The sequence below is a fragment of the Rhipicephalus microplus genome, chromosome 3 (genome assembly GCF_043290135.1).
Source record: "Rhipicephalus microplus isolate Deutch F79 chromosome 3, USDA_Rmic, whole genome shotgun sequence".
NCBI classification, from domain to species: domain Eukaryota; kingdom Metazoa; phylum Arthropoda; class Arachnida; order Ixodida; family Ixodidae; genus Rhipicephalus; species Rhipicephalus microplus.
Window position 1 is genome coordinate 181,404,460 of NC_134702.1, and position 72,089 is coordinate 181,476,548.

Below are 72,089 nucleotides of genomic sequence, written 5' to 3' on the forward strand. Positions count from 1 at the left end.
AATACAACGCATTGATATGAAAAAAAAGTGATGGAAAGTGGAACATGAATGGAAGCCTGTTCAAGATGCGCGGTGGAATAATAGAGGGCGAAGCGCAAAGAAAGACCAAAGTCAAGTGGGTTGCTGGTGTTTAAGTTTTTCCATGAACGACTAAACGGTTTCGCATTTCACCAGATCGGCAGAAAGAGCATTCCAATTAGTGAAAGTGAAAAAAAAATGAGTTTTTAAAGACTTTTGTTTGACAGGAATATTGCTTCAGTTTTTTTAGATGCTCGGAACGAGCTGATCGGCGGTGAACCGTTTTTATGTACGCATGCTTGTCTATCCGTAGCTTGTCGTGGTAAAGTAGAAACATGTACTTCAATCGGTCGTGTTGCCGTCTGTCCTGCAATGTATCCAAGTCAGCGTTTTTTAAGAGTTCACTGGGTGACGTAAGAGGACTGTAGCGATTATATACAAATCGGATTGCTTTTCTATGAATCATTTCAAGTGTTTTAATATTTACTTGGCTATGAGAGTCCCAAATCAGAGATGAGTACTCGAGGATCGAGCAGATAAAAGTTTTATCCGCAATTAATTTTAATTTTGGGGTGCACTTGTGCAAAGATCTCCTATAAAAAACGATTGGTAGGCATGGTGTAAACCACCACCCACCATTATAGTAGAATAATGTAGTGGGTTAATTGTGGGAAACGCCCACCATGGCGCATGGTGGAATATGGTGGGTGCTGCTGTGCCGGCAACGCTTGAGCGCGAAATGGCGTCAGAATCACTGTGACGAGCTGCCACAAAAATCAAAAAGCATCGTATAAAAACGGTGTAAAAAACACCCGTCCTATAAAAAAACAAGGTGCCATGGAGGATCGAACGTGCAAACTGTAGATTCCCATTCGGAGACACTAACCACTGTGCCATAGCAACTTTTTTTTTCTTTAATGAATAAAATTATCACCAGTAAAGTACACAGAGCATACTTAATCAGAAGTCAGGCAAACACACACAAGCGTCAAGAACGGGAAGCCACTCCGGAACGGGGTCAAAAGTCTCGACAACACTGCGCACTGGAGCAGCTGCTTCTCGGAAGACAGATCTCGTCGACCGTGGTGGCTCGGCGTGTCTATCGATCATGCGACTTTTCCATAATGAATAAAGTCCCAACAACATAAACAAGTCGTAAGGAGTACTATCAGTCAGACTCTTTTTGAACGGAAGGAACCTAATACCATGGGCTGTGATTGGAAGTTCTTTTCTTAACGTTCTTTTTAGAATGTCCCAAAAATAAAAAGCATCAAGACAATGAATAAAACAATGCTCTATAGTATCAGGTTGGTTGCAGAGTCTACAATTCACTGTCCAGGGAACGTATATTGATTTTTCATTCAGCCACGTTTTCACTGGAAGCGTGGAAGTGTGCAGTTTAAAGAAAAAATGTTTTCGCTGAAGGAGATATACACATTCTACGTACACGAATTAATACATCGTGACCAGGCAAAAGCGAATATGGCTTTCGATAAACAGGTTCGGGGAAAAGGTTATTCACAAGTGCAGCTGTTAAATTTGTTCTGTCAATAGTATACAAATAGTCTAAGGTAAACCTGGCTTTCAAAAAACTGACAGTATCAACAAGTTCTTTTAGGAATCCCCGCAACGCAATGTATTACAATTTGTAATAATACACAGTACTAGGCTGGGGTGTCAGCCATCCTCTTCATTTCTAACCTCTTTTACGTTCGCCCTCTCAACAATATTTGCGTTAATAACCATGACGCTTGCTCCGCTGTCAACTAACGCACTCCGTTCCTTTCCATCGACAAAAACAGATATGTACAATAAACTTGTATGAGACAAATAAACAGCTTCTCTTGATGTCGTCGGGTGGAAGCCGAGACCCTCTCTATTTAGTTTTTTGTTACGTCACCTAGCTCTTCGCCATGGTCTGAGCCTCCCTGGGTGGTCAAAAAGGATACGGGTGTTGCAGTAGGTCTCCAGCTTGCAAGCGGGCGTCATTCCTCAGCTCGTGTGGCCCCGGTATTCCTAGCAGCAGGTGTCATGGGTTGACGCTGGGTTCCTAGGTCCTGGATGGTTTCGCATTCCCTGCAGAAGTTCTTCGACCGTCTTGGGTTCTTGCATTTGTATTTGCTTCTGGAGGTCCGGACTTAAACCATGAATGATAAGCGGAACCACAGACGTCTCAGGCAAAGATGAGTCCGCCAGCTGTAGCAAGCGCCTTTTCTCATAAAAATAGCTGAGTGCAGATCCAGACCTGTATTGTAACGTGATGTTCAACATGACGTTCGTTGTGTGTTAAATAGTTAGTTGACATACCAACTTACGGTTCAACTTTGGTTATGTTTGTCGTGTACACAACATAGACGAGATCTGCACCTGCTACTAAAAATTGCACATTTAATAAACACAAGCATCTGCTGCCTGTAACGATTGCCACTGTGTCAATGGCACCAGCGCTATTTTTTTTTTACAATTCACAACTGCAAGAAAAAAAAACTGAGTGGACTAGGGAGCAGCAACAGTTTACCGGTGAGGTCTGTCAAGTTTAATATTCGTCTCGCGCTCGTTCTAAAGGGCGACGTCTGCTCACGCTTTATGACGTTTCTAGGCTTATTTCATAAATACGCCCGCCTAATTTGTTTGATTGAGTATTGGGATGCTTTTCGCGCAACGTAGAGGGCGGTCGTGCCAGCGCAATGCTGCAGCTCTTTCGCCATAGCAACAACTACATAACGGCTTGGTCAAAACGAATGCAGTGTGCCGGAAACATTACGCTATCATATTGGTTCCCCAAGCATACGAATTGCCACGTCTGAGTTCTCGCATAAAAGCTTGAGAAGTGCCGGTGAGTGCGACCGGCGGCTGTCGGTGAGATGAGACGTACGCTCTTTGGGAGTGCTTGAATCGCGTCGCATCGATGTTTGTTGCTTCTTTAGCGGACACCATACACAATGAAAAATGTTTCATTTAGGTTAATTGATGTCATGACTGCGCTGTTTTGTCAGTCTTAATCGTCGAAATCGTGTATTCTTAAACCCAGAAGCACAGATAACGCAATTGTATGGGATTGGTCAGTAGGCCTAACCTTTGGTGGAAATTATGGTGGTAATACATGTAGTGTAAAGATCCCAGCTTGGTACACTACATAAATTGCCCGCCATAATAAGCCCACCTATCATCTGCTTACTGCTTCCCAGCATTATTGCAATGGTGGGCAGAGCTTCTCAGCTTGGTACACCATGTGGCCCACCATATCAAGCAGCACCCATCATCTGCTTAGTGTTTCCGAGCATTATCGCAATGATGGGAAGAGTTTCTCAGCTTGGTACACCATGTGGCCCACCATAATAAGCACCACTCACCATATGCTTAGGGCTTCCCAGCATTATCGCAATGGTGGGCAGAGTTTCCCATGATTGCCCACTATCTAGCCTCTACTTTCCACCATCATTTCCACTTTACCCATCTTCTGTACACCATACTACCCAGTATGTCCCGACATATCCACCATGATTTCCACTACATCCCACCATATCCATCATAATTTCCACCATGCCCACTATTATTTCCACTACGCCCAGCATGTTTTCCAGTATCCACCATGGCAACTTTTGCGATAGGGGAACGTCTTAGAAATGCTAGTTTCTGTAAAGCTTTCTTTTCAATGTAGGCAACATGCTCATTCCACTTAAAATCTGCACTTAATACAGCCCCCAAATATTTATAAATTTTAACAAACGATGGTTTTTGACCATTTATGGAATATGAACTCCAGGTCGTCTAAATTTCCGGAGCCCTCCGCTACGGCGTCTCTCATATACATATGGTGGTTTGGGGACGTTAAACCCCACAAGCTAATAAAAAAATCTGTACGAATTGATTATCAAACATGAGCATTTCGAAAACAACTTTTGGCTTTATTCAAAAACCTTCTTTAAGAGTGCCTATTTATTTTTTTAAGGCGGTGTAAAACTTTGCACTACACCAAAGGGCACGAAGCATGCAAACCTTTACTCCTCTCAACAACGCTGCCACGCTTTCAAAACTAGCGGGCGTACCAAATCTTCATCCATGACTAACGTGATCTTACATAAAAGAAAAACTCATTGCACGTAGTCGGTTCACTTATGCGGATCACTGCATCCGCATAATGCTTAACAACTTGACTTGAAACTCTTAAAAAGTTTACAAAAATTTAGGTGAAAAACTAACTAAAAAAACAAGCAGAGCAGATGACACAGGAATATTACTTTGCACCAGAAATAAACAAGCAAAAATGCATGCAAGAAAACTCCTGTGTCCGACGTTCTCCAGCCTACAGCTATCCTCTTTAGTCGCACACGCGGCGGTCGCGGTTTTGGCGGATTTTCAGAACGCCCGACACCACAACGTGCACGTCCTGCAAGCTTATCAGCCCAGTCACGCCTTATTCGCGATTTCGGCCTGGTTCTGTCAGTATGCGGAGGGGACACGAGAAATGCGTGGGAAAGCGTGACCATGCCTTATTCTGGTCGCTCCCATAAGGTGCACAGCTACTTTGAGCTTTCTTTTAAAACCACTTCGACACTCTTGACATCACAACGCTCGAAATCTCCACCGCACATTTCATCGCGAGGATGCGCGCTGTAGACTACCATTCCGCCGCTTGTACCTTACTTCACGCCACAAAGGTCTCTTCTTCAAACTCGCCGATAACTTTCCGTTCTGTCATTCACCCGGCTGATTGCTACGTCTTTCATCTCTTCGCTTGGTCGCGCGCGTACGCTTCACTCTTTTACGGCGACGCTTGCGACCGACATTTTCCTCACTGCTAGAAAGTTTGTCGCGGATTGAGTCATCAATGGTTCTACAGCTCAAGAGTGCTTCTGCACCACCTGCCACACTACTTCGGCACTTTAATTTCTTGGCACTGTTGCCATGTCGGGCCGATTCACCTGTATTAACTCTGTACTCACGCGCTCTCTGAAATGTACTGTGGATAGAACAACGGAAGTAACGACGCCTTCCACGTGATTGCATTCGCGAAGATCCTGCCCTCCTTTTTCTTTTAGTCTGGCAACAGGGACACATGCACAGCAGTTTTGATAGCGATGCAGAGCTCCTAGTTCTGCTTGCTATGCCCATAGGCTCAAAGCCTACACATGTAGTGCTGTTTGTCTCTCTCGCAGCTTTCCGACGTGTCTTGCGTCTGCACTGCTTTTTGCGACTCGTTCGGAAGGTTCCAGCTCTCTTCTTGAACTCGCTCACCCTCTCACAGCATTTGTCAGCTGTCGAAACCGCGCAGTCTAAATGATTTTCGCCAAAGTCATCTATTTCTCTCTACACTGGCGAACAGATCAACACACTTACGAAAGATACAGCTGCTTCCCTTCGAAAATTCTCGCTCATATTCTCGAGATCTGTCTGCAACTGCGCTGTTCTCTTTAAAGTCTGCTTTCGCTGCTTCTCCTGAGCTTTCTCCGGTGTCCTCGACTATTTCGACATCATTTGCAAGATTCACCGTAGCGACAACCTCAGTTGAGGTCTGTGCCAGATTTTCTATAGCTATTATAGCTGTTTCGCTAGCATTCTGCTGACACACACCTCGTCGCACTCACTATGGCCTTCGGCAGGCTCTCTCATTATAGCAGCAACTTCCGAAGCTCTCACATTTTGTTCATCTTCGAACCTGCTGCTCTCTCGACAAGTCCTAGCCTTTTCTACGGCTCTGAACTGCACCGCACTTAATTTTTCCTCGTACTTCTCGTGTGCTAGATTTACGGATGGTTGAATCTTCTGTCTAATTGCCTCTACTTCCCGTTCGAATTGCTCAATCTCTAGGTCGAGTGCTCGCTCAACCTTCTCTCTTTCCCTTTCTTCTATTTCTTTTTTCTGTTTCTCGAAAGTTTCTACCGCGTTTTCAATCTCCTCCGCACTGGCTTTTTGCAAGATCAGCCTCACAATCATTGTCCCACCCATTTCTTCCTCCACTTCAATGCCTAGATGCTTACTCAAAGCCAAAAGTTCCTATCTCAACATTGACCTCCACGCCATGATTGTTGCTTAACTTCGGTCCTGCGTCTCACATATAGTTAGGTGATCCCTTCAACTCAATACTTAAACTAGGTGGTTTCCCCAATTCATACACAATCCAGCTTCTAATCAACTCACACTCACAAAATGAAGCCTGGAAAGTCAAAGCAAAGACCAAGCACTCACCACAGCACAGCACTATTTGTCGTGAGGTCCATCTCACCGCTGCCAACCAGTTGTAAAGGCTCGAGGTTGATGATGCCACGGCGGGTTTTCTTAAGGGTAGCTGGCTCCCCGCCATCGTCCGCTAGCCGTTCTTCGCCAGTGAGGGGACACGTTAAGAGAGAAAGAACGAAGGTTTATTTACATGATAGTTGAAAGACGGAACTGTACAGAGATCTAGCAGAGAATCAGCTATGTACAAAGATTCAGCTCATGATTCCGCCATTATTTACAAAATGTCTTCGGTTTTATAGCCCACCGTCTCATTACACGGAGGTCCGAAGAAGGCGGTTACCATTCTTGCTACAAATCAGGTGGCGACGTCTCAGTGGTCCACCCACCAGAAAGGGTGCAGATATTGCACCACTCGGCTGGGCGAAAAGGGGCCCATAGTAGCACAAGCGTACTACACAATGACGCACCCGACCCACGCCTTGAAGGCACCGCAGGGCGAGAAGGTAGAGTCCGGAGAGGAAAAGTTGAGCTCCTCCGGGGAGATGGCCACTGACCTTAACGTCAGCAGCGGTCCTCTGGGCCTTTCAGCTACAGGCTTCCGAAACTCTCTTGAACATGGCAGTTCAAACGCTCGATCCCTGAGAACGGCTTTTTCGACGCGTTCCCACGCATCCGGGCTGTCGGTGCTTTTGTGGCAATTTCGCGTCGTGGATGACAGCTGAGTCGAGAGGTTGACTTCAAGAGAACCACCATATTGGCGCCATACCACGCTGTTTTAGCCCGTTCAACAAAAGGCTTGTCTCGCGAAGCATTCGTTAGACCCGACTGCTACGTGGATTTTCTACAGGACGGCGTCTTGCAGAGTGCGCACCGATGGGGTTGAAAGCATCCTGGCAGACCGGCTTACGAACAATGGCGTCTGCTCAGATGAATTTCCAGGCCAAACGTAACACGCTCTGGTCGCAACAGGCTTCAGCCAGTCCGGAAAGTCGGTGTTTGTCTGTAGTCACGCTGTGTTTTCGTGTTGCAGTACACAGACTGAAGAGATTTTGCGTACTGTTTTGTACGTAAAGTGGATTTTTATTCTTCTGCGATAACGACTTGTCGTGCGCCTCGATGCACAAGCGGCTATAGCACTAACAGAGGTGTGCGCAAGACGTCGGCTCGCTGCTGCTGACAGTTTTCCCTTCGCCGCCACCGCCGCTGATGTGTCCTTACATTGCGACATTTATGTATAATTTTTTTTCAGTAAACCTGTCTTCCTTTGGTAGTTTTTTCAAACACCAGTAAATTGTCGGTCCTTTTTATATTCTGCCCGCTAGCAAATGCATCGCAATAGATTCACCTGCCAGTTACAGTTAAATAACTACATGGACCAGAAAACTTGTTCAGTGTTCCTAGTAATGTAGAAAGGTAGTGTTGGACTTAAAGTAAACGTTAATTTTAAGCTAATTTCAATCTCACTGAAGTTCAGCGAATACAGGTTGGTAACAGCACAAAGCATGGTGTTTGGCGAGGACTATATTTCATGGAAAGTGCGGACGTCTCTTAAAAAAGCCAAGGCTGATTTATGAGTGAAAAATGGTTTTCTGCCGACGGACATTGCAGGGCGAAGTGGTATCTGTTATCGGTAGGTTAATGGAGAGTGTTGTTTTAGATGCGGAAGCATCTTATACTCGCGCCTTGTAGTGCGCCGTCCGCGCCGTCCGCACCGCTTCTCGAACATTCGACAGCTGACGCGCGCGCATGCGCCGTCGCGCCGTCGCCCACCATCTGTGCCGCGCGCGCTTCTCCTTCGAGAACATTCGACAGCTGACAGCGCATGCGCCGTCGCGCCGTCGCCATCTGTGCCGCGCGCGCGCTTCTCCTTTGAGAACATTCGACAGCTGACAGCGCATGCGCCGTCGCGCTGTATATATACTCAAGGTCGGCGCTCGCTCGCTCAGTTGCCGCTCGTCCGTTGGTTTGTACGGCGCGTCGACGTCCGAAGTCGCCGTGAAATGAATGCCAACGAATCCACAAACACAATGATCGACGTCCCTTCGACCAGCGCCGCCCTTTCGCATACGTGTGTACGTGTTCACTCATTTAACACCCCCTCCTACAACCGCGTTAACCAATTTAGCCATCGACCCAAGTAAGTCGCAATTTAACACCCCATTTCACAACCACGTTAACCAATTAAGCCATCGACCCAAGTAAGTCGCACTTTAACACCCCGTTAACCAATTATATGCTCCGCATCCTCCTCAGTGTTCCCCCGAGGGAAGCTGCGGGCAATTTTTGTAGCGTGTCTAGCTGTTCACACCAGGCTAAAATGTGAAGCACTATTCGCAAGTTCCGTAGAGTGTCACGCTGCCCCATGGCCACCAGCGCAATTTTCCCAAAGAGTATCGGAGTAGCGGCAGGGAAAATGCACTCATAACATGTGTATAGACCCATTCCATGTGTGTAAAAATAGGTAGGCCGATGTCGTCATTATGGGTAAAATCAGAGCGACGTCAGAACGTAACCTCCGCCATAAGCGCTGAGGGCTGCGATCTGCGCCTACAAAACGACGTTGTGAGACGCCATAAGCATTGTGAAAGCTATAAGCGCTGAGGGCTGCGATGTGTGCCCACAAATAAAACTAAGTTGCGAGACGCGACTGACATCTAACCGCGCCGCAGCTCGTCGGCATACCGTTTTTTTACATGCGGAGCATGTTATAGGGGATAGTCATGCGCCATCGCCGTCCGCAGCCTCCCCTCCTCCTCGGCCAGCCATCTGTGCATCCCTTCCTCCTCTCAACACAGCGTGCGCTGCGCTCGCTTCTCCCCTCCACGCACCGCGCGACCTTTAGTTTTGCGTGCGCCAGCTGTACGCTAACGCGCGCATGCGCAGGCCGGGGCCGGCGCTCACTATAAATGACCGAGTGTCGGGGCGCGCCACACTTCGTCGGTTGGTTTGTGCGGTCGCTCCACGTCCGATGTCACTGGTGAAAATGTATGCTAAGGAATCGTGAATGTTGGCGACTTCAACGTCGACGTCATCAAGGACGATTGGGTGGTCGACTACATGGAGTCGCGGCACTCGCTGAAACGAGCAACGCACGACGGCAAACATCATTCGACCACTGTTCGCGGGACATGCATCGACCACGTCTTTGCAAATTTCGACCTTCGACCACTGCAACCAGACCCTTTCACCCTTCACTTTACGGACCATAAAGACATCTTGCTAAAAATACCCAAAGCGTCTCATCAATAAACATCGTCTTTCGCTGCATACGTGCGTGCGTGTTCACTCGTGTTCACTCGTGCGTGCGTGTTCACTCGTGTTCAACACACACGCATGTCGCAAATTAAAAACCACATTTATCACAGTTCAACATATATGCTCCGCATGCTGACCAGTGTTCCCGCTCGGGAAACTGCGGTCATTTTTTTTCTCGTTGCTCGACTGAGAACACCACATGCGCCGTTGAAAACACAGCAGAAACTGCGGTAGGCAGAGCGTCTTTTGCCTATCAAGACAGCGCCACGACATTTTTGTGACGTAAGTCCGGTGGAACTTTGTTATAGCATGGCTGGCGTTGGGCTTTCACTAGAACGTTTCTGTTGTAGTTACCGGGTGCACCAAGGTCACTGCAGTTGTTGCACAGTCTCCGTTTGCGAAAAGGGTGCACTTTTCAGACACAGCGAAGTAACAACTGAGACGCTTTTTCGCGTTCGTCTGTACCTGTGACTACATTTCGTGCGCCATTTGTGCGTGAGAAACTCGGAGCACGTATTGATCTGCTTGCCATTCGGTGCGTTACCTTCCGATTTGTTGCTATCGCGTTCATTGCTCCGCCTTTGCGGCAAAGCGGTGACTTTCTTCAAAAATGCATCAAAAATATCGGCCTTGCGACAACTTAGTGAAATCTTACATCGGTAAGTATAAAGTATCCCCTCCTAATGAGGACGTGAAAGGAAATACAGAATGTTAAAACCTTGTGTGGGGTTAAGCGGGACAAACTACGTAGTGATCGTGAGGTACGCCTTCAGTGCAGGGCAACGTGCACAGACATCGCACGGTACTAGGCCTCTAGCAATCCAACCACATCGCAAAGCAACCACCGCGGCTGTGATCGAACAAGCGAGGTTCAGGTCAGAGCAGAACATCGTAACCACCACATTACCGTGGCACACACAAGTGATGTGTTTGGCACTCAGGGCCTCTTCGCCTTGAATGAGGCATCGCATCTAAGTTTCTGAAGCGTCTAGGTGAGACATAATATGCGACTGCAAAAAAGGGTAGACCCATTGCGAAGAAAAAGAAACAGTGCATTGCATACCGCACATGTGCTCAGCAACTCCGATACTCTCTGTGGGTGCCATATGGAACCACCCTGTGCCCCCCCTATAGGCGATGAAACTTGCGAATATTACTGCTTCACATTTCACATGAAGCACTACATTAGTGTTTCACCACATCTGTCACACAATGGTGGATCACCACCAGACAAAAGGCATGAATGGGTAGTATGCGTATGTCCCGTTCTTAATATTGTAAGTGCTACCTCTGTGCGACGTGATTTCGGTACTGGAAGCCAATTACAAAAGTGTGACTAGGTAACGTGTAGTTTTTTTTATTGGCGCCAATGTGGCCAACGGCACCAGTTAAATAAAAATAAAAAGTTCCTTCTCCTGTATAAAGGCCAGGAGTGGCCGATGCAGTGGACCGTGCGTCCGGTGTGTCAAGTCAGGTGGTCGACCGGAGTGGTGATGAAGCTGACGTAGGTGGTGAGTGCGAGCTTTGTGAAGGCCGGGGCAGATTTCCAATAGGTGATCAAGCGTTGCCTCTGTGGCTGGGGCAACGCAAAATGGGCATGTCGTTCGGTGAGGCTGTGCACCGCATGTCCATGTAGCCCGGATTACAGCAGTCAAGGCGGCGCCCACACGAATCCTCCTGACCGCAACCTCTTCTCGGCGAGTTAAGCCACCGAGAAGGTTTGATCCATATGGAGGAATGGGTACACGCGTGGAGCGCCGGAGGGCTCCTTTGTGCACGAGCAAGCTGTCCTTCGGGGACAAACGAAGTAGAGGCAGCGGGTGTTGAACAGTCCCTGGATGGCAAGCGGCATCTGCTTCCAATTGAGCCGGTGCAGACCGATGGTACCACAATACGCAGACAGGACATGCACACGAGTCAATCAGTCGGTGTATATTGGAGGCTATATCGAAAGAGCTGGTGACTTTTTCAGCTCTCAGACTGTCTGCGTGGAGTCCGTATATACAAGCAATTTATCGTGTGACAAAACTTTCATTATGGATATTATAACTGTCAACCCGTCCCATATCACAGTGAGCTTCGCTAATACGAATGGGAACGGTGCCTCTGTTACGTAAGAGCAGATATGTTGAGTTTCAGGTGGCGCGGGGCATACGAGATTGGTGTGCAGAACGCAGTTATTGATAGCTGCGTCTACGTATACCGCTAATGAGTTGTCGGTGGTAGTGGCGATGCCCTCCTGCGCTACTTGCCGGGTGGATTGTCGCAGGCGGGTTAGTGGTCGGTTATCGCTGGCCTGTGCATTGAGCCATGGTGGAACTTCTGCAAGGATGCGTCAGGCTGTGACAGCGTTGAATTATAGTAGTGAACAAGAGCTGCCGCCGCAGGAACTGCTTGACTCTTTAGGTAGGGAGCGACTCGACGCTGGTGTACAATTTCCTAGATGGTGTTCAGCTGCGCTTTCGCCTGGAGGGTCGCGATAGGTGTTATACGAGGAAGGCATGTAATCGCCCCCATGGAATCTCGGTTGGCGGTTTCGAGCAAGTTCCAGTCTCTCAATGTCAGTCGTTGAAACTGAGCTTGATAAAGGAGCCGAGGTTGTATGATTGATCGCTACAAAATACGGGCCATTCGAGAACAGGCACCTCCAGTCGTTCGAGAGATGCGAAGAATGAGATGGAGGGTATTAGCATTCTTCTGACGAGCACAGCAAACCCACGCATTCGCAGAGCCAGATGCGTCCAGTTCGACCACGAGCACACAGATTGTGGATACAGGTGTTAGGATGTGGCCATTTAGACTCAAACAAATCGGCGTATGCAGGAGGCGACAGTGACCTCGTCTGTTGGTGATAGACACGAATGCAATCATCGTGGCAGATAGTGTCAGTCCTGTGCGCGCACACCAGTCAAACGCCTTGTCCAGAGCCCACTGGAGTGCCTCGTGCTGGCGTTACGCGTCTGGATGTAGTGTACACACAGTTGACTCATCTGCATACAGGAGGAAAAAGGCATCTGGAATGCGTGCTAGTTGCCACGCGAGGGGTCACATGGCAAGATTGAAGAGTATCAGGGCCAGCACCGAGCCCTGCGGCACACCCCGCTTCATTGCAAAGTGTCCTGTTTGTTCCTTGCCTACTTGAATGCAGAAGGTACAGTGTGCCAGGAAAGACACCAGAAAGCTGCAGATGGCCACCGCCGCGGTGGTCTAGTGGCTAAGGTACTAAGCTGCTGACCCGCAGGTCGCGGGATCGAATCCCGGCTGCGGCGGCTGCATTTCTGATGGAGGCGGAAATGTTGTAGGCCCGTGTGCTCAAACTTGGGCGCACGTTAAAGAACCCCTGGTGGTCGAAATTTCCGGAGCGCTTCACTAAGGCGTTTATCATAATGATATGGTGGCTGTGGGACGTTAAACTCCACATATCAATGAGATCAAATCAAAGTTTAAGACGTGAGGCGGAAGTTGAAGCTGTTGCAGTTTGCGAATGATTGCAGAGTGGCTGACGTCGTCGTAGGCCTCATGGGCGCCCAAGGCCAGAGGGTTACAAATGGTATACTTGATGTTCTTCCCACAAGCACCATGGACGTCAAATAATCTAGGCCATCTTCCGTGCCCAGATGCGGCCGAAAGCCCATCTGGGCCGGGTGGTACCAGGCGTGGTTTTCCAGCCACCAGGAGATGCGCGACGGAAACATGCGTTCAAGAAGCTTGCACAACGTACACGTTAGAGCAATCAGTCGAAGATTAGAGAGGTTGCTCGGGTGCTTTCCCGGTTTTGGTATCGGCACAACTTCGGAATGCTTCCATGATTCAGGCAGCTCTCCGGTCGTCCAGATGGCGTAAAGCGTGTCCAGCAGCCACTGTAGTGCAGGGCCATCCATGTTTTTGAGCACTTCATAGGAGATTCCACCTGGTCCTGGTGGCTTGCGTACTTTTGCCTGGTCAATTGCTGTCTGGAGCTCCGCCATCGTGTACGGCGCTTGCATGCCTTCGATGTTTGACAGACTGGGAGTCGAACCATCCTCCGGAGGCCGGTTACACGGACAGTCGAAGTGTGGTGGGGCCAGGTGTTAGGCTGGGAAAAAAGCCCTATTTATTTCTGGAGCGAACTGGCTTGGCGTGCATCCAGAAGACAGACACGCATTGGCCGCTGTGCATGGCGTTTGGGTGCCTAATTACATGCTCCAGAACGTTCGCCATATAGAGGCGGTTAAAGACGATGGACCGAGTGACGCACACCAGTCCATCCACCATTCCCGGGCGAGACACTTCTCGCAGTGTCGCGCTGCAGCGGTGAGTCTGTTGAGATTATAACGAAGCTCAGCGGCTGCCGGATCTCGGTTGAAGGCTTGCTCTGCACGACGGCGTGCTGCCCACAGACGCAGAAGATGTAAATTTGGATGTGGTCTGTTCTCCTCTACCAAGCTTGACTGCGTGGCGGCTTATACAGCTCTGGTTAACACCTGCAACGGATCAGACGATGTATCAGGAATTGAGGCGTTCAGTTCCTTGCGAATTAAGTCCCAGTTGTGTGGCATCAATGCCGGAGGCGACGCTGCTTATACGCGGCCAAACCAATTATCAACAGATGGTGATTACTTCCCCAGCTGTAGGTTCTAGGTCCCACAAAAACGTCATAAATGCCCTACCACCACGAGTGATCGGGCGCATAAGGTGGAGCACAGAAATAATCCCACCGACGTGTAGAAGTGGCTGGTACATTCAGAAGGACAAAGTCCGCATCTGTAAATGTGTCTAGCACGATGCTACCTCTAGCACTGAAAGGAGAGCAGACCCACGACTGATGAGGTGCATTGAAGTCTCCCCCAACTAGCACTGGGTACCTAGGGTAGGTTTGACGCAAGTGAGCCAGCCACCCCAAACGCAATCGAGGAGTGCTGCCACTATACGGACGCACGTAAACTGAAACCACAATCACGTCAATACGTGGAAGTCTAACGAGCGCTGTCACTACTTCTTGCCGCTGGTTACACCACGGCAGCAGGGGAACTTGCATTTGACGATATGTAGTCGCAAGTTTTCTTGCTGCAGTGGTGTAACCAGTGAAAGAAGTGGTGGCAGTGCTCGTTTGTTTTCTGTTTGGGCATCCCATCTTTCATGCCGCAGTAAGCTCCAAGCTGTCGTTTCAGGACAGGTTTTACGACAAGCGTGGAGATGGCTATGCATGTATTGGCAGTGTTTTCATAGACGGATCCAGCGAGCTCGTCCGCAATCACATTACCTTGAATCTCGCCGTGCCCTGGCATCCAGCACACTATTGCATCTTGTTTGAGTGTCTAGACAGCGCATGAATGCAGAGGTCCCCACATTTAAGTGTTTTGATTAGGCTGCCACTGGATCGTGGCACCCCATGTCCGCCACAACAATGTCTGCAGACGCCAGCTTGCTCGGACTTGGCGCAGTCTTGCTACAGATGCAATCCTCGGGAGAGCGCCGTCCAGTCGCATTCGCTTCGAGGTCACTGACTGAGACTGAACAGCGTCACAGCTAGAAAGAAAAAGACGCCTTGGCAACGACACGGGCAATCCAAAGGTTTGACGAGTTCGTCCAGGGCATCAACTTCGATGTCGAGACCAACCACTTGCCGCTCGTTTCACTCCTGGGCATGATGGGGCAGGACATGGTGCCGCCTCATATTCAAAGACTACGACTCAAAACAGTGCAATACCGATTTCGCATGCTACACGTGCCGGGAAAACTGCTACCGACAGCAGATACCTTGTCTCGAATTGTCAAGGCATCCACTCCCCTCGACGCAGTGGAACTGTTTGCAGCACAAGTAGTCGGCTGCACGTCGGATGTCTTGCCACTGAGCCATGACATACGACAGGCACAAGAGTCTCATAGAGAGTGCAAGGCTCTCATTCCTTCTGCCAGCAGGGTTGGTCACAGAAGTCAAAGATGCTACTGCACCTTTCGAAATATGCCTCTGTAATAGACGAGCTCTCAGTCTGCGATGGTGTTTTGCTCAAAGGCCACGGTATAGCCATCCTATCATTCCTTGGGCCAGCGGTCTTGACGCTGTTGCATGAAGGTCTTCAGGGCATCAACAAAACCAAAGGCCTAGCTCGAGAATCGATTTGGTGGCTGCAGACATCGCCTCTCTAGTCACCAATTGCGAACAGTGTGCCTCCATCCGCGTGAACCTTGCTGAAACCCTGGTCTCGCCGGCCACACCTGGACGTCCCTGGGAATTTTTCGGAATGAATTTATTCCACCTCAATGGCCAGACGATCATCATAGTGGTGGACTATTACTCGAGGTTTTCTGTGGTGGTTGCCCTGAGAAGCACAACAGTTCAGGCAGTCATCGACACTCTCAAAACGTCTTTTCTAGACACAGAATCCCACAAGAGGTAAGGTCAGACAATAACCCACCGTTTTCGTCGCAAGAATTTGCATCATTTGCAGCATTTTCCGACATCAAATATGCGACCAGTAGTCAACACTACGCTCAATTGAACGGAGAGGCAGAAAGGATGGTTTGCATAGTCAAGGACATAGTCAAGTCGAAGAACCCTCATATAGTCCTGCTCAGCTATTGAGATACTCCAGGAGTTGATGGCTTCAGCGCAGCCCAGCAGTTGATGCGACGCCAGCTCAGAACCAAGGTCCCGAAACAAAAATCCAAGCTACGTCCCAAGTGGCCATCAGGGAAAGACGTCGCCGCCAAGCATGTAGCTTAGAAAAAGGAAGCAGACAGACAACTCTAACGCCCATCACAGAGTAGGTGATCTGCCACCACTCCAAACCGGTCAGTGCGTCTGGGTGCGACTCGAAAAAGTGCAAGGTACAGTCCTCTGTTCAGGACAAAGGCCACAAAACTACGTGGTCGAAACAGAGCGAGGTGGAGTCCTGCAGCACACCGAGTGCCTTTTACACCTGCTGCCGCCAGAGAGGGACCACCACAGACAGCTGAAAAACAACCACCACCTCCAACACAGCAAGTTCCCGCTCAGGAACCTCTGCCTTCTGACCTCGTAGAATAAACAATCCGCCGCGGGCAGTCTACCCAACGGTCTCCTGTGGCCAGGGACAGCAGTGTGGTGCGAACACGTTATGGCCGACGTGTTGTTCTACCGCGCCGTCTAAATATGTGAAACTCTCTGTGTCAGGCTTCCTCCATTCTTCCAACAGACATTTAAAGCTTCGATTCAAGGGGGGAGACGCAGAGGTCACCACTTTTCAGTGCTTTTATTAGGCTGCCACCGGAGCGTGGCACCCCCAGTACATTCTGTGTATGTCTATATATGTCGGTCCCAATAAAGGCGGGGGCCCAAAGTTTTGTCTGTAGAGCCAGCTTGTGCGTGTCGATTCTTGCGTAGCCGTACCCCTTCATTGCACTAACCGCGCAACAGTGAATAAAGTGAAACGAAAACCGGAATTTTGTGTTTTAACTGTTTTCAGAGCTTTTACCACGCTCAATGAATCTGTAAAATACAACCTCTTTTAGTTTCAAGTGTTTGATATGTTTAGCGGCCGCAAGTATCGCGTAAGCTTATGGGGTAAAGATGCTTGTATCGGGATGCAATAAGCTGGCATCCGAGAAAGATGGGCCGACTGCTCCATACGACACAGAAGCGAGAGACTTCGAGGCATCTGTAAAGAAGTCAGGAAATTGTGTTTGTGTTGAGGCTCGAGGAAGTGCGTACGTTGTTAAGCCAGGGAGTCCACAACGAACGTCAATGCATCTGCAAAGGCGACCTGTGTCGATGCCAACGATCGAGCCCACCTGACGCCATCAACACAACGACGTCATCAAGCGGCGTCGCCGGTCTGTTTTACGCAACTCACAGCGAGCCCCTCAGCCCACGAGCCCGATGAAGCAATCGGCGCCTTCCAGTCTGGCGAGTCTTACGCAATACGTGGCAACGTCACTCGTCCTTGGGTGCAACCACGCGCAGTGGCTCCGTATTTGATGATCATGACGCAGCCCAGAGGCGGGTCCCTGTTGGAGGATTCTGACATCACGGCAGGCAGCGCTTCTGGTCGAACGTAGGTGACGCAAATGTCCACCCGGTGCTTTGAAAAAAAGCCAAGCGGCGCGTCACCAGCAGTTGACCTATAGTCAGAGAGAAGCCTACGTATGCGTGCGAGAGAAGGCCACCTGGTTGCTTCGAGCCCCTTTCGCTGTCGGCGCGGCCGATGCCCTTGTAAGCGGCGAATTTTGTGGCGCCCTTCGTAACCTCGTCGGCGGCGGGCCTTCGTAAGAGTGGATGACAGCTGCGGGATCGGCCGGCGTCAGCGACATCGATGCGTCGAATGCCTGATGTTTTCCCCTCAGTTCATCAGACTACTCTAGCACAGGTTATAGTAGTTTAGAGAATGGCTGTGTGAAGCATTAGAGTAAGCTTTGATCGTTTCAAGCCAAGTCGAAGCACTTTGGAACCGAAGTTAATGCAGAGGGTTTAAACGCGGTAGTGTTAGAAATTGCTTGCGTGTCTTGCTAGTAGACTTGTAGTGGGTGCAGCAAGTAGATTCTTAACAGGGGCAAACAGCAAGAGGCTAGTGTGAACGATGGAGAACCTTAAAATTAAGGAGTTCTCATCGAAATTTGCGTGGAACTTGGCATTATTTTGGGCCGTGCGAACCGAAAGCAAGTGATCCTTGAGATCATGAAGGATGAAGGAGTGTCGGCTGAGGAAGTCGATGAGGCCTGGGTGGATATCAAAGCACGCCGCGAGGAGGCTGAAGGACGAGAAGTTCGCGAAAGCGAAGAAGCTGAAAGGCGCGAACGTCGCGAAGGTGAGTGCCTCGAGTTGAAACGAATGGAATTGGCAATCCTACAGTGTGGTGGTGGTGGTGGTAGTGGTTAGAAGAAAAGAACAGGCACCTAATTTCTGCAACCCGGTCGGGAGCACGGCGCAATGCCTGACAGGCGCCTAGCGAAGCTTCTGCGACGGCTCAGGTCAGCGGTCATAGAACAGACCTCTCCCTGTTTGTAAACAGTATGAAGTCACTGCGGGCACCCCGCCCCCTGCACCCTCTCTCGGAGCAGGCGTTGGTTGGCAAGAAAGTTTCTCCGGCGTCATTTTTATGCATATCAGAGCTGCGTGTCTGCATTCTTTCGACACAAATTTCTACATTGCGATGTTCTATAGTCACAGCCTTTGAAAGATGGCGGTCGCGGAAGGGTCACTGCTCATAGTATGGGAATTCGCTCGTCGTAGTTAGATGGATGGAGAAACTTTTTAGAGTACTGAGAGGCGCGACTAGCACGCAGTGGGCTTCACGCACGTAGATGGCAGCCATTAAAAAATCTGATCTTTTTCGAAAGCGAACGTTTTGAATGTGCACGCTTACTGGCACTTTGAGAAATATTTGCATGGCATAGATGGAAACTTACTCAATTTCCATCGTGAAGCGTGGAAGCTTGGGCATGTTGGTAAGACAAACTGCTCCAGTGCTTAGAAGAATGCATTGATTTGTTTGGGTCGATAAACTTCCAGAATGCATCAGGTATGCCAGTTCATGGTTTTCTGGAATTGCTTTCATTTTATTTAAAGTCAACGGTTGCATCTTGGAATGAGCAACGTTTAATTTGAAAAAGCGGCAATTGCATAGGTTCCTGTTTGGCACCAGTCCGGAGTGACATCTTTCTCGCGCATAAGGATCGCCACATTCAAAAAGATCTCGACTTGTCTCTCGTTGTGAAGGTCTGTAGGTTTGTTGATGATTTCATTGTACTTATTGATTGTTTGGATACTGTTTTTGAAGTTGTTGTCCTTAGTCTACTAGATTTGTTCAAGAAGCACTTGTATCCTCTTGAACTTACGCGTGAGTTACCGTCTGGAAATTTGATTAGGTTCTTAGACCTAACACTCTGTCTTAGAAGTTATCAATTGTGCTGGCTGTTTTCACCGAAAAGTAGTAAACCCCTTTTACCTTTCCACTCAGCTCATTCAAAATTGGCGAAAAGGGTATCATTAAAGGTTGCCTGGTAAACGCTCTCAAGAGGTCAAACCCGCACTCGATGCAATGCAGTTTCAAAGCACAAGCAGAGCGCCTCTTAAGCGCTGGTTACTCGAGCGGCCTGATTACTGCTGTTGCGGAAAAACTTTTGAAGCAAATTAAAAATCAAAAAGGGCGATCTCAGTCTCAAAGTGCGTCTGTTCCCATGAAATATGTTGCAGTTCCGTATCTGTATAACGTGTCGCATCGGCTGAAAAAAAATCGGTAAACGCGCTGGTGTCACTGTTATTTTTTTCCGCCCCAGAAAAGCTTACAAAGCTTTGTAAGCTGGTGAATAATCCAGCTGCTATTAAAGGAAGATGCACTGTAAAAAAGAGAACGCGCTTTGTACCTTGTGTTATTGGTGTCGTATATCTCAATCCGCTTTCATGCGGAATGGTATACCTAGGGCAAACCGGAAAGTACCTGTCACGAGGCTAGTCAACCCACAAGCTCTCGTGTAGGTTCTTGTGCATACAAACCGATGAGAAAACCCATATCGGTAAAGAGAACACGAGACCGTTTATGCACACAAGAAAAACAACTAAATATATTTTCAATAAACTAGATAAAGAGAAAGGAATAAGAGGAAAAACAAACAAAGCACACACATTCGAGGACAAGTTAACCTAATGACCGCGAAATGCTAAGGATGCGTAAGTTCCGTAATAGCAAAAGCGACTGTCACCGTTCGGTCGCGGCACTCTTGTAGACGGCGAGGGTTGATGCGATGGGGTGCAGACAAGGTAGATCAGAGGTCCAAGCGTTGCTCGTGGTTGAAGGTAACTCCGGGCGCACCAAGGTCAGTGACCTCTCAGCGTTCGTCCTCCGATGCTGGGACGTAGCCCTGGAAACGGGACGAGCCTGGCCAAAGCCAGATGGTGAGAAGCCTGGCCAACGCCAAACGACGAGCAGCCTGGCCAACGCCAGACGACGAGCGGCCTGGCCAACGCCAGACGATAGATGATGCTCGGGTGCCCGACGAGGTGGGAGCACGCAGCAGCCTTGCCTCAGGAACTCGGCCGCCACCCCCGCGCCCTGGTAGCCTGCCTGCCTCCGTCGCGTCCTGGCCACGTCTGCCCCGTTCTTCCTTCGGGCTTCTTCCAAACCAGCGTGGGGGCCTCTCATTGGTCCGAACTTCACGCGCCTCGTCTGCCCATCGTCTTTCTCACCGAATACATCGCGAAAGCGCGCGTCCACACCATCGGTCGTCGTCGTCTTCTTCCCTATGCCGGTGCACTCGCGCACATTTTAAACCGAACACTGCTTGCACTCGCGCACTTCACGAAACGCGCACTTCACTTATCACAACATGCCCCTTTTTCGAAAAGTTTTTTTCAACGGAAAAACTGCCGGATGCGTGTTTCACCACACAGGATACGTTCTTCGAGTTCGCATGAACACATGCACACTGGTATCACTGCAACAAATCTTAAGGAGCACACTTACAGAAAAACAAATCCACATATGGTAAACAATGTTCCGATTGTTGGTTGAAATGCTTTGCCTCCCATCTTTAGCAACACCTGAATTCATATCTATGGCCGTAACCTGCTCATGAAGTCGGCACCTGCGTTTTCAGAACCTTTCATATGTTGAATATGAAAAGTGTACTCTTGTAGTACTAGACTCCACCTTAGCAACCTACTGTTCAGGTGTTTTGCCTTCGCTAAGTATTGTAGCGGTTGATGATCTGTCTGTACGATAAACTGTACTCCGTACAAAAAATATGAAATTTTTCTACCGCCCATACTAGGGCTAAGCATTCTCGTTCGATAGTCGAGTAATTCTGCTCCCGAGGCAACAGCTGGCGGCTGGCATACGACACTGGGTGCAACAGCCCCTCGTGTTCTTGCATGAGGACTGCGCCGATGCATGTGTCGGATGCGTCTGTACGGAGTATGAACACACGTTTTGTGTCTAGTGCCTTCACAATCAGCCCAGAAGCAAGGGCTTGCTTCAGCGTTTGAAATGCTCCTTCTGTTTCAGGAGTCCAACAAATCTTGTTTTTCTCCATTTTTCTGGTTAGCTGAGTTAAAGGCTGTGCTTTCTCCGCATAGCGAGGTAATAAATCTCGGTAATACCCAGCTAGTCCCAGAAAAGATCGGAGTTGCTTCTCGGTGTCAGGTAGAGGTGCACTGGCTATCTTCAAAACCGTAGTTTCCACAGGTTGAATAGTCCCGCCTCCTAGACGATATCCCAAGAAGACTATCGACTCCACAGCAATTTCGCACTTCTGAGGCTTGATGGTTAAGCCAGACTTCCGTACTTTCTGCAACAAGCGTTGCGAGGTGTCTATGTGCTCTTCCCAGGTGTCCATGGCTATGAGAACGTCATCGATGTAGTGGACTACATTTTCAAGGCCCTGTAGGAGTGTTCCCATTAGACGCGTAAACACCGCAGAAGCTGTCTTTATGCCAAACGGCATGTATATAAATTGGAAATGACCGGATTGCGTTGAGAATGCCGTTACTGGTCTCGATGTCCGGTCAAGTGGGTCTTGCCAATACCCCTTTGTGAGATCAAACTTTGAGAAGTATCTCTTTGTGCCCACCTCTGTAAGCAATAGGTCGGTCCTAGGTATAGGTTCAGCGTCGGAAACCAGTATCTCGTTGATGCGACGGAAGTCGACGCATGTGCGATAGGTGTTATCCGGCTTCTTAATAAGTACCAAGGGCGAATTGTAGGGCGAATGGGATCGCTCAATCACCCCCAGTCTTAACATGTCCTGAACTTCTTGTTCTACTACTTCCTTCATGGCCAACGGCAAAGGATACTGCGGTGTGTTGATCGGTTCAGAGGTCGTCAATTGAAGTCGGCATTCCAACAGATTTGTCTTTCCCGGTATCTCAGAGAATACATCTTGGTAGGTGGTTAGAATCTTCCGAAGTTCTGTACGTTTGTCTTCTTCTAAGCTACTGCCGATCGGAATCGCTTCTACACCCACCGTCGGCTTAACTGTGCAAGCTGGTAGAGGGGTATCTGTCTCCTCCTCTTTCATAACCACAAAAGATGCTGTTTGTGGAATTGTGTCTGGTTACCGGTCTTCATATCGTTTTAACATATTAATATGGAAAAGTTTGGCGTCATGCCCCAAGTCCAGCCAATAGTCGTAGTCGCCCTTTTTTTCAATGACCGGAAACGGCCCTTTCCATTCCATCAACAACTTATTCGCTGTTGTAGGAAGCAAAATAAGAGCTCGGTCTCCAACTTTCAGCTGACGGCTCTTGCTCTTCCGATCATAGTGATATTTTTGAGTCGTTTTCGCACGTATCAGGTTCTCATGGGCTAATTTTAGCGTTCTCTCCAGACGATCCCGGAGATCGAGGACATATCCGTAGGCCGTTTTCACCTCCTCTTCGATCTTTTCTCCAGTCCACAGCTCCTTTAACAAGTTGAGTGGTCCTCGGACGTATCTCCCGTAAATGAGTTCGAAATTAGAGAACCCCATGCTGGCCTGAGGAACTTCTCTATATGCAAATAAAAGTGGTGCAAGCAATCGATCACATGATTTTGGATCCTCTTGGCATAGCTTGCGCAGCATTTGTTTCAAAGTCCCAATAAATCGCTCTACCAAACCATTGCACATGGGATGATAGGGCGTCGAACTCAGATATTTGATTGCCAACAGATCGTTTACTTCTCTCATCAGGTCCGACGTGAAGCACGAGGCCTGATCGCACAGGATTTAGCGGGGAAATCCAACGCGGGAAAACATTTCGACCAACCCGTCTGTCACAGTCGCGGAGTCAATCGCCGGCAAAGCAATAGCGTCACGATAGCACGTAGCGAAATCGACCATGGTCAGTATGTATCTGTTGCCCCTATTTGAGACCGGCTTTAAGGGTCCAATAATGTCCACGGTCACGCGCTCAAAAGGAGTGTCAATCAGGGGCATTTTCCCAAGAGGAGCCTTTCCTACTTTGTGCTTTGGATACATTCTTTGGCACGTGTCACAGGACCGCACGTATCTTTTAATCTCTTCCTTGACCCCTGGCCAATAGAATGAACCTAACACCCGATCAATCGTTCTTGTTACTCCTTGATGCCCGGACATCAAACTCTCATGGGCCATCTTCAACACTTGACTTCGCATCTTGAGAGGAACTACGACCTGCTGTATCAATTTGCCAGAGGATAGTCGGTAATTTCGATACAACAATGACTTCTCCATGACAAAGGAATACTGGGTCGATCCTCTGCCATAAAAAACCTGCCCTACTTTGTCCCTGCAAGCTTCCAGGGTCTTGTCTTCTGCTTGGGCCCTCTCGAGCTCCCTCCTGTTCATCTTCAAACTTCTGGCGCTAACTGCAGCTGAATCCGGCCGGACGCTTGTGCTCTTCATACTACCAAGTGATGCCTTTAAACGATGGTCTTTCTTCTTATACAAGGTCTCGGCTACGCCGTTCGGAGTGAAGTTCCCTTCAGCCAGTTTTTCTTTCCATTTCTTGTCAGGGTCATCAGCAGCACGAGATCCTGGCACATTGCAAACGATGATGTCTTATAGCGGGGAGGACATGCATTTCACGATACACATGCCTGAAAAATATGGCGAAAAAATCGCCACCTTCGCCTCTGGTACCGTGATCCGGCTCCCGTCTGCTAAGAACAAGGCCGTCGTGGTTCCTGTCAGTGCTTCATCTGGCACCAAAGAACGCCGAACCACCATTGTATTGCTTCCTGTATCCCGTAGGACGGAAGCCGCTTGGCCGAATATAATGCCCTGCAGCACTGGCATCGGATGTTTTTCTGACTTTGGCTGCGTATTTACCGCACTGGTAAATTCTCCTCCTGCTTGTCCGCAGGTATATCATCCACTACTTCTGCCTTTTCCTCTGGCGACAAGATACAAGAAGTCCTCTTAGTGACGTTCTGCTTTCTGGTACATACGTTAATATCATGCCCCGTTTTGCGACAGTAGTCACAGTATGGTCTTGTCCGAGCATGACATTCTGCTGCCCTGTGACCTGTTTTATCACAGACAAAACGTCGAGTGGGGACTTCCCCGCTGTACTTCCGCATTTTCCTGCGGCGCCGTTCTCCATTTTGTCGCGAAAAACCAACAAATTTGACTGTCGTTGGGCCTCTAAAAAATTGTCCGCAGCCTCGGCCATTTCATCTAGCTTACGACATTTTTTTCACGTAGGAAAAGCGCCACGCGGTTATGGCATTGATTGATAAACTGTTCAGCTACTATGAGATCTCGAACAGACGAATATTCTTTTGCTGTCTTGGACATCTTCACCCATCTGTCGAAAAAAACTTGCCAACCTGGTTGCATACTGCTTGCCTGTTTCTCCATCTTGAGGTCTGCTATGCCGGAACTTCTCCCGGTAGCCCTCCGCCGTGAAACAAAAACGCTGCAGTAATGCTAGCTTGGCTTTCTCGTAGTCAAGTGCCTCTTCTGGAGACAAGCGACCAAATACTTTGAGAGCTTCTCCGCTCAGACACAGACTCAGTGCCGTGGCCCACTTATCCTTAGGCCATTCCTGATTGGTGGCCACATTCTCAAATCTCTTGAGATAAGCATCAAGGTCATCCTGGTTTTCATTAAATCCGGGTATGAAATTGTGCGGGTTAACGTTACACGGTTCTCGCACCTGTCGACCATGGTCCGACGCCGCGGATCCCCTGGCCCCTTCCACCTGAGCAAGTTGAAGACGCAGTTGAATCGTCTTCTGGCATTCGGCCTCAAGTTTTCGTTTCAACTCCGCCTGTTCCATCCTCTCCTTTCTTGCCTCTCGCTCAGCTGCCCTTTCTTCGCGAGCTCGTGCCTCACGCTCATCAAGCCATGCCTTCAACTCATCGCCCTCTAGCCCCATGCGTATCGCTAACGCCGTTAAAACAGACGTAGTCATTTTCTCTTCTTCTGTAAAAACCTTAATTGCATAAACAATCTCGTCCTGCCGTGGACGCTAATTGTCACGAGGCTAGTCAACCCACAAGCTCTCGTGTAGGTTCTTGTGCATACAAACCGATGAGAAAACCCACATAGGTAAAGAGAACACGAGACCGTTTATGCACACAAGAAAAACAACTAAATATATTTTCAATAAACTAGATAAAGAGAAAGGAATAAGAGGAAAAACAAACAAAGCACACAAATTCGAGGAGAAGTTAACCTAATGACCGCGAAATGCTAAGGATGCGTAAGTTCCGTAATAGCAAAAGCGACTGTCACCGTTCGGTCGCGGCACTCTTGTAGACGGCGAGGGTTGATGCGATGGGGTGCAGACAAGGTAGATCAGAGGTCCAAGCGTTGCTCGTGGTTGAAGGTAACTCCGGGCGCACCAAGGTCAGTGACCTCTCAGCGTTCGTCCTCCGACGCTGGGACGTAGCCCTGGAAACGGGACGAGCCTGGCCAAAGCCAGATGGTGAGAAGCCTGGCCAACGCCAAACGACGAGCAGCCTGGCCAACGCCAGACGACAAGCGGCCTGGCCAACGCCAGACGATAGATGATGCTCGGGTGCCCGACCAGGTGGGAGCCCGCAGCAGCCTTGCCTCAGGAACTCGGCCGCCACCCCCGCGCCCTGGTAGCCTGCTTGCCTCCGTCGCGTCCCGGCCACGTCTGTCCCGTTCTTCCTTCGGGCTTCTTCCAAACCAGCGTGGGGGCCTCTCATCGGTCCGAACTTCACGCGTCTCGTCTGCCCATCGTCTTTCTCACCGAATACATCATGAAAGCGCGCGTCCACACCATCGGTCGTCGTCGTCTTCTTCCCTATGCCGGTGCACTCGCGCACATTTTAAACCGAACACTGCTTGCACTCGCGCACTTCACGAAACGCGCACTTCATTTATCACCGTACCTTAATGACCGTTTAAGAGAGCACAATAACAATGCACACAACGTAGTTCAAGAACACCTCGGAATCCACTGCCGAGACTGCGGCTGCGTGCCGGTTTTTGCGCGTGTCGAGGTATTAAGCAAGCACAACTCGCAGGCCTCACGTGAGATAATTGAAGCTTATCAAATAAACAAGTTTGACGGTAAATGTGTAAGTTGCCCATCGGTTGCGTTGTTGCAAAAGGAGATTGCGTATCTCGATCTTTTTTAAGTTACATACGTATTTGTTTTTTCAGCCCAATCAACAAGAGACAAGAGTTTTGCTGACATTGTGTCGCAGTAGTTGTTCCTGCACCCTTCTACGCATGCCCATTTTTCTCATTTTTCGCCTATATATGTACACCACTCCGATATTAAGTCTTTGTTGAAAGTCAGCGCTCTTTTCTGTTCTTGTTTTTTCGCTTCCGTAGTTACGAAGTAACTACTTCTAGGTTGCGCTGTTCCTGCATTCAGTTATTTCCATCGTGGCATGTGCAATGCAGTTTTAAACGAGGTAGACCATTGGCAGCAGAATGGTTTTGAGCTGCTGTGCGCCACGTCACGGATAAGATTCTCACTCATTGCCCAAAAGTCTCATCGGTGATGAATGAAACAAAAAACACTTCTTGCCTTGGGTTATAGGGCGACGTGAACATACCGTCGTGAAAATCAAAATGAAGTTCTTCCGCTGCGTTTCTTAATAAACAACTGAAAATTCATGTGATGTAAAACTTGACATCTTAATAATATATAATATTATATGGCACAGTTACCTTGCTGCATTTGACACCCATAACGTGTTTTCGTACTTATCGCTTCTTTAGGCCTGATACACAAACTTCTAACTCGCATTGTCACTTCATAAGGATCGAGCCGTAAATATACAAAGTAGATGAGAAACCAAAATCTCCGCTCTATCCATTAACACGTGTCAGGTATCCGATATTACGAGGTATAGCCGTGGTGAAGCATATATGCAGATTCGGCAACGCTACAACATGTTTATAGCTCATGCATAGTCGTATATATCACAAGGAGAAATAGCAAGCCGCGCATACGTTGAGATGTATCCAATCGCAGCTAATCGCGTCAAATGCATTTTCACCTTGACTAAAATGTCAGATCGTAAAGTTCCATCGACAATCGGTTACTGAAACCGGCCCACAACGAATACCAGTGTTTTCGCAAACAGGACGCATCGCATTATTCACACTGCACACACCACGCACAATATTTCCAATTTCACCGTCCGTAAAGATGAACCAACATTGTCAATGCCTTTAAACGCACACAACACGTCACCGTCAACACCGCACATTTTCAAAGAAGATGCCGCTGTCCCTGGCACAAGCCACCACGTGTGTTCACTTCTAGTAGATAAACAGCCAGCCAGCGTGGCGAACATTTCATCACACACTTTATCACACACCTAGATGTTCTCTGACACATGCCACAGCTAATGTTGCTACTGTGAGATGAGGATTACGCTTTCAAAAAGAAAAAAAAAATGCCCCAAGCACCGAGCGACTGCACCCCACTCAGACACCGGCGGGAGTGTTTTGCCAACCACCGCCTTGCACGTGCACTGGTGACGTCACGCTGTGACGTACCCCTGTAGAGTTCTATTCGGGACCAACTGCCACCGTTCGTAGTCGGCGAGGCCATGGTGAAGTATCTCGTCAAGTTCGAACACGTATGTGAGCGAAATGCCTTGGAGCGGTCTCTTTGGGCACAGGACCTGTTAGCTCTTCTTCCCGACGAAGTGTCCGACGTGATAACTTGCTTGTCGAAGGAAGCGTTCGAGAGTTATGACGAGGTTAAGAAAGAGCTCTTGAGACCTTTTCAGTTATCACCCGAGGCTTTCCGGCAAAGGTTCCGGAATGCAAAAAAGGGCAATGAGTAGCACGTTGACTTCACGTTTCGTCTCAAAGCCGATTTATTTGAATGGTTCAAGGGCGAAGGTGTTTGTGACGATCGCGATAAAGTGGTGGAATGCATTGTATTGCGGCAATTATACCGCTGCATCGAGGAGGATGTCAAGCTTTGGCCGCAGGACAAACTCCGTGAAGTACTGCTAAAAAAGGCAGCAGAGTTAGCTGAGGAGTATTATACTCGCCGAAAGTTGCATAGCAGGACAGTGCACTTTTAAAAAGATGAATGGAAATAGGGCCTTTCAAAGAAACCTTATCAACGGAAACCCACGCCACACCGTAATTTCAGGAAGGACCAGTATCTTACGAAGAACACTGTCGGGGAAGGGCAAACGAAAGCGGAGAAATTAAGTGAGGTTTTTAAACAGCGCACTGATACCACACGGGCGTTTGAATCTCGGAAGCCGTTAATCTGCTACAACTGCAAAAAGGAAGGGAACATCGCCATAAACTGTAAGCAAAAGTTTGCTTCGTAACAATCCGAGAATCGGAAAAGAACACGCGGTTGTTAGAGCCGTATCTCCAAGAAATTAGTGTGAATGGGAAAACATGTCGAGCACTTCGAGACTCAGCAGCAACCATGGACGTTGTTCATCCTTCGTTGGTGTCTCCGGATGACTTTACAGGAAAATGCGTGTGGATCAGGCAAGTCGCCGAAGAGCAGAGTGCTTGCTTACCAATCGCTACAGTTGTCATTGAAGGCCCGTTGGTAAGCTTCGCACCGAAGCAGCTGTCTCTGCCGCGCTTCCCAATCATTCTTCTTATCTGTTTTTTCTAAACTCTTAAAGCAGCTTCTCAAAGAGCAGGGTAAATCGTTCTTCTCCAACTTAGCGTACACTGCCCTCACGCGATCGCAAGCGCAGATGCTTTCGCAGGAACTTGATCTTGTTCAATGTGGTCAAACACAGCCTACAAAGGCTACTGATCTACGTGACCTTGGCGGCGAGTCGACGGAAGCTCAGACGGCAAATGCTCCGGGTCAGTCATTTGAGCAGTCACTCGAGAAGCTCGTCGCCAAAGCGACTGGCGCGGTCTCTGTCGGTGGAGGAGGCGACATGGTGCCATTGAGTCAGAGCGAGAGGGGTGCAATACTCTCGCCTGTAGCGGAAAGTTGGAGTGAGTGTCAAGTATTGATCAAGAAACGCTCATTCGACAGCAGCGTGAGGACCTCTCGAATAAAGCGCTAATGAGAAGCGTAAACTTGGGAAAAAAGAAAAACAATGTTTTCTTTTTTGAGAAGACAGGGCTCCTGTATCGGAGCTACACAAATGCGCAATGTCGCAAGTATGAGCAGCTCTTGGTGCCACGAAAGTATCGTCGCCAACTATTGGAACTGGCGCATGAAATTGCGTGGGCAGGACATCTCGGCATAAAGAAGACCAAGGCTAGAGTTTCTTTTGGGTTTTATTGGCCGAAATGCTGGAAGGATATCGAAAACTTTGTACGCTCATGCGACACTTGTCAGAGAGTGGGGAAACCCACGGACAAGTGGGAGGCACCCATGAAGCTTGTGCCAATTATCACAGAACCTTTCCGGCACCTAGTAATTGATATCGTTGGGCAATTGCCAGAGTCAAGGCAAGGTTGTCGGTACACCCTGAGGGCCCTCTGTGTAGCCACGCAATTTCCGGAAGCGATACCACTCAAGGAGGTCAATTCACCCCATGTCATAGATGCACTGCTATCTATGACGCGTCGGATTTCCTTCTGAAATTCAATGTGACAATGGTAGTGTCTTCACCAGCTGCCTTACCTCTACGTTTTTGAATAAATGCGGAGTAAAATAGTGCACAGCTTGATCCATCACCCGCAATCTAATTTGGTAGAGCGTATGCATTCCGTTCGGAAATGCATACTGAGAGCTCTTTGCTACGAGCAAAAATGCGTCTGGGAAGCCTGTATTCCTCCCGCTATGTTCGCTTTGAGATCAGCTCGTCATGAGAGCACTGGTTTTAGCCCTGCAAAGCTTGTGTAGGGCAGGAGCTTGGGAACACCATTGCGAATGCTACGCGAGTCCTGGGAGGGATTCGATGAGGACCCGAATGTAGTTGCGTATGTTCTAGACCTCCTTCAGAGGCTTGGATAAACGAAAGATCTTGTGGAAAGCCACATGAAGGCTGCACAGTGTTCTCGAAGGAGTACTACGACAAATCGGTGAAGAAGCGCACTTTTAAAGTGGGTAGTCAGGTAATACTGCTGCGGCCGTCCAAAAGGAACCAGCTTGAAGCTCATTGGGAATGGCCCGCCAAGGTAGTATTGAAGCTTTCAGATACCCATTATGAAGTGAAATTAGGAAGGCAGCCGAACAAAATTTACTACAGTAACTTCATGAAGCCATACGTTCAACGTCAAGCGGTCGTAAATATGCTTTTGAATGCTTCAAATGAAGAGGGAGCAGAAATTTTGACCTCTAGTGATGTAATCGAAAGGGGCTTGGAAGTAATCTTGGAGCAGTTGATTCTAGAGCCCAGGTTAAGTGAAGTACAGAAGGAGGACCTGAGGAGGATTGTTTCCGAGTTTAAAGACGTGTTTTCGAACCGTCCCGGAAACATGACGGTGATTGAACACGATATCGAGCTAACTTGTGAGGAGCCAATTGTAGCAAGTCGTATCGATGTTCGCCTGTGCAAAAGCAGATCCCGAAAGAATAGATAGATAAAATGCTGGAGTTGGGAGTCATAGTATGGGCGAGAGTGACTATACCCTCTAATATTGGTTCAAGTGCCGGGAAAAGATCCGAGGCCATGCATCGATTATCGGCGTCTTAAGGCCATAACTCGAGACCAAACTTACCCGATACCATATCTAGACGAGAGGATAGAAACTGTGTCACAGTCTAGCTATATGTCTACGTTAGACCTCGTGCGAGGGTATTGGCAAAAACCCCTTAAGGATCGTGCTAGCTCATTTCTCCGTTCGGAACGTATCGTCTACTTAAGCTGAGCTTTAGATTGAAAAATGCACCCTTTTGTTTTTCAGGCTTAATGAACCAAGTTCTTAAACGCTTCTCTGAGTTCGCTCTACCGTACCTTGACGATGTCGCCATTTTCTCAAACAGCTTGGAAGAACATGTCGAGCATTTATGCGTCATGCTAAACAGACTAAAAGAAGCTGGTCTTACCGTGAAACCTACTAAATGTCACCTAGGGTGCGGCGAGGAGTCTTGACTGGGACACGTTGTGGGGTGTGGCCGGCGTAGACCTTCAGAAATTAAGGTAGCCGCTATCGTGAACTATCCACGACCAACCACAAAATCTGAGATAAGGGCGTTCTTGGGCCTAGCTGGATACTATCAGCAATACGTGCAAAACTACTTTAGCATTTCCAGCCTTCTAACTGACGCACTCCGAAGGTCCGTGCCGGTTAAAGTAGTATAGGACTCAAAAAAGGAGAATGCGTTTTGCAAGCTCAAACAGGCCCTAAGCGAAAACCCGTTCTCATGGCACCCAATTTCTCTAAGAGATTTGTCATTCAATGCGACGCGAGTGATCACCGCATGGAATCTATATTGTGCCAGGAAGACAGCGCTGGTAACGAAAGGCCAGTTTTGTATTTAAGTCGAAAACTCAGCTGCAGGGAAGAGGCCTACAGTACCTCTAAAAAGGAATGCGCTTGCCTCGTGTGGGCCGTTCAAAAGCTAGCCTGTTATGTCTCTGGTTCGAGGTTTGTGGTCGAAACGGACCACTGTCCTTTAACCTGGTGAAATAACGAAATAACATGTCGTCTAAAAGTGGCAAGTTACTGCGGTGGAGCATGATACCCAAAAGCACAACTTTGACGTTGCTACAAAAAGGGAAAGCTAAACGCTAATGCAGACGCATTGAGCCGTGCGTTTTAGCTAGTACCTTCTCCACCTTTCGGTCCTTCGCTGGCGAGTAGGGGCAAAATTTGGTCCTCATCACGGCCTTAGCTGAGCGCTCTCGTCCAGAGTGATCTCAAGGGACCAACTTTATGTTGCATTCTATTTCATTACGTTGTTGTACGTGTAAAATTTTGAGTTCTCATTTTAAGTGTATTGTGTCCCAAATGTGCCTCTTTATGTAGAGGGAACGAAATTCCGATAGACACGTAGCTAGGTATATGTTGTACTATACTTTCTCTGGTGTTCTGTCGGGTAACCGAGGGCATTTGCTTGTGTCGTGTGTTGTCTGCGGACAGTGATAGGAATCATTGTCTTCTCCCCGCATTGCGTGTGGTATATTATGCCTAGAGATTCAAGGATGAGCCTACCCGTCTTGGACTTGGACAATCACTCGTATTGTGAAATGTTGTGTGCGTTGATAAGTTCATCCAGGGCGTTGTGCAGGCCCAGCTCGAAGAACATGTCGGTGCTCGTGTTGAAAGGTATGCCAACCACCCTCTTGAACGCCTTGTGAATCATGCGATTGACCTTGTTCCATTTGGACACCAGCAATTTAAGATAAGGGGCGACGAACATTATGCGACTGATCGCGCACGCCTGTACGAGGCGGACCGCACAGCTTTCATACCGCTGCGCCTGTTTGTTATACGGCGTAAAAGTCGAATCGTGTGGTCTACCGAACAATCAAGTCTTCGAACTAACTCACCGTTGCGACCATTGGCCTCGGTACGCTCGGTATGGGAACGCCGTCCGCCGTTATTGCACTGATTCCTGATTTCCTTTTAACGGAAAGGGCTGTTTTGTGGCCCCTTCTCGAGGTTCTGCATACCAATAGCTCGGGCTTAGCCGCCGAACGTTCGAGGCCCGTACCTCTCGAGAATTCCTGCACCGCGTCCACGCCCATCTGCAGTGTTCGCTCCACGTGGTCATCACATCCTCCTCCGGGGACCCAGACGGTGATGTCGTCCACGTAAAGGCTGTGATGCAGACCCTCTATTGTGGCTAGTTTCTCGGGTAGCACAAGGAGGACGAGATTAAACAACATGGGCAACACGACGGAGCCCTGCGGCCTACCCGTAGGACCCGTTTCGAATTCCGGTGATTCCGCGTTGCCGACAACGACTCTCACACGCCTACCCTTGAGAAAGTCGTGTATATAGTTATAATATCTTTGGCTTAATCTCAGCGATCTGACATGGTCGGGAATCACCGCATGCTAGACGCTGCCAAAAGCTTTTTTCATATCAAGGCCGAGAATTGCCTTGGTGGAACAAGAAGCACTGTTTACCTTGTGATGTTCCAGCTGCAGCATCACGTCCTGCGCGGAGAGGTCGGGGCGGAACCTGACCATCGTGGGGGGAGGGGGAGACGTCAGCGTCTTCGAGGTAATCAGTAACGCGAGTTAGAACAGCGTGTACCATGACTTTGCCCATGCAGGACGTGAGCGAGATCGGCCTGAGGTTATCGATTGTCACCTGCTTGCTCGGTTTGAAAATAATGACCAAGCGGGTCCTTTTCCACACATGGACGAGGGAGCACTTTCACCAGCAGTCGTTAGCGTATTCAGTCAGTCGCGTAATTGACTCATCATCCAGGTTGCGTAGAGTATTGTTGGTCACCCGATCTGGGCCGGGAGCAGACTTGGTGCTAAGGTTGCTTAAGACTTCCCTAGTTTCGGCTTCACTAAACTTCACTTTTTACGGGTGAACCCATTCTCGCCTTCCTATCTTATTCAAAGCAAGTTGACGTTGCCGCTCACACATTGAGATATATTGCAGGATTCAAAACCGATGTGCATGTCGACGACATATGTGCTTTAAAATGTATGGCACGCAATATAGGAATGCAAGGTTTTTACAATAAAGAGCGTGCAACTCAAGACGCCCCTTTGCGGCACTTCATTCTTCTGGGCAAGTATTCACAATACCCACCCGGGCATGAAAAGTGCGTTTGGACAAATAACTTTCGATTAAGGTCAGCATGTTACCTCGGATACCTATGTGAGAGGTCTCGCAGTATGCCGAAGCGCCAGATGGTGTTGTACGCCTTTTCCATACCTACGATCGAATACTGGAAGGAAAAAATATTTAATAAAGAAAAGCACTGTGGATTTTTGCCTCAATGCGTAACTGCTAGTCAGTGGTGGATCTACCCTCACACATCACGAAATCCACACTGGTATGGGTTTAGTAGGTTGTTTGTTTCCTGGAATTGTAGTAGTCGGTGGTTAATCATCTTTTCTTAAAGCTTACACAGGCAACTTGTTAGTCGATGGGCCTGTAACTCATGACTGAGGACGGGGTGTCACCGGAAAACCAGATGACATTGTACAGGGAACTAAGGTTTTTTTTAGTTTCGAGAGGTAGGTTTTTCAACATTTCGTAAACCACACGGTTAGATCCTGGGGCAGAATCGCTGCAGCAGTTTAGAGATGTCTGTAGCTCCGCTAAGAAAAAAGGCTGTTTGTATGCCTCGTATTTTGTACATTTGATATCTCATTTCTGCTTCTCCACTCTTGTCTTGTACCGTTAGAATTCTGGAGAGTGGTGCCACGAGCTGTAAACTTGCTCGAAGTCTGCCCCTCCCTAGGTGGTTTTTCTGGTCTTCCAAGCTGTTGTTTTGTGTGTACACTAGAAGTAGTGAGTATACTTGTTTTCGTTCTACTTTTCCCACTCTGTTGCAGACCTTGCCCTCTTTTGTATAGGATGTAATGCCTTATAAAAAATTTTGCCAACATCTCCTTCGCGTATGTGCGCACATACTTTTCGCTAGGGCTTTATGTTAATAAAGTTTGTGAAATTCTCAGCCATCGGTGATTCTCGAAGCAGCCTCCATGCTTTGTCTTGTTTCTTAGCGCATTTTCACACTCATTTTTTCACCCAAGGACACGTCGTTTGCCAGACATTTCACTAGTTTGTGGAATACATTTGGTTGCAGCGTTAATGAGTCCACCGCAGCCTCTATGCTTAAAACACACATGTCAGTTCATGTTGGGGGAGTATGTTTTCGAAACAGTTACCAATCGACTTTTTCAGTGAGCCATTTGGGAACCTGTGAAGGATGTTGGTGTACTCAAAACTACAGGAACAGAGACTCTTCTAAGAGGATTGTGTATGGTTTTCCATTTGAGTAGGTGTAGAAGCGATGCAGATATAATACTTAGGCTGATGGAGGAGTAGGTATTGCTTGCGAGGCTGTAAAATGTAGATTATTTTCGATAGGCATACATGCACGCTTCGGAAGACAAAATGAATTGCTCAATTAGGCGTCCTCGTGCATCGCAGCGAGAGCCACCTTACAGACCATACTATGCGCATTAAAGTCCCCTAGGACAAGATAGGGTTCAGGAAGTTCACTTATCAAGGACTGGAATTCATGTTTTGCCAGTTGAAAATGTGGAGGTATGTATATAGTGCAATTGGTGACGAGTTTACTAAACAATACCGCTCGAATAGTCACTGCTTCAAGGGATGACCGAAGCGGTAAGTGGGTGCATGCAATCTCTCCATTAACTATAATGGCAACACCTCCAGATGATGCCATGACATCACCACGGTCCTTTCGAAAAATATTGTAACTACGAAGATAGATATTGCGTTTGGATTTTAAGTGTGTTTCTTGTACACAAAACACTTTTGGTGAATGTTTGCGTTACATTCTTGGACATCGTCAACGTTCTTGAGAAGGTTCCTAACATTCTAGTGCATAATTTGTATGCTCATGGTGAAAGTAAATTAGTGCTCTGTGTACGAAAAGCAAGTGAATGTTCAGATATGATGTCAGAACGCAAGTAACGGAGCTGCCATCAGGCCCTGTTATCTGCTTTTTGTTTTCCTTGGCGCGCTCCAAAGAGCTACGTCGACCTTTCCGCCCCAGGGGTACCGTGGTGGCTATGGCCTCCTGAGAGTCACTGGATGCTCGCACACGCCGCGAGCCGTTGGTTGGAGTTTTGGGCCTCTCCTGGGAGATGAGACCTTGGTACCTGACGACCCTGGAGTCACTGGCACCTGTTCGCAAGGTGGTGGAGCAGACGGTCTGCTAAGGGGGGCAGGCGCAACAGCCGACGGCTCGCTCTGCGCAGGCCGAAGGAGTGTGTGTGTCCGGGGGGGGGGGGGGGTCTGGCGCGAGGTTGCCCTCCGGCGCGCCGCATCATGCAACGTAGGGTGTTGTGTGGAATGGTGCACACCTGTTACGGGCCTCCTTAAATGTGATGTTTTCTTTCCCTTTGGGAGTGATAATCTTTTTTATATTTTTCCAGTTTGGACAGGAACGCGAGTATTCTGCATGATCGCCGTCAGAGAGAGGTGTGTTTGTAAAATTATCAGAGGTGTGTCCTTGGTCTCCAAATCTAGCGCGAATTTCTTGGCCTCGGCAGCTGTGCGACCTGTGGCAAAATCTCTGACATTTGTAGCATGGTCTAGGGTTCCGAATGTATGGGCTTGATGTAGCCCGTTTCAATGTCTGTAGGTAGTACACTAAATGCAAATGCTTATATGAGGTGCTTGATGGGTGTTTCCTTGCCCTCGTGTCTTATGATGATTCACTTGAGATAAGTGGCATTATGCTCTTGCCGACCTTCCAGGACTTCCTGTTCGGGTAGCCCGAGAAGTTCTGCTTCGTAAACGACTCGTGAGGTATTCCTCGAACGCTGAGGCGAAACACATATTGGAATGCTGCCTATTGCTGTCAGATTACAGGTTCTCAAACAGTTGTCCCTCAAGTAGTTCGAGCAGAAGGTCATAAATTGACCTCCTAGTTATCTTGTAACTTGGTCCAAGAACTTCGGTCAGCAGTCTTGAGACAACAAATGGAGAAAATTGATCTCGCTTGTTTGTTTAGAGTTTCACTGTGAATAACCTGGAGTTTCGAGAAAGATAGGCCGGGCGGTTGAAACATGGATGGATGGATGGATTGATATGGTTGTACACTTTAGATCGGGCAGCAGCTAACGCCACCTATCCGTAATACTTAGTGAAAAAAAGTATAGTTATCTTTTTTTTGATAGTGTAGTTAATGACTGGTACTTTACAGTGAAGGATTTAATTTTCACTCGTTCCTTGATTTTAGCAACCAATCAGATAAGCTCCTTCCAGTTATTTCTACCCACTTAAAATCTATTTTGCCCTCCCTGTCTCTAAACCACAGTGCTTTCAAGAACTCTGTGTCATCCTGCTGAAATCTGGGGTAAAGCCCTTTACCGAACATTATCAAGTGTTCGGCCTTTTCCTCTTCGTGTCTAGACGCACTGCATACCGTGTCTACCCCTTCGTATTTGGCCCGATAAGTCTTCGTTCGCTATACTCCCGTCCTTGCCTCAAACAGTAGAGAATTACCCCGAGATATATCATAGATCCTTTCTTTGGCAATTTCCTGCTTAAAAGTTCAATAGAGCTCTACTGCCGAATTCTTAATCATACGTATTCTCCACATGTCGGTCTCCGTTTTCTTCACCTTCTTCATAACCGATCGTTCTTTTTTTTGACCCCCTGCTGTTTTATTTACCCGTCAATTTCCTGGTTCGCTTCCTTCATTTTTTGTCGATATTCATGATGTAGGAAAAGCTGGAAACCTTCCTTGTCCAACGCTGCTACCCCATTTTTATCAATCGCTTCTCAAATTTCATCTTTCTGCTAGCGTCACTGCCCTCGAATGTGTCCATCTCATATGACCTTGTACCCCCTGCTTCGGTGTATTCCCGTGATTGATATGTAGGGTTTAACGTCCCAAAACCCCCGAATGATTATGAGAGGCGCCGTAGTGGAGGGCTCCGGAAATTTTGACCACCTGGGGTTTCTTAACGTGCACCTAAATCTGAGCATACGGGCCTACAACATTTCCGCCTCCATCGGAAATGCAGCCGCCGCAGCCGGGATTTGAACCCGCGACCTGCGGGTCAGCAGCCGAGTACCTCAGCTACTAGACCACCGCGGCGGGGCAGTGTATTCCCCTGAGTTTCTAAAGCAAGCCTACCTAATTCACGTTGCTTAACTTCTCATCTTGCTTGAACTTCTGATATCATGCACAAGATCACATTGCCGAACATCAGACCAGGAACCATAACCCTTTTCTGAATTCATCTCACAACATCATACGTATTGTAATTCTACAGTGCCATATTTTTCATCACCGCTGTATTCCTGTTACTTTTAGCCGTTACATATATTTCGTGTTCTCTTATGTACTCGGTCCCATTGCTTATCCATACGCCCAGATATTTGTATTTATCCGTTATTTCTAGTGCGACCTTCTGTATCCTAAGCTCACTACCTGTATTATTATTAAAATTCATGAGTGCTAATTTTTCTTACTGAATCTCAAATCTAACCTAGCTCCCTCATTACCACAGATATCCATCGATCTATGCAGACCTTCCTTGTTGTCAACCATTAGCACTAGAGCATCTGCGTACATCGATGCTGGTAGTAAGTTCTTCGGCGTACAATCTTTTGTGACGGAGACGATCGAGTAGTCGGGGAAATTAAGGTGTTCCCATGATTGTTTGGTTGTTTCGGCAGAAATGGCGGTCACCCACCATAGAGCCCAACTAGGGGACTGTGAAGCACTTGTATACAACTGCAGACGCCAGCAGTACATTGCCGCTGTATCCAAATATAATAACCCAAGATTGACCCTCGCCGCCAGAAAAAAATCGGAAGTAAACCGAAGAGAGACGTAGATAGAAAACATTTTTAAAAAATACGAGAGAATACACCTGTTTGCGCAGCCGATCTTTCGGGTGATGATGATCTAATTCTCATGGATATAATCTGGAAGCGTAATATGCGAGGGCGATGAAAAGGCACAAATATAAGTAAGCAACTCGAATCAGTAATTAATTAACCAGTATATCTACGAATGACACGATACGGATAATATGGTATGAATACGCATTGTACTCGGCCGATCACCTCCAATAGTGTGTGCCATAGTCAAAGACGCTCTATCTCTGTGTTCTGCACCCGCTACAAATAGTGTAATTCTCAACTGTCAGTAAATTTCCTTCTCTGGGTCCTACCCACGTAACTTTAATAACATGTGTGCCTGGCGACAGAGGGATAAAAATGAACATATCCAGCTTCTCTGGACACCAGCACTTTAGTTCGCGTGAACGACACAACGTGGCGTATCAGCCTTAAAGAACTGAAAAGTCCCGCCATGACGTATGCAGTGACGTAGCAATGAATAAAATAGAATAAAAAACAGTGCACGCACACTGTGGCTGTCCCTTCACCTCAGTGCGTAGATAAAACAGTGTGGTGTGTAGGCGTTATCTCGGCGGTGACGGCTGGCAAAGAATTGACAGTTTTTCTAGACATACCGTGCCAGACAGCTCGCAGCATTCCGCCCGAAATGTCTGGCCATCATAGACGCACCCTTGGTGTATCAAAGGAAGCGTATTTGTTTTTTTTTGTTTTTTGTTTTTAGTTTCCGCGCTGCCGTATCGGTGAGAATATTAGAGAAGCATGCTGCTTTCAGGATTTCGTGTTCACTCAGTGTCAAGCATTATGCTTGGGTACGAACAGGACATTGCGGTTGTATAATAACAATTTTTTTATTTGTGCGCTACCTAAGTGATGCTCGCTTGTTCCTTGAGTTACGCTAAAGTAAAATTGGATAACTTTGAGGACGCTAGAAATCAAAGTACGAAAACAAAGTGGAAGATATGTATTTTTTTATTTTCATTTATGTCTTGTCGATAGGACGCTGCCACCTCCAGCTTGGCGCCGCCGAAGCGGCTGTGGCTTACGCACGCAGGTAGGCTTGCCTACACACGACACTATGATCTCGGTGTCGCACGGACATTTTCACCCGCAGTCAAGTCTGGCACGGATCGAGTTTGGTTCAGAGGTTAGCCACTCAGCGATTGAAAGTAACCATGCAACAGCACCTCAGCCGACGGGCCTACGGGCCTACGTCATCAAACCTGCGATCAGGCGTCCCCGTGTAAGCCTGTCGACGCTGTCGGGTCCGCATGCTCCGCACACTGTAGTCTCTACCCGCGCGAGTCAAAAAAGAAAGAAAAAAAGCAACAACGATCTCCTCAGTGAAAAGCTCACGACAGAGTAAAACATTAAATATTATTGGATCAATTAAAACTTTATAATACCTCTAATCATATGGTAAGGTAGCTTAGGGAGTCTTTAACTGGGGATGAAGTTTTATTGTTTACTAAAGCGTCATTATTCAAATATGCATTACAGATTACGAGGAGTTCTTGAGGGAGCAGTCAGCTCGCTTCTTCTTTTAAATATATTTCTAAGCACAATTCCCAGTCATGATGAAATATGCACACGTGTATATGCAGATGATATAGCATTTTTTGCTTCAGACAGTGATATACAATCGCTATATATTCGCTTACAAACGTATAAGTGAGCAATTAATAATCGGTTGCAGAATATTCACTTATGTCTTAATGATTCAAAGAGCGCAAGGATACTTTTATTTTTAGATAACCCAGTCACTATTATCTAGAATAACTTGCATCCTGCGGATGGAGCATATCACAGTTGAACTCGGTAAAATATCTGGGAGTATCTTATGATAACCACCTCCTTTGGCATACGTCCAGAAAGGAGCGCAGGCACTGAAAGTCTCACGAAGGCTGTGCAGCAGTCGATCAGGTATACGGCGAGAATCACTAATTATGTTTTACAAAATGTACATAAATGCAGCTTTTGAGGACAGCAGTGGTTTAGCCCTGTATTAGAATTCAGATGTGTTTTATGTTCTGGTGCATTGGCTTATAAATGGTGAACTCTAGTACTCTTGAAGAGGGAGGCCCAAATTTATTCCTCTGATTAGCGAAACTCACAACCAATAATGTCCTCTGCTTAGAAGCGAAGTTGTCCTTTCTTTTGTGCAGATTTAGGATACTAACTGTGCAATCTTTCCTAAAGATTTCTGGAAATTTTATAAAAATAAAAATTATTTTATGCATACATCAGTGTGAGTTGTTTTTTTTCTCTCTTAATGACTTCGGTTTCATACAGCTTTGTGGCTTAGTAGAAGCACTTGTAGGACCATTAGATATTAAACTGACTGAATTAAGTTCTTTGCGTTGGTAATGTAAGACAGAACTTTAAGAACAATTTTCAGGATGTATACCCAAGTATGCAAAAATTTTGTTTTACCATTTATTACACTAGCTTTTGCAGAGGCATTCAAGCGGATAAATGTAAAAAAATATTATAGGTACAGATGCCTGACACTCTGACAAAAATCTGGCATTGGTATTTCTTCCGAGACCTTCAATTGTTAATTTTCAATAAGACTTCTCGATTTCTTATGAGTTTGTTTTGGCGGAATGGCATAACAAAAGCTCAGCCCATCGACCTCAAATGTGTCCATAGTTACAGATACCTTATCTGTCTGTTCGGCACTCGATAAGAATAGCGGTTCTCAATTATAACGTGGCTTTGGGACGTATAAAATCCTAGATATAGTTATTATAATATTCTCAATTATATCATGGACTTTTCATTTTCTGTTTCCTACCCATGCAGCTCGAATCAGCTTATTCTGGGTGTCGGGCCACAAAGGGACAAAAATGAACGAAAACGACGAAACAGCGGACGCTCCGGTGAAAGGCACTCCCAGTGTTCCGATATTCTCAATTATTCTAACAACAGCCCTCACGATTCGTGACAGACTCAGAAAGAGAGCAATCACTTTATCAGTTATTTATCACTCACCTAAACGAGTATCGACCCCTTTTTGATTCTTTGGCATGGCAATTTCTGCTCAACACGATAAGTAGTATAGCAATTTTTATTATAAAATTACGCTCTAGCGTTCCAAAATTGAACTATAGTGCATAGGCACAGAGATGGTCTGGCTCATTTCCTTGTTTGCTAGTTTTCTAACAAGAATGACACAACTGAAAATTATTTTCGATCATGCATTCGCTTGAATTCACTGAGGGGGAACATTTGCAAAACAGTGTATAAAACGAATTGGATTCAATTTCATCAGTTCATATATTCGACCCTTTGGAACCTCTCATCGTCATTGTCACTGAAACCTCCATTCTACGTTGAATTTTTTTAATAAATCACAACGCTGTTGACCTGAACTGTCTAAGTTAACGTCATTATTTAGTTCAACTATTATATAAATTATTAGTCATACAATTCCAATGTAAACACTTTTTTTTATGAAGCGTGGAAACTTGGGCAAGTTGGTAGGACATAACTTATTGTAGGAACAGCGCAACCTAGAAGTAGTTACTTCGTAACTACTTCTAGGTTGCGCTGTTCCTACATTCACTTTTTTAAATAATTCGTTTTTGGCCTGTCCTGAAGAGTGGGCGTGAGTCATATATTAAGATTTTAATCATCATCATCATCATCATAATCATCATCATCGAAAGGTGGAGCGACTCCACATGAAAAAAAAAATAAACACAAGTGATGACAAGCAACGACCAATAGCAAAAATAAAAGTGGCTCTGTCGCGTATACTTCAGTGCCCCTCCTGAAGAGGAGACCAGAAAACGAGATAAGCACCACTCGGCGCAGGCTGCACCAGAATGTTTGGCTACTTTCGCAATTGTTTTAAATTGTTCTGGATAAGATTACACGCAGGACACGAGTAGTAAATCTTGTTCTCAAACTTACGTGAGCACCACAGATTACACTAGAAAGTTTTATCATTGATGTACAGATGATTTACAGAAACCAACAATGCGTTTTGGTGGCGATTCAATCACGACGCGCATGTGTGCTCTCTATACTTCATTAGCCGATACATAGACGCGTTCCCACCACCAGGCATACCTTAGAACTATTTTGGGCCGACGGTATCGCAAGTGGGATTCACTTCACAATATAAGCACGAACTGCATGAGTAACTTGTAATTCACAAGTTGAAAGGGGCTTCTAGCAGCCTAAATGAAAACGCTGGTAAATTGTCTAGCGTGCTAGCATATTATAGCAACGCTTCTTAGAAACTGACAATAGCATACAGTGCATGTGAACTTGCGTGCTGCAACAGACAATCTGTGTTTGTGTGGGCAATCATTCTGTCACAAAAGTGTTATTATTTTGTTGGAGTTATTGTCTGATTTTTTTTGCAGAGTGCAATCCTTTGCTATGTATACGCTTTGCACGGGTTCAATGAATCTGATAAGTGCTATGTTTTGCAGTATCTTATTGGACAGCGGCCGGTTTTTTGTCTAATGGGATATATTTGTTGGTGCAAATGGGATTCGATCGCATTGCAATGTTCTGTCCACCACGCGCCTATAACTCGTTTTCGATGCGCATAGGGTCTGATTGTGGCGCACTACTATAGTTTACATCTTCCAACCTCAACAGGTTGTTTTAGCTAAAACCGACAAGTAATGAAAAAAAGATATCCATACACACGTCTCCAATTAGTTCAGTATGCTTCTGCGCCACTGATATAGAGCATGTCAGAATATTTTTTTTCCAGTCAGTCAAGCTTGGCAGTTCACAAATACTGCCTAATGAACATTGTGATAGTGACTCTAGAAAAAATCTTGAATCGGAAATTCGTAGCGTCTAAACAGAAATATTAAAATTTTCATTCTGCGCGTGGTAAGAGAACTCCTCTGCTGAATTTTCACCAGTCTCCTTTTAAAGTTCGTGAAATTGAAACATTATCACATCGCAGCCACGTAACGCGCAGCGTTCTAGTGTCGTCAAATAGAGGTTCAAGGAATTATGAAATACTGTTCATGAAGGAAGGTCGCTTGAACAGGCTATCAGTGACGGACGCTAAGCGATAGCAGAGTGGTACCGATATAAAAAAAGCAAAGAAAAACACCGATGAAAAAGACGCCGCCACGTGTGCATATCATAAAAAAAACCGCTGGCAGAATTTGACGCAGCGATGGCATTTATTTTTAGGGGCGAAGCTTCTAATAGCAGCACCCGTTCGTCCCTAGTAGTCGTAGTAGTAGTCGTAGAGTGTACCCAGTCTTACATTTTGACCTCCAAGGTGGTGCCGGTGGGAGATTCCTTCTGTGCATTGTTGAACAATAAAAAATTCGCAGCCTGCGCATTAACAAGAAGCCGAATTCTTCTGTCTCTCATTCCCCCTTAGCAGCCATTGGCATGTACATTGAGCAATATCTGAGAAGAAAGGGTTGCTACGTTATACTCACTGGGCGTAACCTCCTTGGTTTTAGAAATGTTTAGCGAGCGTTCGGCCACAGTGCCATGAATACAGTGAACTAGTATATACCATGAGCTCGAGGTGGTTGAAGGTGGGAAGTAGACACGAAGCGCAAGCCGTAAGAAAGTGTGCGTGTGCAACATCTCATTTAGTCCTTGGAATGTCCGCTGGAAGGCAGTGTTTCTGTATGAGGAATATATGACTAAAAGATGCGAGATGGTGGTACTTGGAGTGTTGAACGGGTAGACGAATGGACATTTTCATGCTGAAGTTGGAACGAAAGAAGCTGTGCGAAAGAAGACATACGCCCACGAACGCGCCTCTGTGAGGCACGTGTTGAGTTGGCAAAAAGACAGCACGACAATCATGCTTCTGTGGCTGCACTGCTGAAATGTTGAGTGAGTGGCGGCGCTGACGTGCTCGCACGCAGACCTGCCGCAAATGTCCCACACGCGTTTCCAGCGCCACGAGCGTTCGTGCAGACATTTTAATCAACGCTGCTATCACGCGCACTGCACTTTCTTCACGCCACGGCTCCAGCAAGAGAGCTCGGGGCAAACTCGGCCGCCCGAGAAGCTCGGGCCATCCTGCACTGCAACCCAGTAAAAAAAATTCTGGATATGAGTATTAATGCCGAAGTTCGAGGAAGTGGGTTTGATTCTGTGAAATTGGTGCTTGCTTAGTAACTTCTACAAGTGATATATCACAATCAATGAGCTTCCACTGTCGTGGCGGAACTTTTGTAGCGGGAGGAGCCAAACGGTGCTCAAGAAGCGGCACACGCTTTTCTTCAGCTAGGCCCCGCCCACGAACTAGGGCTGTCTGATAGCAGGGCGGTTATAAAAGAGCACCAAGCTGAACAAATCGTCAACAGTGAAGTGTACGGGGGTGTTCATCGTTCGCGTTTACCTAGAGGAAGTATGCAAAGAATAGCTTGGATCTCTGGAAATGCAGTGACCACTTATTCGATCCTACACTCAGGATTTCTACGGTGCTATTGCGAAAAGAACTCGTAGAAAGGCGAACGCCTAGGCGGTAAACAAGGTCAAGCGTCTTTAAGACGCTTGTCGTTGCAGACTGATAGGTCAGTGACCCGTAGCCTAGGCCACTGCGAATGAAGTTTTTGTAAAGATTGAGAAGACACTTTCTGGCACTACCCTAAGTTCTTCAAGACAATGTAAGGGTATTCATGGTTTTAAACTACTTGTTCTTAATATGCTCGATGTGGAGTATGAAGGTTAGTGTAGTGTATAGTATATACGAGGCCCAGAAACCTATGCTGAGTGTTTACAAAGAGATGTTGGTCATGAAGGTCAGTGTCAGGACCTGGGTGAAGCCTACCCTTTGCGGAGGATAGGACGCGAGTGCTCTTTTGTGCGCCCAGTTTAAATCTGTTTTGATCGTGCCTGTTTCGAAATTTTGTTCAAAGCTAATGGGACCTGGCGTTCACACATAGATAAGTTACACGATTTAAAACTGATCTGTACATCATCAACATATGTGCAGTAAAACATATTGTGTGGGATGAAGATGCGAAAGGAGTTCATTTTGACTACAAAAAATGTACGGCGCAATATACCTTCTATTGGCACTCTTGTTTCTTGGACAAATATGTGGGACAAAACAGCGCCTACTCGAACACGGAATGGCCGATTCGACCGGTAGCTTTCGATTATTGCGAACATTCTGCCACATACACATATAAATGTGACAGGTCTAGGAGTATGACAAAGCGCCATATGGTGTAGTAAGCCTTCTGCACATCGACGAACACACAAAAAATATATTTGTGCATAAGAGCATTCAAGTTTGTGCGCGGTACAGACAAAGCAGTGAGTACTGATTTTAACCTCACGTAATCTCCCTTTTTTTGTCAAGTAGACTGTTCGTCTCAAGGAAGTGCATCAGTCGTCTGTTTATCATCTTTTCGAAAACCTGCAAAGACAGCTAGTTAGGGCAGTCAGTCTGTAGCTTGACAGTGGGGATAGACCCTTGCCCTTTGTGGAAATCGGAATAACAATGGCTGCTTTCCAGGTGGAAGGGATCTCACCCGAAAAACAAACCGCATTGTACAAGGAGAGGGTCGTGTTTTGAGTTGTTTGAAAGTTTCGTATACTTTACGGTCGCATCCTGGGGTAGTTTTGTTACGGCCGCTTGGCTGTGCTTGTAGCGAAGGTAAGACAAAAGGTTCATTCATTGTATGCCCATCGTTTGTGGGTTTCCTTTTTACTATACTTGTTTTGCATCGCTGGAATGCTGCAGTGTAATGAGATGAGCTGGAGGCCTGATCGAAGTGTGCGCCGAGGGAGTTCGCTTGGTCTTCGAAACCTTTACCTAGTGCGTTTGGATGTGGATGTGCTTCTCGTCCTGCAACCCTCCAGACTTGCCTAATGAGTTTGTGAGCTGATGCTAGATAAAAAATTCTGCGAGCTTATCTTCTTGCCTGTCGACGCATTCTCCTGCCTTGAGACTTGGTGTTTTTAGAATCGATAAGATTCTCGGTGGTCGGTGAGTATCGAAGCAGCCTCTATGCTTTGTTTTGCTTTTGGCGTGCATTGCGACAATCACTGTCCCACCAGGGAACGTGTCACTTTCCGTGTTGTCTAGATGTCTGCGGGATTCACTCAGTTGCCGCATCAGTCAGAAAAGCAGGAAAGTACTGTTCTGTTGCATCTATGCGGGAACCAAAAGTGGTCACTTTCCTAGGAATCATGGACAACTTTCCAGTAGAGTAGGGGTAGAAGTAATGGAGAACGAATGCTCAGGTCTATATACGCGAAAAGGTACTGCTATATGCTATAATACATTGGCTTTTTCTAATTCCGGGGACACGCCCCAGAAGAGCAAACAATTGCTCAAGAAGACTAAAGGAAATGTTCAGTCACACGACCTCGCGCATTGCAGCGGGAGTCACCCTATAGACTACTATGAGCAATGAAGTCTCCAAGGAGAAGATACAGTTTGGGGAGTCCATCGAATAACGACTGGAGTTCTTGTTTATTGAGTTGGTGGTGCGGAGGTACGTAAATAAAGGAAATTGTGGCCAGTTTGTTCAAGACCACAGCCTGCATGGCCACAGCCTCAAGAGACGTCTGTAGTGGTAAATGTGTACAAGCCATTCCTTAATTGATTAACTGGAATGACAGCACCATTGGATGAAGCAACTGCACTGTTCCTGTCATTTCGAAAAATAACGTAAGGACGTAGAAAATGTGTGCGTTTTGGTGTCAACTGTGTTTCTCGTACACACAGCACTTATGAGCTATGTTTGTGTAAATGTTCTTGAATATCGCGGAGGGCTTTCAGTAGTCCTTTGGCGTTCCACTGTAGTATTTGTGTGTCCTTTTTGTAGTGGTTTGGTGCTGTGTGTACCAAAAGTGTCATATTACATGTTCTTAAGGGGGGGGGGGGCTGTAATTTTTTGTTGCGCTCCAAAGAGCTGCAGCCTTTTCTTCGGCGTCTGAGGCGCCAGAGAAGTGTGGCTTGTATCCATCACCACTTGTGAGGTGGCGGATGACGCCTGTCGGGCAAGTACATTCACAAAAAATTTGAGCCCTCCCTGTGGTTGCAGTGGCCGGGAGTCCGCAGACTCGGAAGTATGCTGGCCCTTTTTAGCAGGAAGCGGAACACTAGAGGCTGCTCCAGCCAAGACACTGCTGGCGCGTCCACGGTCACACACTGTGTGAATTTCGCGAGCGACGAAAAATGTGCCAAGGCGCGCCACGTCTGCGAACGAAGTATCAGGCTGGTTTTGAATGGAAAACTGTGGACGTGCATTTTTGAATGACAGAATTAATTTAGCTTTAAGTACTAAGATTTGTTTCTCTTTTTTCTATGTAGAGCTTGATCGGGAGTATGTAGGGTGATCTTCACACTTACGGCAACGGGCTTCTGAAGTGGAGGTGTGGGATGCATGTTCACAAGATGCACACTTTGCGCATCTAGCACGCCCCTCTGCACGTTAGCGTTCTGTGTCCAAGTGTCAAAAGCTCTTGCACTCGAAACATCAGAGAAGATTACGTACATAAGTTCTGACAAGAAGCTCACAGTAATCGGCTTTAATGGAGTTAGGAAGGTTGCTTGTTCAGAAAGTAATTATGGTGTGCTTTGTTGGGATCTGTTGTCCCTTGTACTTTGCACTGCAGTTTGTTCCTGCCATCATTCGAGCACACTTTCAGATAGCTCGAGGAGGTCACTGTCAGAGATGACACCACGCACTGTGGTCATCGACCTACGTGGGCCTACTACTACTGGCATGTTACCAACCAAATGCTACGATTTTTGTGAGCTTGCCATACTGGGTCTTCTGTGAATGTTTTTGAGACAATGAATTGTGATATCGATCGGACTGTTTTCTGTTCATTCTACGGTGAATTACGTGGTACTTGAATGAGGTCTGTTTTCACTGTGCAAAAAAAGAAGCCTTCTTCGGTGCACCACCCTTTCAGGCGGCAACCAGGAAGTGCGAGAGAAGGGTTTTGTAAGAAGCACTTACAAGTTCGGCGGTGTTGGCGGCCACCCACCCCGAACCCAACAAGAGAACGCTACAATGTTGAATACTTTGAGTCACCGGCCGTGCATCAGCGCTATAAACAAATATAACTGCCCTAGGATGAGCAACTACACAGGGTTAACCCTTACTGCCAAGAATGGCAAAAATGGAATGGAAAGAACTGAAGACAGGAAAAGGTAAGAGAGGGAGAAAGACAAAGATGTAGGGAGAGAAGGAGACAGGAAAAGGTGACTGCCGATTTCCCCTGAGTGGGTCAGTCCAGGGAAGCCGGGGCTGTCCAAGTGAAGCCGGGGCTATAGAGTTCGTTGCCTCTTGCCGGGAGGCCCTAAAAGTCAAGTCCCCGGACGTTGACTCAACCCTCAGGATCCCCGGACACGGCTAAGCGTGGGAGGGGTCGTTAATTCTTCCCTCCCCCTTTAGCCCAGGTCCGTGGTGTTGCCACTCGCCAAATGCCTCCTCACGACAGACGCCCCCACGGGTTCGTTTTAAGGACGAAAGAATGGGCCATTACTTCTTATCATGCACGGATTTCAGTTTACTAAGTAGAAACATTCTCTGACCGCTGTTTAATCGAATTGAATTGGATGTTGCTATTTCAAGTATTCTATGCTTGAGTGCCCCCCATTACGTCATTGTCACCATGATATCTGCGGTAGTACCCTGAAATTAATCAGAGACTTTCATCTGAAGTATCTTAATGAGCATATTTTAGGTATTTGCAAATTAATTATTCAGATAATTATTAGGTGATCATTTTACTTATAAATTAGTCGTTTCTCAGACAACGGCGCCAAGTGGGTGTGAGCCATACATAGAGGCTATCACTATCATTATCATCAATTGACACGTCGTAGTGCGATGAGGTTCGGGGACAAAAGCCTTGCGCGTGATGTCGTCACCCCAAGAGCGACGTCGGATCTTTTCAGCGGCAGCGGCCGAAGGACGGCTCCAGAATCAACGCACTGTATTTCGCCAGGGCCGTTCAGCGGGCAGGGGCCCGAGGTGAGAAAAGGGCGCCGCTCACTGCTTTGCTTGCAAGCTACGTTCACTGAGAAGCAATTTCACGTTTGACGTGATGCGGTAGTGGTTATTCACTGCGGAAAAGAGACAGAGTGCGCATAGGCAAAAACCTTTGTAGTAGTGGCCTTTTCCTGCAATATCTTGCGATTACGTCAAAGGATCCCGCTGCCACAGACGTATAATGCGATTAATGAATGAAGTTACCTGCCCCAACAGCTACGACAATTTCGTTTGATCTCGCTTCAGCAGTGTTTGTCAACAGGCGTTCGCAAGCTTTTCCTTGACGCACGGGGTGATATTATGAATTCGGACTTCATAAGACAATGTCAGCGACGTTAAACCCCCACTGAGAGTGCGTATGTAAGTTATCGCTTCTTCTCGCACTGTTGAGTTCGCCGATGTCGTTGCGAGTGGCAACGCCAAAAACAATGCGGTTGTAATTTTATTTACAAGGAAGAACCACACTGTTTTTATTCTAGAACAACACGTGGCGGGTATTCTAGTGATTTAAAATGACGCATCATCACGTGGGAGTGCCAACATAGGCTGTGCATTTTGAGCGGTTCGACGCGGCACGTGTGCCCCGCCGCGGTGGTCTAGTGGCTAAGGTACTCGGCTGCTGACCTGCATGTCGCGGGTTCGAATCCAGGCTGTGGTGGCTGCATTTTCTGTAGAGGCAAAATTACTGTAGGCCCGCGTGATGAGATTTGGGTGCACGTGAAAGAACCCCAGGTTGTCAAAATTTCCAGGGCCCTCCACTAAGCAGTCTTTCAAATCATATGGTGGTTCTGGAAAGTTAAACCTCACGTACCAATCAATCAATCAATCAATTAATTAATAAATCGACACGACACGTACAAAATCTATGCGGTTCCAGATAGGCCACGCTATTGCTCGCTAAATATCATACGACACTCTTTATATTTAGTCAAATATAAAAATATTTCAGTTTTTAAATGCGAAAACAATTGCAAAACGACGCTGGGACCACTGCACAACGGCCATCGCGAAGCGTTTAGTCTGGTTCGTTTCTGTAGAAGGCGCGCGGTGATTGGAAACTGCTTTTTAAGTCAGTGAGAGAATGAAATGCGAAAGGCAACATTTTCTCTTGTTGTCTGCTAAGGTTTTGATGTTGGAGGGCTAATAACTTCAGTTACTATGTACCAATTAGGGTGATATTTTTTCTGCGTTCATCTCAATATAGAGCCCTACACGAACTACAGCGCTGCTTTTGTTATTTGTTGTTTTTCTCTCTTTGTGATTTGCTTTTTTATGTAAACCTGAAACTGATGTAAATTTGATGCAATTTTTTTTTCCTAATTTCTTTAAGTTTTGAAGATCGACGTCAAATTGTTTTTTCATGTTTGTGCTCTGCCGATTTTGTAATGCCAAGTGAAAAGGGGTAGGAGCCTCGTCAAGCTGCCAACATAGCAGCTTTTTGCTCTTATCCTTGCGTTTTCTTTTTCGCAACTCTGTGAAGAAAATGCTCAATAAAACTGAAACTGAAACTGAAACAGAATGCGCATGAATAAGCGTCGCTGGGCATTTTATTATAAATATTACTAGCGTAAAACAAGGATTCGAGCTATTTTTCTTGCTGAACTCTTATAGGATACATAAGAATGTACTTCATGTGATGGTACATAAATAATATTGCCGATCGAATGCATCGTTTCCCAGATTCTTGTTGTTGCTGAAATGCCAGAGCCACTTGCTCCATTCAAACACTGCCACATTTAGGAAAAGTCCACAGACAAGCTCATATGTTCTAAACGACGGGAGTCATGTACTGGTGAACCTTTTTCGGGGCAGCAGGTACTTTTCGGTGACGCGGTAGCTCCTGTTTCGACAAGTGAAATCCTTAAATGTATACATATATTTGCTGCTTTTCCACGAGCAAAGAGCGGTCTGTACGACCGTGCCACGGACAACGACCTAGCCGACAGGGCGTGCCTTCTGAGCGGTCCCCTTCTGGTGTTCGTGCGAGTGGCAATATTGGCCGCGGTGATTATTGTGCTGGCTGTGCGCCACCTGAGCCAACGAGGAGGCGACGACGCACAAGAGCCGACGATGTGCGACAGTCACGGCTGTGCTGCTATGGCAGCCTTGCTCGCAGACAGTGCGAACCTGAGCCGGGATCCGTGCACAGATTTCACAGCCTACGTATGCTCAGGCCGGTGGCAAAACAGCGGAGAACCTTCACAGCCCGCGGTTAGTCGGTACTTGTTGCCCAACCCAACATACGGTTCCAATGTGAACACCAAAAACGTGTCATTGCCCAAATCACTCACTATCGCGCGCAGCAGTAACTTTCCTTTCTGTCATCGCAGCATAATCGAAGAAGTACTGACAAGTTCTTTTTAATACGTATATGTTGTGTGGGCACACACTTGCGCTTACCTGTTTCGGAACTTGATTCGGTCAAACGGCGAAGATGAAAAAATTGACACTCGCAAACGGTAGTAAGATATTTGGGCAACTCTACACTTCCACAGTCTTGCCTTCAGGTGAAGCAACATCACTTTCTTATAAACTGTAAAACAAAATTATTCCAAGGTGGGAGTAAAATGCCTATTCTCGAGCGACACCCTTGTTCGGAGTAATTTTTACTCTGTATTTCTGGAGCAAAGTTCTTATTCCGGATGGTCGGAGGAATTCAGTGGCGCAACTGGAGTACTTTTAACTGATATTTCACTCCGGTCAACCGGAGTAATTGCTTGGCGCTTTCATAGTACTTTTTACCAGCATTTCACTCCAGCTGGCTGAAGTTTTTGCATGCCCCCCCCCCCCCCTCGGAGTACTTTACGAGGGTCTTTTTAAATTTCAGTGAGATGGATCAGGCGTATTTTTTTTATTCTTTGTACGACTGTTCTCTTATCTATGCGGATCGTGTCACACATTGGTTAGATAAAGGAATTCCTTATGCAAACACTTCAAAGTAGGTGTGTTTTTTTTCTACAGAGGTCTAGCAGGTGAAATTTAAGGGAACACATTAAGTTGTCATGTTTGATTTATTCAAAATATGCCACCGTACACATTGAGTTTTCATGTTTGATTTATTCAAAATATGCCGCCACATCAGGCTGATCGGACCCCAGCAATTGCGAAAAAACACAAACCCAAAAAGCCACCAAAATGTGACATTTGACTGCCATAAAAAAATCCAGACCAACTTGTAAGTGCTATTCAGTGCACCACACATACATGTCGTAAAGCTCATTTGCTGGTCTAGCTGGAACTGTCGGTGTGGAGCATTCTCTGTCAATAAAATACTTGGATCGGGTACGCATCTGCATTTCAGTGTAAGTCTAGTGCAGGTGTCCCGATGTTTTCTTCCAGTCGTTACTCAATTGTAAAGAAACTGACTGAGGTTTACCTCATCAAATTGTCTGGCAGTTGCTATACCCACAATTGCCTTCAATTGCAATGAATTTTTTTTCTTTACAGGATCGCTCTTTATTTTGGCTCTCTGCGCGAGCGCATACCATTTATATTGTGTCCTCTTCCGAAAAAAAAGCAATTTAGTGTGCGCATGTACTGGTCCTTTCGTACACCCTTGTTCCGTCTTGCACCTATTTTTGTAGATTTAACACATTTGTGGAAGTAAATTTCCATGTAACGCACAGCATCGTCTTCATGTAACATAAGCCCTTCACGCAGAAGGGACGTTATTAGCCCATATGAGGAAGAGCAGTGGTCGAGGAATAGAAACTTTTGGTGCTCTAGGCAGAACGAACTTTAAAACAGTTCAATTTAAAATTATTAGCTCTGCTAATCATATAGCATTGTGGTCAGGAAAGAGAGTTTTGGTAGCAGGAACAAAAAAAGTAGCTTGAGTCATGAAAACTGTTACATGCTTTATCGAGCTAGCTACTTACTATTCAAAAAGCAGACATTTTGCCTGCCCTTTTGACGAGACACGAATATATCCGACAAAATTGGAACCAAATCGGCTCTGAATGGTTGATTAGGGTTTAAAGCATGCGGATAGCCTAAGTAAAAGCTGTTCTGAACATGGGTGAATATACGTCTATAATAAAGACATGTTTGATCCCTCCGTGATTGGAATTGGTAAAACACGAAAGTATGACGCGTCCCTACAGAAGTAGTTTAATGTTTGCTGTACATTGACGTAAGAGAGTTTGCGCAATGCCCATAGATGTTTGACACCTATAACTTCGCTCAATGTGGATGCATCCACGTTAACGCTCTGTGATACATCTCCATCCCGGCGACTAATAACCGTCGATAATGATTAACCGAGCTCATGAGGCCAAAAGTGAGCATGGAACGAGACAAAGCGATGTTACAGCCAAAAAAATGCGATTGATCGCACGGCGAACTTGGGCTGAGCTCGCCTACTCGCGGCATGTTGGAGTTATTGAACGCCACGGTCCGACCAGAGGGAAACACAATGTACGTAGTGTGTTGTCTGTTGGCCGGCCACAATTTTTCGCAGGGTGAGCGTGAGCGGCGAACTCGGAGTTAGTACATGCAGATGAAGCAGCTGCGTTGCTTTATGCGCTGCATAGCTATTTTATTGGTATGGATGAACGCTATGAGTGGCATCGGCACTTGAGGTAAGATCCCTACCTGTGGATGTGTTTGGCGTTGACAAAATTACACACACTCCTATTAGAAACGCACCGAATAAGACGGATGCTTATAAAGGACATGTTTAAGGAACTGCTTGAGAATGCCGCGGTCTTGATGCATTACTGCACTTACCAAGAACGCTGAAAGGACAGTGGTGAACATAAATGACGTATTTTCAAGGGTTCGAAGTATGTGACCATGGCGCAGTGGATCGCGTGCCCTGCATCTCTTGCCGCGAAACCAGAGGTCACGGATTCGACTCCCGATGACGGAAGTTTTGTCTTCTGAGCGTGTGTATTTTTTGGCGTCACCACCGTGACGAAAATACGCCACTGAAGTGTTGGTGGGCTCCGAAAAAAAAACACTTTCGTTTAAAATGTCCTGCCGTTTTACCTTAACGTCATGGTCTACTCGAGGCGTTTCTTCATTATCTCGACGAAATAATAGGACAGGTATTTTACGTGTCTATGAAAGCAATGGCTACTATGTGTTTCTGATGCTGAGAGGCATGTCTAGCCCCCGTATTCAGAAACGCTCTTTGACTTGAACTTGACTTGAAACCGACTTCAATGCAGCTCGTTTGAAACACGTCTGTGCGTTTGTGCTGCCTTGGCAGCGCCTAAAATCAGTGCGTTCGAAACACGTTTGTCCTGCATTGAAGTCGGTGGCAAGTTAAGTTCAAGTCAAGCAGTGTTTCTGAATAGAGGGTAAGTGGCTTTTTGAAATCAACCCTTAATTCTCTCTTCATACAGCTGGCGGTGCTGCAGCAAGCTTGGTCTGGTCTCATGGACAAGGCTTTGAAGGAGCGGGCAACCAGCACACGAACGATAGGCAAGGCAGCGCGCATGTACCATTCATGCATAAACAAGAAAAGCGAAGACGTCAGTAGGTGCGTATAAGAATAGCACGAATTCGCTGCTATTTATCTACACAACACATTGACAACAAAACATCAGGATTTACTTGGAAACTGCTTAGACGAGAAAAAAAAAGATTGGACAAGCTGCTATTTGTTTTACTTGAGCTTACGTGGGGCTATATTAAAACGTAATTTCCAATTCTAAAGAAAGAAAAGACTTTTGAATAGTTGGTAACTTCAAGAGGCACTGCCTATCAGTAAACCAATGACCGAGTCATGCCACAACCTGATGTGTTGTAACTGAAGGCACAGGTAGTAGGATATGTGGCTACAGCTGCGAATAATTTAGTGTCAGTGTACACAGGTTGCAAAGACCATGTTTGGATATCAGTAGATCAATGAGTCGTTCAAGTAGACGACGTACAATAGAAAGTGACATCATAGTCGTACACAAACTCAACCAGAAGCGTTAAAGATACAAATTGCAAAATAATGTTGTCAACGCGCACAGAGCCGGTGGTTTGCACTCAGAAAACAAGTTAATTCACATTAAATCCATAATGACGCTGTTGAGTAAACGACAGATTATGAACAGTACATCGCAATTTTTTTTTCACGGAAACTCAACCTAAAGCATTATAACCGAGACAGCTGCGAACAATATAATGACTGTGTGCACAGGTTTCAGTGCAGAAGTATGCATTTCTTTGTGAACTTTCACGAGCGCAAACAAACGCTCAGCTGAAACCGCAGCAGCGACCGCGCAACTCGATTCACTGCAAAGTCATTCCAAGCCGAACGTCCCAGCCATTTTGTCGACCATATCAAATGTATAAGAAAAAAAAATTGCTGATTTGCTACATTGAAAGCACTGAATTTCGAGGATATTTGAGAGAGAGAGAAAAAATATTTTGATCACGTGAATGCCTGTCGAAGTTCCCCGAATGTCGCCTGATAAAATTTGTTGTAAGGGTGTCATTTGTTGTTCTTTCAGCAGCTCTGCTTTACATATTAAGCAAAGGTGCTCGTTTGAAGCTGAATATTATTAGCGCAATTTTTCTGCCGTATACATTTTGAAAAATTATGCCAAAATGTGTTACGTTTACATTTCCTTCAATGCAATATTGAGCTTTGTATGAATATTTTAGTAACGAATACTGAACGCAACTTACAATTTTCGCAAAAAAATATTTTCAGACCCCTCAACGTTCAAAGAATCACGAGGAAAGATCACGAATTTCATAACAATGTCATTTTTGTTTACATTGTGACGTAAACTGCTGCACGTGGTGCTTCCATTATAAATGAGCTTCACACTTACCGAAAGCAAATGAACTTCTCTTTTATTATGGCAAGTTGTATCATTACAATGTTCGTTTACTTGGAAGCGTCAGTCCGAAAAATCGGATAAATATTTTCTTCCTTAAGATAGAAACTTCATTTTCTGCAGTTAACGCACTTCTTGCATCCAGCTATAAAGTTCTCATGAATTTCACGTTGCTTAAATGTTGTTCTGAAGTCATGTCTAATGTTAAGGGCGGATATGGCACCATGTTATCATAAATCTGCTCTATTTCTATTTGGCAAGCTTTGTAAGATTTGAAACCGACACGGTCACTCTTCTATTTTATATGCTGTAATTTAAGCGAAAGTTTAGCATTGTATTGCGTACCCGTAAAAATAACGCTTGCGTTCTACGTCTTACACTCCAACAGATCTGTTCAAGACCTGCGCGCATTCCTTCGAGACCGTCATGTCCACTGGCCTGATGACCCGGTACTTCACATTGAGCCCCTGGACCTCTTCCTTGAATTCGCCATCAAATGGGCGCTTCCACTATGGCTACGCGTTCGGCTCATGCGCTATCAAGAAAAAAGGCCACGTGAAGTTTCTATGGACCCTGTAGCTAGACCGCCACCGTTTCTAGAATGGCGAGACGTAGATATTTTCGGAAATGAATGGCTGCACTATGTGAGCATTCTCTCAACAGAGCCAAACATTACGGCTCCTCAAAAAGCTCATTTACAACATCGAATGCAGAAAACACTCCAAATACAAGCGACAGTAATGAACACACTCTTCAAACCTAACACCGGCAGCTCGATTACAAGCACTCGCGGCACATCGCAGGTATTCACGTTTGGCCAGATTGCGAAGAAGACGACAACATTTACGAATGCCAGACTCGAAGGAATTCTAAACAAACACTTCGAAGTCATTTACCCGCTGGTAGACACCGACTTGCTTCTCACAAGCGATGTGTCTTACTTAGACAGGTCTCTGGATATCTTCAAAGCTTTTGAAAAGGCGGACTTACTGGATGCACTAGGGTGGTGGTTCGTGCTCTCATCCGGCATTCATATTCCACACGGCAATAATTTCGACAATTTCGATGGGTTTGAGTGCGCTATTCAAGTAGAAGACATTTACAAGTTGCTGTTAGCAGTCGAGTGGGACACGAAGCTGTTCTCCAGCGCTATGCTGAAAACTGCGCAGCATTTGGTGTATACAATTGCAAAGAGCGTGGTGCACGAATTTCATCGAGATCCCGCAATAACACCTAAAGACAGTGTTCTCAGGGCAAAACTTCCTTCTCATCTGCTAGAAACACTTGCCGCAAAGCTCTCACCCGTTTCGAAATACACTGCGGAGGCCAAACTCGAAGACATCTACTGGCGGTTTCCCGAAGGAGGCGAACAGTCGTACACGCACCAGTGGTTGTACGCGAGGCGCAATGCATCTGGTCTTGTCATCAAGAACGTATACGATGAACTGTCCCACCTATCTCACTTCTACTACGACCATGCGATTACGTACGACATGCCTCACAACACTATAGCGATGCCAGCTACAGCGTTCATGGAACCACTGTACTTTACCGATGGCACGGACGCGATGCTGTACGGTTCTCTTGGATCAACATTAGCATTGGAAGTTCTCAATGTAGTCACCTGCGACAGGGGCAAGCGTGCAGAAGGGTGTGGATACCCAGCAGTGTTCAACCAGGCGGCTGCCTCACGATACGTTTGCGAAGAAAACAGTGCAAGCTCGGAAAGACCACAAAAAATGGCGCTTCAAGTCGCTTACGGCGCTTACGCCAATGCGTCCAAGAAGTCGTCCGACAAGAAGCTGCAGAATCTCTCCGACCATTCCACATTGCAGATTTTCTTCCTGGTGTGGTGCTACACGAGGTGCTTCGACATATCCTTTCGGAGCGATGCCGCAGTCTGCGATGACGCTGTTACTGATATGCCAGCATTTCACGAAGCGTTCGGCTGCAGAAGTGCGCGACCCAAGTGACCCGCCTATTTTGTTTATGTATAGTTATTTCGGAACAAAATGTTGATTTTACTTGTTCTATTACAGGTCTACGCAACGAGCTATTGTTATTTTTTTAAACAATATCTGCGCATCACCACACGCGTTTTCCGGCTGCACATTTTTTAGAAGACGTTTTATTGGCGCCTCGAGTCCAGTTTTTAACACAACTACGTGTGCTGGTTTTACCAAAACTGCAGCTTTATGCACAGAATGCCACGAAAATCGTTTCGTTTCGGTTCCAGTTTTGATCCAGCGAAAAATTTTGTTTATTTTTCCTAACGAAAAGAAAAACATTCCGCAACTATTTTCACTTAGGCCCCAAAATATTAGAAATTGAAGTAGCAATGACATTTAGTCGATAACAACTCTCTAAAGTGCCTTGCAAAGCATTTTGCGCAAAAGGAGGGAGCATAGTTCTAGAAGTAGCACATTATCGTGTGTAGTCTTTAATGTGCGAAACCGCTGTTTTCAATAAATGAACTCCTACGCTGACAGTGTCCTCTCAACGCTGGCACACCAAGTGCCACTTGTATAGGTATTATGAACAGCGCTGCTTGGAACTTTTCAACGACATTTACACATCTTGTGGAATTTCCGTCTGAGGGAAGCGATAGTACTGCCTACTGAAATATGCGTTATTGCTCACGTTGCATGAAACGGTTCTTTGAAATTGGAAAATTTTTCCTTGAACTGAAAACCACCGAAATATATTCCGGTTTTGCTCTGAAACAAAATAGTAGATTCCTGTTTCATTCTGGAACAAAAAAACAGGTAACGATTAGGTTACGTCCTCGTTGCGGTCAAGAATAACTTTATTTTTTGTTTTACCGCTTTGGTGTTTCGTTCCGTTCAGACATCGTCGCGACACATTGGTAATCGTTCGGGCTCTCTCATTGCCTGAGATGGCATCCGAAACGTGTGTGTCCAAAAAAATGTCATTTCGCCAACAACATTTGTGGCAGGGGCGTAAAAAATTTTTCGCCAAAGGGGGGGAGGCAAACAAGGGAAACAATTTACCTCACTCCATATATATAGCGTAGCGAAGCCTTCGAACTATGAAATGGGTGGAACTCTTGAGTACCTTCAAGTGGGTCTGCCCAACAAGGACGCCGCTTGCGCTGGGAGTCCATGCTTGGCCGTGACTGTCGCCATTGTGTATGCTCGCTGGTTGCCGGCTAATAAACGCCTTAACAAATTGGTGGAGGATGCAGCGATCCCTTTCGATGCCATTGGAGCTACGATCACGTACCCTGCCTTCTACCATGTCCTACGACACCTATCAGAAAACACCTCCTCCCATGCCACCCCATTGTCCCGGTGTCCCCAAGATCCGCGATTCATCAATCTTCACTGGCACCAATGGCACTGGCGTGGAGGACTGGCTCGCCATTTACGAGCGCGTGAGCATCCCCAACAAATGGGACGAGGACAGCAAGTTGCTCAACTTGGTGTTTGTTGTGTTTTGGGTGTTCAGTTTCGGTTTCGAATTGACATGTGAGGATGCCAGAGGGCGCCGCTCTGGCATCCGGGATTTCAAGGCGACTGTAAAATAAAACCAGTGGGTGTTAGGTAACCGTGGAGTGCGGTTGTTGTGCTTTCTTCGGCGCGTCACGCCAACCCGCGTGTTCGGGCTGGTTGGTGTCCCCGCCGGCCGCGTACGTCTCCGTCGGCCGTCTTCTTCTTCTTCTGCTTCGTTGGGACCAGCCAGCCCCCAACACAGCAATGGCGACGAGGACATGTAAGAACCCGTTCCGTTCTCGGTGTTCGTCTTTTTCTTGCTTCTAATGGACCTACCCGGCTAACCCTAGACGCTCTTTGTTCCCTGCAAGGTGGCTACTGCGTGCTGCGTCGCTTCATTTCTTCATTCAGCTACGCCGCCTCTGCCTTTGTCTTCAAACAGTGTACTGGCGTCATTTTCTTCTCGTCTGCACCTCTCCATTATTCTTGCTTGAAATGGCGTCTCCCATTCCACCTCCCCTATTTCTTCATTCGCCCGGAGACCCGCCACTTCCGTGGGCGGACTGGAAATTGGTGTTTCAGGCTTACGCAGACGCGGTCGGGGAGGACGCCAGCAAGCCCGAGCGTCGCAAGGCCCTGCTGCTCAACGCGTTGGGCCCTGCCGGGTTAAAGCTTTTCTATACTTTGGAAGCCACCAACGCGTCGCCGACGCCAGCGTCGGGCGATGCCTTCAAGACTGCAGTTGCTCTTTTCGATGAGCATTTTAAAGATGTCTCGTGCGATTATCTCGCACGCGTAAAATTCCAAGAAAGGCGACAATTGCCTGGTGAGCCAGTCGCCGAGTTCATTACTTCGAACGCTCGCCGCATCGTGCGGCTTCGGCGCGCTCGAGGATGATATGATCCGCCATCAGCTTTCCATCGGGGTAGCCTCGCAAAACGTCCGCTGCCGCATGCTTCAAAAGGGCTCCTCGATTTCATTATCCGAAGCCCTCTCGATTGCGCGAGAGGACGAGCTTATTCGCTCCCAGTTGGAGCAATTCGCTCCGCATTCAGTGCAGCAACTTTCTGCTGCCGGGGGCCAAGGCGGCGGCTCTTCGTTTCACGAGAAGCGTCAACATGGCGGCCCTTCACCTTCGTCTCGGCACGGCGGCCAACATGGACGCCCGCCTGCACAGTCCTTCCACGGCGACCTCTCTGCGTCGCGGGGGCGAGGAAGCCGACAATATGGCGACCCCATCCCGCCAAATTCGGGTTTTCAGGAACAGCACCGAGCTCCTAATTCGCGTTCGCAATTTTCTTCTCCAAGCGCAACCACGCATTGCCTTTGTTGTGGATCGGCTCGGCATTTAGCCAATTTTGCGCAGTGTCCCGCGAGAAACCGCACTTGTCTTGCGTGCGGAAAAATCGGACATTTTCAGTCCGTATGCAATTCCCGTACAGCAAATCTTCCGGAACCAGTTTCTTCGTCCGCTCCTTCGAGCACTGCACAAACCAATACGGTCACTGTTTTAAATGTGGATGGCCTCCACACTACGTCCGAGCCCAGCATCGTAGTTTCAGTGGGCCATGTGCCCTTGTCATTTCTCGTGGACACTGCTGCCTCAGTCTCTTTAATCAGTGCTGCTGACTTTCATAGTCATTTTTCCAACATTCGGTTTTTGCCTTCACACGTCGTGCTACAAACATATTCCAAGGGAACGATTGATAATTTAGGTCAATTTACAGCTCAGGTCTCCTATTGCAGTCGCACTGCTTCCATTACTTTTTATGTAACTGCCAATGGCAGCTCTCGTTTGTGACGTGATGCCATCAGGTCATAGTCCATCAACATCGACGGTGCGTCTATGACGTGTGCTCAAGTCGACGTCCAAGATGATCTTCCAGCCAACGCGCCTTCTGAATTCCACCACCTGTTCACCCGTGAACTGGGTTGTGTGCGCGGTTTTGTGCATAAAGTGATGCGTCGACCAGGTGTGTGCCCTGTGCGTGCCAAGCTGCGCCGCATTCCTCTTCTTCTCCGTGAACAAGTCTCTGCGGAACTGTCTCGCCTTCAAGCCAGCGGAATCATCGAGCCTGTCTCTGCTTCCGGCTGGGTTTCTCCACTGGTCGTCGTCAAGAAAAAAGATGGATCCCTTCGACTATGCGTCGACTTACGAGAACCGAACAAGGCAATCGTCGTAGACGGGTTTCCACTTCCTCACATTGAAGAACTGCTTCATCAGCTCTCCGGACCAGTATGTTTCTCCAAGCTAGACCTCGCGTCCGCTTATCACCAAGTGGAACTTTCTGAGTGCAGTAGAGACTTGACCACATTTGTATCGCACGAAGGCTTGTTTCGGTTTCGCCGCGTGTATTTCGGGCTTGCATCTGCCCCTGCAGTGTTTCAGAAAATGATGTCAATTATTCTTAAGGGTTGTAATGGCGCCCTTTGTTACTTGGATGACATTTTATTGTGGGGACGTACTCGTGAAGAGCATGATGCTAACTTGCGTACTGTTCTCCACCGCATCAGTGAATGTGGTATGAAACTTAATAACAAGTGCATTTTTTCTGTGAATGAGTTACAATTTCTAGGACATAATGTCAGTTCCCGCGGCTTGACACCTGTTGAATCTAAAGTTCAGGCCATTGTCAATGCCCCACGGCCTACTGATGTTAAAACCTTGCAATCTTTTTTAGGTCTTGTGGGTTATTATGCCAAGTTTGTTCCTCACTATGCTGATGTTGTTGAACCACTGCGTACTCTACTTCGTCAAGCACAGCCTTTTAACTGGTCAGCTGAAGCTGAGCAGAGCTTCATTCAAGTTAAGTCAATACTGGCCTCAAAGCCAGCTGTTAGTATTTTCAATGAGAAGCTTCCCATCGTCATCACGACGGATGCGTCCGATGTTGGACTGGGAGCAGTGTTTCAACAACTTAGAGATGATCAGCTGATTACTATTGCTTTTGCATCTCGTACATTGACCCCTGCTGAACGCAGATATTCAGTAGGAGAGCATGAAGCTCTCGCTTGTCTTTTTGCCTGTGAGAAATGGCATGTTTACTTGTGGGGCCGGCACTTCACATTACGTACAGATCACCAAGCACTAGTTGCTCTTCTTTCTGCAGGATCTGAAGGCTGCCGCCCCATTCGCATTTCCCGTTAGTGTGCCAAACTCATGTATTATAATTTTAGTGTTCAATATTGTAAGGGTTCTAATAACGTGGTTGCTGATGCACTGTCGCGCCTTCCTCTTCAAATACCGGTTACTGAAGAGCGGGATGAGGAAGTTGTTTTATTAGTTACTTCCTGCATTACTAAAGCTAAGCTTCAGGCAGCTACAGCTGCAGATTCCACTTTGTCTCAAGTTCTCAAATATTTACGTGAAGGATGGCCTTCCAAAGGTGCTCTTGCTTCTGAACTCTTGCCTTACTTCGCAGTCCGACAGGAACTGTCTTGTGTCGAGGACTTGCTTTTCCGCGATGAACGCGTGATTCCCCCTGCTTCTTTCTGTAACAAGCTAATACAGCTTGCCCATGAGACCCATCCAGGCATTGTCCGCACCAAACAGAATCTCAGAGACAGGTACTGGTGGCCAGCCTTAGATAAGCAGGTCGAGCATGCAGTTTACAACTGCCATATATGTCAGGCAGCTGACAAGTCTGCCAAACCTGCATTTTCTCCGTTGCAGCCAGTCCAGTGGCCTGATTGGCCTTGGCAAAAACTCGGCATGGACATCATCGGTCCTTTGCATAATGTTCCGCAAAATGCCCGGTTCATTGTTTCTCTCATCGACTACCATTCCAAATGGCCAGAAATTTGTTTCACACATACGGTTACTTCTGAGGTCATCATTGAGTTTCTGTCTTCAATCTTTAGCCGAGAAGGTTTTCCTGATGCCATAGTTACGGACAATGGTCCACAGTTTCAGTCCCAACATTTCGAGGCTTTTCTTTCACAACGAGGAATTCAGCACTTGAGGTCATCAGTTTTCTATCCCCAATCAAATGGGCAAATCGAGCGCTTTAATCGCGTTGTGAAGGAACATATCCAGATCGCCCAATTAAAGCACCGTCCCCTCGAGCAAGTCTTGAGGGAATGTTTAGCTTCGTACAGGTTCACACCACAAGGCACCACTGGAGCGTCTCCTGCTCAACTTCTCCACGGTAGGCAACCGCGAGTTGCTCTCGACATAGTCTCTTTGCCTCGTAACATAGCAGTGTCTTCTCCTGATCAAATCCGCACCAGGATTTTTTCTCGTCAACAAGCAATGAAAAAGTATGTCGACACCCGTCGAGGTGCAAAGCAGTCCAAAGTTCGCACTGGCGATCTAGTCAAGGTTCGTGTGCCAGGCAAGCGCCCCAAGTATCGGGGTCCTTACAAAGTCTTGGGCCAGGTTAGCCCCACTTCTTTTCGCTTAAGTGATGGTAACATTTGGAATGCTTCGCGCCTTGTTATTTTTCATACGGATTCGCCTTCAACACCTAAAAGTCTTACTCATCGTGTTCCGTCCACGCCTTTCAACTACGCATCAGACTGTTACATGTGGCCTCCATGTACAGGCATTTCTTTTTCAAGGGGGGAGGAGTTACCAGGCAGCGTCGCTGGTTCAGGTGCACCGGGTCGTGCGGTTCGCTTCGAACCTTCAAGTGCGGCTGGGACCGTTGAACCGGGCTCCGGTCCGCGAAATTCTTCCCGGGCTCATGCTGCGAGCTCTGATGAGACCGCGAATTTTAACGCTCGTTCAGAGCCTTCACAATCTTCTGCTTTTGCACCTGATTCTACACCCAAAAGGGCCCGTCCTAAGCGGAAGCGGCAGAAGCCGCGTCGGTTTGAAGACTACGTCACGTAGAACTACAAATCTATATTGTACTGAGTTGTATAGAATTTTTAGTGAATTTTCAGGACTTCCAATGTACATATTTCAGTGCATTTTCAGGACTCGTAGTGTGTGAGTTCAGTGTGCCGTGCTCTAAATTTCATGTGTTCTAATCAATGTACATACCTTGTAAAATATGTTGGTATCGAGCATGTATAAATATAAACAGTGTATAGGTGTGCTTTTTTCGAGGAGGGGATGATTGTTGTGTTTTGGGTGTTCAGTTTCGGTTTCGAATTGACATGTGAGGATGCCAGGGGGCGCCGCTCTGGCATCCGGATTTCAAGGCGACTGTAAAATAAAACCAGTGGGTGTTAGGTAACCGTGGAGTGCGGTTGTTGTGCTTTCTTCGGCGCGTCGCGCCAACCCGCGTGTTCGGGCTGGTTGGTGTCCCCGCCGGCCGCGTACGTCTCCGTCGGCCGTCTTCTTCTTCTTCTGCTTCGTTGGGACCAGCCAGCCCCCAACGCAGCAGTGTTCTCCCTTGCGGACGTTGCTGATTTGTGGTACAAATACTACGCGTTCGATTTTGCAATCTGGTCCGATTTTAAGACCGTTATCATCAATGTTTTCGGCCACCCTGCCGTTCGTAAGCAGCAAGTCGAGCAGCGCAGACGTGAACGCGCTCAGTAGGCTGGTGAGTGCTTCACGTCATTCACCAGTTATATTGAAGATTTCCTGGACTCATGCAACAAATCCAATCACACCATGTCTGAGTCTGACAAGATCCGAAACATCATGAAAGGCCTTGGAGATGATGCCTTCACAATGCTGCTCAGCGAAAATTCCGGCACAGTGGCTGAGGTCATCACACCGTGCCAGAGCTACGAGAAGCTCCGCCGGCAGCGTTCGATGACCCGTCGCTCCCCACCACGAACTGCAACGCTTGCTGGCTTGGATGCCAGTTGTGAGCAAGTGGCGTTGATGGCGGACCTCAAGTCCTTCATCTGTGAGGAAATTGCGTGCTTCTAGCTCATTGCACTGAACGAGAATGTGGAGAACCGTAAGTGGTTCTGCACATCTTTCCCACAATAGTGGATTGCCGGTGGACAGAAGATAAGAAGATAAGAAAGTGTAGAGTGTGTATGTCCTGTTTTAAGCCTTCTTAGTCTGAAATCTTTTGCGCACATTTCGTCTTTTGAAAGAGCAAATAGCGTTTTTCGTGGTAACTGCGCAGTTACTCCTAAAAACCTTTCAGAGTGTATGTGCGCGTGTACATTTCTGTGAGCTCATCCTGGCGGAGAGAGAGCTAAGCAGCGCTGCACGTGTGCTTCTTTTCAGTCAAAGTTGTTTTTTGAGCTGTAGAAGACAAATCAAGTTTAATGAAAACTAACTGACCCGGCTCCTAAATAGGCCTTCATCGTGCAAAAAACCACGGCCTTTTATTTTCTTCCTGGTGCTGTGGTTCAAACTTCGGGTTAAGCTTAGAAGCTGAGCCCACTGTACTTGATTCCACTGCTTTCTTTTTCGCCCCTTTTTAAACTGCTGCCATCGCTCCTACTTACTGTAAGCAAGGATGATCATATTTATAAGAGACTAAAGCGTAAACCTTTTTGTGGCGCTTCTAGTACGGCAGAACTAAAGCATGTAAAAAGATTTGTCACAATCATCGACTCACAGCGGCTTCGATAAAGCAACGATGACGCAATTCAATTTCGGTGAAAGAAAACAATTTTCCTGTATCAGCAAATGCTCTGACCGGTGTTGCGACCGGGGTTTGCAGGCACTGGAGGTCCGGGATGAAGTTGTCGAGGCAGGAGGAAGAGAGACTTGAAGAGGGTTTATTTACATTATGTACATCGTGAGCTCTCATACATGACGAGCTCTTTCTTACATGGCGAGCTCTCGAATCTGGCATTCGTCTACATGGCGCTCCCTCGAATGAGCCGAGTGGCTCAATATAAAGGGCATGTTCTCCCCGGATCCCTAGATCAGGGAACACGTGCAGATGGTGCTGTCTAATCACATATCACACACAACTGGCGAGGGGGGCGAGCATGCACGGCCCACGTGAACGTCCAATATTGAGTCGTGATCACTGCAATCCAAGGTGGCGCCAGCGGGGCTCATCCTCGTCGTGCGTGTGCTGCTGGTCGAGGGGTCCCAAGCTTCTGATAGCATACTTCAAAGGGTCCGCCGAACTGCTCACTTAATTAGCGGGGCGATTTGCGGCGGCCGCCGCAGTCTCTTCCAAGGAAGATGCTGTATTTGTTGTCCTCTCTCGAACTGCTTACGGCGTCGTGGCGACACGACGTCTCACCCTCCGGCTAGGAGGTACAATGCCTGGCGGTCATAGGCAGCCGACTGGTCGGCTACTTGTTTGAAAACTCAAAGAGCGCCGCTCCCTCGTCAGCTCGGGCGCCAGTCACAACACCGGTCCATAAAACGATTGCTTGTTACTATTCATAAGAAAGCAAGTACAAGACGCTTTCGCGCCTTGTACTGTACCCCGCTTTGCAATGCTACAGTACGAGGCACGAAAGAATCGCACAGGCCGCCTGCACCGCAAGGAAGAATCAAGGACAACCGTCACAGCAAAAAATTGGGAAAAATATTACTTTATTAAAACATTCCCTGGTAACATTTTCATATCCTCGTAACAATATTGTCACGTGCTTGTTCAAGAAAGACGATGGCAGTTGTGCATGTGAAACTAATTTTTCTACCATCAACAATAGAATAGAGTACGATGAAATCTTCCCCTCACAAGCCAAGTTGCAATCTCTGAGATTTTTGACCACTACAATAAACGATTACTTGGTACATGCAGAAACAAAAAATGTAATAGCTACAGATGCTTCTGTCAACAATGAAAAGGCAGGTGTAGGAATTGCGTCTGATTCCCTCGGCTGGTCTTTTTCAGTAAGGCTTCCAGATTTTACTCCTATATTTGAAGCTGAACTAGTAGCTATTATTTTAGCCCTTCGTAAAATTCCTACGACAGAGACCAGTGCAATCAACCTAACAGACTCACTTTCGTTGTGTGCAGCTCTGACAAACTCTGAACAATCTCGTGCCCTAGCAGCGTTCCACACATTAGCACCACCACATTTAAAACTCCTCAAATCAATGTGGGTCCCAGGTCACTGCGGATTACAATTAAATGAATTGGCAGATGCTTTGGCACGAGCATCACTCGATGGACCAGTAATTGCAGTACTTCCTGAGTTAGAATACTTATCAGGGGTTAGATATAGGAAATTCGCTATTTTTACAGATAGTTTAGAAAATATCACACAATGGACAGATTATCAGCACCTCAAATTTCCATGGAAATCCCAGTGGAGTCTGTCAAAAAAACTTGAAATTATAATTTCTAGATTCCGGTGCCGTGTCCCCCCATTAAATTTTTATTTACACAGAGCTGGTCTGACACTTTCCCCCTTTGTCCGTTCTGCGAAGAATCAGAAACTATTGAACATTATTTTAGCTCATGTCGTAACTATGCATTAATTAGGAAACGACTTTTAGATATTCCATTTGCGAAGCTAGGTTTAAATTTAACCGCAGAAAATGTTCTAAGTTTTGGTGCCTCTGTTTTGGGAAATTGCCACAGAGATGCATTCGATGCGGTGTGTAATTTTATTCAAAACTCTAAACGTTTTTCAACATAAAGCCCTCGATAACAAATACTAAAAAAACAGGTCGAAAAGTAATTTTCTATTCTGGATGAATCCGTGACATACCAAATTAATCGGGTTTGGCAAAACCAGCTGTCTGGTCGGCTCCCAAAGTCAAGTTGTAGCTATTAGTGTCTACTTTGTTACTGATTTTTTTCTCGCTATCTAAATCTTTGGTTTATTTCTTTTTTTCCAACATACTGTCTTAACTATACAACTCCCCCCCCCCCTTTTTTTTGTTGTAAGCAATAATGCAGTTATCGTTCATATGAGACTATTTGTTCTCTTGGCCAATCCCCCAGAGTGGGTACGAGCCATGAAAAAAGGGATACAAACAAACAAACAAATGTGCCACGAAGGACTACGAAATGGACAAAAAAGAACTCTCTTGCGCGTTCTATGAAAAAGAACCTACCTGCTTCTGGGGTCTTACTTTATGCGGGAAGACCTCTGTTTTGACGTCGTGACACTGGTGGAAGTGCTGGGGCCTACAACCTGATGCAGGACAGTCTTGCTCGGACCCGTTCACCTAGTCCAGAAACTCAGCCCCTCGTCACGACTCCAGTGCACCGATTCAGTCGGCGCCGAACTAGGCCTAAGTCCAGATTCCGTACCTGTTCCGGCTCTTTCCAGCATGGCAGCTCCTACGACATCCACGGTCATCCCACCATCGCAGACCACTCTTCCCTCACAGGTAACTCTTGAACATTCTCGCGTTCCTGAAGTTTTCCGTGGGGAAGAGTACGAGGATGTCGAGGACTGGCTCGAACAGTTCAAACGGGTCGCTGTATCCAACCACTGGAGCGAACAACACAAACTTGGCCGTGCATATTTCGCACTAGAAGATAGCGCTCGCACGTGGTATGAAAACCGCGAGGTTACCTTCCAATGTTGGGGAGACTTCCGTCGAAAGCTCCTCGCTACATTTTTGAACTCGGACCGACGGGATCGCGCACAGCAAGTGATTGAGGCACGCGTGCTAAAACCCAATAAAACAGCCGCCATGTACCAGAGGGTATGATCCGTCTGTTTCGACGAGCTGACCCTGACGTGCCCGAGACGAAGAAGGTGTGTCATTTAATGCAGGGTGTTAAGGAACAAGTGTTTGCGGGCCTCGTACGAAATCCACCTACAACAGTAGATGAATTCATAAGAGAGGCGATAGTCATCGAGCGCGCACTGCAACAACGACGCCGACACTTTGACCGCCTGCAGAGCCACACGGCAGTAAGTGCTGCAGCTCAGAACACTGCCGTATGCGAAAGTTCCCTGCGACAAATGATTAGGGAAATACTGCGTGAGGAACTTCGGGCCTTCTGCGTTCCCCCTGCCCAACCACTAGTCGCATCTGTTGCCGAAATCGTCCGCCAGGAGTTGAGGCAAGCTATTACACCTCCCACGCCAAGTCCTGAGCCACATCCAGCGAGCTACGCTGATGTGGTTCATCGCCCTCCACCGACATTTGTGGCGACGCCCTTCCAGCCACGACCCACTGCCGTACCTTGGTGGCAACGGGATTCTACGAGACGACCACCAGTTCGCCGAACTGACTTGTGGTGCATGGCCGACCATCGACCTATTTGCTACCACTGCGGAAAACCCGGTCACATTGCCCGCTATTGCCGTCACGGCGATTCTGGGTTCGGGAACTTTTCTCATCCCGCTTCTTTTCGCTCCGAAGACCGTCGTGCCCACGATGCCGATCAACTATCGCCTGACCAAGCAACCCCACCGCGTCGCTGGCGATCTCCATCACCTGCGTGTCACCGTGACTTCCCTCAGAGCTACGCGGACGTCACCAGAGGCCGTTCGCCTAGCCCGCGCCGGGGAAACTAACTGATGCGACTTCGGGGGGCAAGGTTGCCAATCGTCGACACACTGAAAAGTTCCCCAATCATCGCAAGAAGGTATGGCGACAACGACGATGAATACGACGACGAATAATAATACTGATGAAGTTGTACGTGCCGATCTGAGCGTTTTCATTGATGGACATCACGTTACAGCACTGGTCGACACTGGCGCCGACTTCTCAATCATGCGACAAGAGCTCGCCGACCGCCATAGAAAGGTCAAGACACCGTGGACAGGACCACACATAAGGAGTGCTGGTGGTCAGCTGATAACACCCACGCGTAAATGCACCACTAGACTTCGCATCGGGGATTCTAGCTTCGTGGCCACTTTCGTCCTGTTGCCAGACTGCTGTAAAAGTTAATTTTGGGCATGGATTGTCTTCAAGATCATGGCGCTGTTATCAACATCCCTCAACGTATGGTTACGTTTTGCGCACATCCTTATGCCGACAACAGCAGTGAAGAACAACGTGGCCGTTTGCGAATAGCCGACGATGTTACACTCCCACCGAGATCCTGCTGCCTTGTGTCGGTGTCCAGTGGGTGTCCTTGCTATAAAGATGTGATAGCGGAGCACATAGTCACTCTTTTGTTCGCGCAAGGCATTTCCATCGCGAGGGGCGTCCTGGCGCTTACTGGTGGACAGGCAGAAGTGCTCCTCACAAACTTCAGCAACGAGCGCCGCCAAATCCAGAAGGGTACCGCAATTGCCTACTACGACGATGTAGACCAAGCCGGGGATTGTTTTACCTTGCAACCAGATGACGCGGCTGTCCCCGCCTCGACAACCCTGTCGGTAGACATCTGCTCTACGCTACCGCCTTCAGATAGGAAGCACCTGCTTGAACTTTACACCAATTCGAAGACTGCTTTTCGCGTACGTCAAAGGTCCAGCAGGCAGCATTGACCAAGCACCGCATCATTACTGAAAACAACACGCGACCGATTCGGCGAAACCCCTACCGTGTGTCTCCGAAAGAGCGCGAGAAGATACAGAAGCAAGTACACAAGATGCTCGCGGATGACGTCATACAACCTTCGAAAAGTCCTTTGGTCGTCCCCCGTGGTTTTGGTCAAGAAAAAAGATGGCAGCTTGCGCTTCTTTACTGATTATCGCAAGTTGAACCAAGTCACGAAGAAAGACGTCTATCCACTGCCCCGCATAGACGATTCACTCGATCGACTGCGTCATGCGCGCTATTTCTCTTCAATGGACCTCCGAAGCGGCTACTGGCAGATAGAAGTCGACGAGAGAGATCGTGAAAAAACGGCCTTCGTGACGCCCGACGGCCTATACAAATTTAAGGTGCGTCCTTTTGGGTTGTGCTCGGCGCCAGCCACTTTTCAGCGCCTCATGGACACCGTACTATCAGGTCTGAAGTGGCAAACACGCTTGGTCTATCTGGACGATGTTATTTTATTCTCAGCAACATTCGAGGAACATCTCAGCCGTTTATTCACCGTTCTCCAAGCCATACGTACGGCCGGCCTTACTTTAAAACCAGAAAAATGTCATTTTAGTTTTAACAAACTCAGCTTTCTAGGCCACGTCGTCAGTCACGAGGGTGTTCGACCTGACCCGGTCAAAATAGACGCCGTAGCGCAATTTCCTGCACCACGCGACGAAAAGGCCGTGCGACGCTTTTTAGGGTTGTGTGCCTATTACCGGCGATTTATCGAGGACTTTTCGTCTATTGCGGCGCCATTGACACGACTCACACGTGAGGACGTCCCCTTCCTTTGGGGTGAACAACAGCAAATCGCGTTCACTGAACTACGACAACGCCTGCAAACACCTCCAGTCTT